The 72,089-nt window shown below is 38.3% G+C and overlaps 2 long non-coding RNA genes across 2 annotated transcripts; one reads left to right on the top strand and one right to left on the bottom strand.

Annotated features, from left to right (window-relative positions):
• The first annotated feature begins 29,289 nt into the window (after positions 1-29,289).
• LOC141626843 (uncharacterized) lies at positions 29,290-32,920 on the top strand. The gene is made up of 4 exons (XR_012536430.1): positions 29,290-29,642; positions 29,744-29,811; positions 30,063-30,520; positions 31,922-32,920. It is a non-coding gene; the product is annotated as an uncharacterized LOC141626843 (long non-coding RNA).
• A 20,436-nt stretch (positions 32,921-53,356) lies between these two features.
• Positions 53,357-61,799, bottom strand: LOC141626949 (uncharacterized). Its single transcript, XR_012536512.1, has 2 exons — positions 61,430-61,799; positions 53,357-53,713 (listed from the first exon to the last, which is right to left on the bottom strand). It is a non-coding gene; the product is annotated as an uncharacterized LOC141626949 (long non-coding RNA).
• Between the last annotated feature and the right edge of the window lie 10,290 nt (positions 61,800-72,089).

The raw sequence follows: 72,089 nt of genomic DNA, 5'->3' as shown, positions 1-72,089 counted from the left end.
TACTTAGATAAAATTATTGTTTACGAAACAATTGAAATTGAATGAACAAATTATTATAAATACAAGACGTTGTGATTTATAATTCAATAAACCATTTTGGTACAAGTAATTACGAATTACTAGTTGATTTTGTATATGACATATTTTTATTAGTATGTTGATTTTTAATGTGTTAAAAATACATAAATGTGAGCCATAAACATGTAACATGTAACATGTTACATGTGACATTGTGACAAAATTGACAAATTGACAAAGATAAAATGGAACCCATTTTATCTTATAAGTGCCAAAAATGGAGGGAGTATGAGGATTAATGTTGTGTTTTTATTTTAAATAGGAACATGATTATTAACCCTAAGGAGTAGCCTTGTGTCACGGTCCGCTACTTTTGCCGGACCGTGGCGCGCACCTTTGCCCGTCTCAAGGCAAGATGCAAGCGGCAAGGATCTTCGTACTAGTGAGGGATCTCCCACTAGCACGATACTCGGGTCTCGGGGTGTGAGTCGGGATCCTAGTGTCGATCCCACAAACACGGCTTGTTAGTAAAGTGAAGGCAAAGAGTCGTTCACAACAAAGCAACAACAAGCAATACGAAGGCACAAGGTAGGAAGTAGATTTTCATTCACTAGTACTCCCTAAAGAGGGAAATTTGATATTTACATCCTGGTAGCAGGAAACATTGATTTTACAAGTTTAGTTCAGAATAGCGATATACCTATTTATGGAAACCTATTCTAAAACTACTAAGAAAATACTTACTACAAATGTACAAGGGAAATGAAATTACATAAGCATAAATAAATCTAAGGGTTCAAGTGTGCGGATCGTCACACTCTCCCCCACCTAATCTGTTGCCGCCCTCGGCAACACAAAAAATCTTGAACGGTGCTTCAGTGAGACATCCTCGGTGAGCTCGACCGCCCAGCGGTGTTGGGGATTGGCTTGTACAACTCGGCTCGAATGTGCGCTTCGTCCCAAACAATGACTGGCCTCTTCGTCCCTTCAAGGATAGGCTGGAGTTCCTTGACATAGAAGTTGCCGAACATCATGTTCTCCAAGTCCACCACGTGCTCCCTGTCTCTCGGGAAAGTCCACTTTGCCGCTGCTTGGAAAGTCCTCTCTCGAGATTCCTTCAAGTATTGGCCCCAACGGACCTTCGTCTTGTCTCTCGTCACTTCAAAGACTCGCATTCAAGGGAATGTGAGATCTCCGGGACGCCGAATCGGCATTTCGGCGCGGCCCCCGATGGTACGAGGCCTTCTCTCTTGGGGTCGACCGACCCGCAAACTAGGACGTCGATTCGACACATCGACGCGGCCCCCTGATGGTACGAGGCCTTATCTCTTGGGTCGACCGACCCGCAAACCAGGACGTCGACTCGGACATCGACGCGGCCCCCGATGGTACGAGGCCTACTTCTTTGGGCATCTCGGCCCTCATTGTCTACTCCTCGGTGAGGAGGTAGACTCTTCTTTCGTCCCCCAGGCCACTTGGCATCGTAGTTAGCCTGGGTCTTGTTCGCCATCGGCTCCACCGAACCTTTAGGCATTCTCCAAGGTCGCATCCCTTGTTTCGGCGTCGGTATCACCCTCATAGCCGAAATTCGATGCTGCCCCTTGTCTTCATCGCTGTCTACCGTCTTCACTACGATGGACCCCATTAGTAGCATCGATCCGTCACTCGGTTTCAATACCACCAATGCTTTTCGAAAAAAGCGCATCCCGAGTACTAACTTGAAGTCATCCGTGAGAACGGTGGTGAAGTCGAGCTCCCCGCCCACTCACCCACTTGGACCGCGACCTTCTTAGCCACTCCTTGGACGCGTCTCATTTTCCCATTGACCGAAAGCAGCGGTGTTAGCATCCCGCAAAACTAGCCCCAACCGATCAGCTTCTTCTTTCGTAACAAAGTTGTGGGAGGCACCCGAGTCGATCAAAGCTCGTGCGTGCTTCCCATTCACCATCATGTCCACGTACATGAGCCCGTCGGATTTCTTGGCGGAGGAAGCTTCGTACTTCCCCATCGCGCTGATCCTTTGAAGTGAGCCCATCCGTGGTTGGTCTTCACCATCACTCGAGTCTTCGTTACACTCTTGGTGATAGTCGGCCAACGCCCCATCAAGACGTTCTTGAGCCCCTTTCGGCATCTTCTTGAACATGGCATTGAACTCCGCTTGGTTCGGACAATCGGCCATCTTGTGAGGACCCTTGCACACAAAACACGCGAACGGTCTCTTCGTTGTGGAAGCAGTAGAGTTTCCCCCCTTCAAAGACGAGCTTGAGGGCGAGTTTGTAGTGCTCGCCGATTGGGCTTGACTTCCTTGTGAGCGGAACCGACTGTTCCCAACTGAAATGGCGCTGTTTTGTGGCAATTGTCCATTATACCCACTTTGTGACGTACCAGCATTCCCCGTTGGTGCCACAACTCTTGGTGCCTCTCGCTCCCCGTGAAAGTCGAGCAGGCGCTCCGCAGCTGATATGGCCGAAGACAGAGTTTTGGGATTCTGCCTCATGACCTCCTGTTGTGCCCACCTCTTCAACCCATCAATGAATTCGAATGTCCGGTCCGTCTCGGACATTTCGGTAATCTCGAGCATGCACGCTGAGAATTCCCTCACATATTCCCGGATTGATTTGGTGTGCTTGATTTCCTTCAGCTTCTTCCGAGCAACAAACTCCGTGTTCTCGGGGTAGAAGTGATCCTTCAAGATCCTCTTGAAGTCGGCCCACGATGTCACCGTAATCGTGCCCGCATCGATTTCCTTGTATCTAGCCCTCCACCACATCTTGGCATCGTCGACTAGATACATGCTTGCCGTGACAACTTCCGCGTCTTCGTCGAGCCCACTTACTCGGAAGTATTGCTCCATATCGAAGATAAAGTTATCCACCGCTTTCGAATCCCTCGCCCCATCGTAGGCACGAGGTGGAGGGGCCTTCACCTTATGGCTCCCCACAGATTTCCCGTCATTGGCCACCGCTTTCACGAGCGTGGCGCAAGTGTTCTCTTACATCTCGACCTTTCGATGCAGATGATTGATCTCTTCCTCCCGATCGTCGGGGATCGCACTACTGATCGCTTGGATGCGGGTATCCATCCCGTCCACCTTCGTCTCAAGGTCACAAACCGTCTTTTGCAACTCCTCGAGGCTCGCGGCCATCCGCATAACGATGTCCTCGAGTTTGGGAAGCTTGACGTCGATTGTGTCCTCTAAGGCATCCACTCGGTCCTCGATTGTTTCGCCCATTTTCTCGATCTCGATAAACAAATGCGACTTGCAGACGCCCGTCCGAAGACCGGGCTCTGATACCAAATGTCACGGTCCGCTACTTTTGCCGGACCGTGGCGCGCACCTTTGCCCGTCTCAAGGCAAGATGCAAGCGGCAAGGATCTTCGTACTAGTGAGGGATCGCCCACTAGCACGATACTCGGGTCTCGGGGTGTGAGTCGGGATCCTAGTGTCGATCCCACAAACACGGCTTGTTAGTAAAGTGAAGGCAAAGAGTCGTTCACAACAAAGCAACAACAAGCAATACGAAGGCACAAGGTAGGAAGTAGATTTTCATTCACTAGTACTCCCTAAAGAGGGAAATTTGATATTTACATCATGGTAGCAGGAAACATTGATTTTACAAGTTTAGTTCAGAATAGCGATATACCTATTTATGGAAACCTATTCTAAAACTACTAAGAAAATACTTACTACAAATGTACAAGGGAAATGAAATTACATAAGCATAAATAAATCTAAGGGTTCAAGTGTGCGGATCGTCACACCTTGCATGCCTATCTTCTTGGGTAGAAAAACAAGCCCCATGCATAGGGCACTCTTCCCTCTCACCACCGGTTTTACCAGAAATTGTATTTAGATCGAGTTGTATCTTTATTTCAATTGTTTGCAAATCGAGTCGACGAGAATCGTCTGGGTTGTAATAGTTAGTCTCCCAACGACGAGAACCTAAGTCATGTTTGTGAATGCTTGTTAGTATAGTTCAATTCAACCTCACCTGCTAAATCACTTGGACAAAGTAGATTAGATGTATTAAACGATTAGAAACCAAGCTCACATTTTAGGATCAAAATGGTGTGTTGCATTCTCTTACAATGAATCGTAGTCTTGTCCAATTAGCCATCGTAGTCCTTAGTAGAGGCCGTTATTGCAACGGGCGGGGGTTGGGTCTTTTATTAACGAACTTCTCATCACGTACTTTCGACAACGAACTCAAATCTCATTTCTGATTCCCAAATTTCCTTAAATTTGGTGGCGACACCAAACGATTTTCAAACCCGTGGATATCCAAATCCCCACATCCACAAACCTTAACCCCTAGGATTACATCAGCTTCTCGTAACTCCTTCATCTCAAATTGTGATGACAAAAAATCTTTGGTTTTAATTATTACTTCCAAATTATTACCAAGTATTAACATGTCATCAACATAAAGGCATATAATTACACAATCAGATTCTATCACTTTTCCATAAACACATGAATCAGAATTGTTAATCATATAGACATTACTTAACAAAGTGTTGTTAAATTTCGCATACCACTGTTTAGGTGCTTGGTTTAGACCATATAGTGATTTGTTCATTTACACGATTTATTCTCTTGACCCTTAACCACAAAACCTTCAGGTTGCGACATATGAGAGCCACTACCTTGAAAACTATTTCGGCACAACCGTGGTGGCGATCGACAAGTGCCGATAGTCCCCAAGGATTTACACTACAGTGCTCGAACTTGCCCACTCAAGACGTGTGAGCTTTGGAACGATAGCAATACGATTACATTAACCCAAGAACATTATAGAGAGGAAGAGAGGAATAGATTGCATATTTGTGTGTTTCTGATTGAGCATCAGAGGTTCTATTTATAGGAAAATAAAGACGGTTAAAGGCGCCTGGTAGTGCTCCTAAAACAGAGTCAGTCAGTCGAGAAATGCGGAGCATGACTCTCAAATTTTAACAGCCATATTGACTAACATTTACACACATGCAAAACGAATCTGACAAAAAATAGTGGACCGGACCTGGCCCAAAACGATAGGCACAGCCCGCCGCAGGCGATTGCCAAATCCCAAATACCAAATTCCGAATCACGAATCCGGATCCGGGCTAGGACACGGGCACGGCGTGCGCGCGTGTGCGAGCTGAATTATGCACCTCGCAAGCCTCTACAAAAGACTCCCTTTATCCACTAGTGATATGGTAAGGAGTAGTTGGATATATAAACATCAAAAACCAAATAAATTCTACCAATGTGGGATAATTGGAAAAAGTGCACAAGGCATAAAAGAGCCCATATTTCCAACAATTGAGCTGTCATCGGATTGCTTCACCTCCTTTGATCGCCAAATATCTATTCATTTTGATACTCTGGGTTTGTTTTGTTTTGATGACGGAGGAATGTGAAGACCAACTTTAGTTGGGAAACTGACGAACTTGCCCTTTGCATTAACTCTTTTTGTGGGGTTAAAGTGAGGGGTGGTTTAGTCTTTTAAGTTTTTTTTATTTGAGTTGTATGAAAGCTCACTTTGTGAGCGGACGACTTTACACATAAATTATTAGGACGCAGCAAACAACAGGTAGTAGCTTAGGAAACACTCTCTTATTTCTCTTTTCAAGAATCATTTAGGCTTTAATTTAGTTAATTAATTTTGGTTCAAGTTTCCACCTTTTCTAATCCAACAATTAGATCACATCTAATTCAAGCATTTCCTTTGTTTTGGTATAATTTTCTCTTCCCTTTTTCATTAGTGTTACTATTTTCACTTTATTATTTAGGTTTATCTTAGTAATTAATTCATCTAAAGTTCTAATGTTTTGTGTTTAACTATGTTTATTTCATGTTTAATGTTAGTCGGTAACAAGTTTTATTGTATTTAAACCATAGTTGAGACCCTAATCGACAATAATCACCTTAATTAATGTGCTAATTGGTTGTTTGAAAGAATGCTAATTAATGATATGTTTCCATTTTCTTAGACCGAAACTTGACTACATGACACCCCCGCTACCCCTAACTTCCTTAATTTATCGTTTTATATCTATTCTAGTTATTAATTTCTCATTTCATTAACTTAGTCACTTTTAGACTATTTTCAACATTCAATCTTGTTTTCGACTAAACTAGAACTAAATCGAGACTTGTAGCCTAACCCCACCATCCTTGTGATCGACCTCGACTTACCCGACCATAATAGTTTGTTATCGAGTTATAAACTTGTTTGATAGGGTGTGACGACTTAACCCACCATCAAAATGGCGTTGTTGCAGAGGATGGTGCTTTGTTAGATATAAGTCTTTGTTGAGTTTTAGGATTAGTCGTTTTATTGCTTTTGAAAAAACATTGAAAACAACAAAAAAGATGGAAAATTCTAATTATGGTATGCATCCTTATTCTTATTGTTGTGAGTCATGTGGTAGATATGGACATGATTTTACTTGTTGCCCTTCTTATGCACCCCCTCCTCAATATAACATGTGTGATGTGCAATGTGAATCATGTGGAAATTTTGGACATACCTTTGATATGTGCTCCACACCCCAAATGAATATGCATAATGTATAATGTGGGTCATGTGGTGTCTTTGGTCATTCATTTGATGTGTGTCCATTTTATTTCCCCAAAACCTATGTGGATTCTTATATGTGTAATGAGAACAATAACATGCAAGTACTCTGCCAAACCCAAGAAACTCCTGATCTCTGCCTTATTCTTCGGTGTTTTCCACTTAGACACTGCCTCTATCTTTGTAGGATCCACAGCTACACCATCCTTGGAAATCACATGCCCCAGAAAGCCAACTTCCTCGAGCCATAACTCACACTTAGACAACTTTGCGTACAGCTGATTGTCACGCAAAGTCTGTAACACCAACCTTAAATGCTCCTCATACTCCTCCTTAGTCTTGGAATAGACTAAGATATCATCTATTAACACCACCACAAACCGATCCAAAACTGACTGAAGACCCGGTTCATCAAATCCATAAACACTGATGGTGTATTAGATAACCTAAACGGCATCACCACGTACTCATAGTGACCATACCTCGATGTAAAAACTTGCTTTGGTATGTCCTCATCCCGAATCCTCACCTGATGGTAACTGATCTCAAATCAATCTTGGAAAAGACTCCTGCCCCACTTAACTCGTCAAACAGATCATCTATCCTTGGCAAAGGATACTTGTTCTTCACTGTAACCCTGTTCAGCTCCCTGTAGTCGATGCACAACCTCAAACTCCCATCTTTCTTCTTCACAAACAGGACTGGTGCTCCCCACGATGATACACTAGGTCTAATGTATCCCTTATCAATCAAATCATCCAGCTGTTTCTTCAGCTCCTCCAACTCCTTAGGACTCATGCGGTACGGGGCCTTAGAGAATGGTCCCATCCCTGGTTTCAGCTCCACACTAAAATCTATATCCCTCTTTGGTGGCACACCTGGTATCTCCTCCGGAAAAACATCTGGAAACTCTCCCACCACTGGTATCTGATCAGCTGTCGAACTCACTTTACTATGGTCTCTCACATGGGATAGAATCAAAGGACACCCCTTCTCAGATAAGACTTCAGTGTCACCGCTGCAATCACTTTGACTTTGGGTTTGACAACAAACCCACGATAAGACACACTAACTCCCTTAGGACCTTTCAAAGAAACTCTCTTTTGGTGACAATCTATTCTAACCTTGTACTTACCTAGCCAATCCATACAAACTATCATCTCAAAACCATCCATAGGAAACTCTAACAAATCCACTGGAAGGTCAACTTGCCCAACTATCATAGATACATCCCTATACAACCTCCCACAAGACACACTGACTCACCTGCCGGTATAAAAAATTCATCTTTTACAGACTCAAACTATCTCAAACCCAAAAGATTAGCATGACTCTCCCCCGAATCAAACAAAACAAAGGTAAAAACACTATTAACAAGAAAGGTATTCGTGATCACGTGAGCATCATCCTCCGCAGCTTTCTTGTCCATCATGAATAACTTGCCAATGGTATTCTGTCCACCTCCTTGTACGGTACTAGCATAAATAGACGGCTTGGCAGCCGACCCCTGGTTTTTGTTAGCTGCCGGTTTCTGATAAGAGTTACCGTCATTGCGGTTAGATCCACCGTTTTTGTTACTCTGACCTCCTTGGTTGTTCCATGACCCAGCCTTCCTCTTTTCGGGACCCCTCTCCCTGTTGTCTTTGGCAATTTCGACCAATCTCTCAGCTCTCCCGGCTCGCTCATATACTTACTTAACATCTGTAAGGACCCCAACTGGTAGCTTCTCCATTATCTTGTAAGTCAAGCCCTTCTCAAACCTCAGTGCTAAGTTTTCCTGGTTCAACCCCATATCCTCTGCATACTTAGACTTCTCATTAAACTTATGATTAGTACTCAGCCGCCGTCATATCCGGAGTCATCTTGAAATCATCAAACTCCTCCCTCAGCTTACTACGAACATGCTCAAGCACAAACTCTCGGCGCATAGCTCTCTTAAACTCGCTCCACGGTATAGCTGACTTCCCCCTGCTTCAAATACAGATCTAGGACACTCTCCCTTACCTTATCCCACCACTCTCCCGCAGCATCTCTCAAGTAGAACGCGGCTTATTCCACTTTGAAGTCCTCGGGACAGTGAACCACATTCAAGATATTCTCCATCTCCTTATGCCAATTATCGAGCAAAATTGGCGCTCCGGTACCCATATATTCCTTTGGGTTGAAACGGGCTATAGTAGTGCTCATCTTAGCGAAATCTACCCCAGCCTCATTGTCCTTCCCAAACTTCTTTAAGGCCTCAGTAAGCGCCTCTTGATGCTCAAGCATCTTGGCAACTTCATCTACACTCATCAACTCAGCCCTAGCATATAAAGCGGATCTCTTTGGCGGCATCTTTGAACTATATAAGAAAAGAGGCAAACATAAACACACATCCCACGACTAAACACGTATATAACCTATGCAGACCACACTCGACCGGGCAACTCAACCCACTCGATCGAGTTGAGGTCACTCGATCGAGTTGCCCACTCACTCAATAGAGTACCTCAACTCCAGAACCTGACCAGAACGTATCACCTAACCCGCTCGATCGAGCCCCACACTTACTCGATTGAATAAGCCCCACTCGACGGAGTACCCAACAGGATAGAAAACTGTAGTATTACATAAAATGCCTACGTATCTCGAAAGAATCAAAGCCCACGTAGTTCTTCACACAATTACTTACCTTTATGGCGGATTGGTGGTGTTGGGCGGTGATCAATAATCTTCGTCGGTATTGTCGGGACTTTCGGGAAAGGAAGAACCATCGGTTGTCAATAATTCATCCGTATCACTATCCTCTTTGTCATCCTTTTCTCCTTGACATCTTTTTTCCGCTTGATCCCAATCTTTTTTGCACACACACATTTTGACGGTTTTTGGATCCAAGCTTGATCTTTTTTCATCTAGAACCCTTCTACTTGCACTAAAAGCACACTCGGACGCAATGGTAGAAGCGGGTATTACTAGTACATCCCTAGAAATTTTGGATAATACGGGAAATTGGCCCGAGTGATTTTTCCACCATGATAGAGTATCGGATTATGGCCCCCCACCGGATCGATGGTCAAAACTTAAATATTCGCTTATAGTATAAGAGGTGGAAGTTGTTCTAGAAGAGGAAGTAGATGAGTGTTTATTTTTAAAAATTTTGTTAGCAATTGGGTGATCAAAAATAGTGTTAATCGGCATTTTAGACTTCTTAGAACTAAGTTCACATACCCCCGCAAGTTCATTTTCATAAATGACATATAATTGATGCACAATTGTTAAAGCATAATCAACATCGACTTGGGTATCATATGTATATATATATATATATATATATATATATATATATATATATATATATATATATATATATATATATATATATATATATATATATATATATAAGAAGGATCAAGTGAGTCCACCTAAAATCCTTGAGTCCATAAGTCCTCTTTAGGACCCTTGAAGAGACGGGATGAAGGGCTGAGATTGAAGGAGAAAAGTGGGGGATTAAGGCTAAAATTAGTGATTAATGCTAATTTAAGACTCACTCTCTCTCTACCTCACTAATCAACCTAATTATAAATTAATTCACTATATATCAATTATTTTCACAACAACTTCTCTCTCATCTCACAAATTTCATTACTCCCATCTCTCTAAAAACTCAAATAACTCAAAATCCAAAAAAATAAAAAATCTCACCCAAATATTTTCAAAACCCAAATAATTCAAAATTCAATTATTTCCCCACCATTTCCCCTACTCGACCACCAGGGCCACCACTCAACCACCACAACACCACCAGCCACACCCCACGTCTTCTCTAACACCACCGTCAACAAGAATCACCACCATACCCCCAGCCCCGCCGCCACACCCACCACCAACAACAACAAAAAATACCGCAGCCCCCCACTCCACGACAACCACCACCATCTGTAGGTTAATATCCGTATACTACCCTTCGAATTAAGGATTATAACGCAAAATTACATGTGAATATGGTCATAAAACGATAAACATAAAGAAACGACAAAGATTGTAGGAATAACCTTCGGTCCTAGTGCAATAAGGCAATGAGAGATTAAAGCAAATCTCCTCCTAAACGATGCACCCAAGAAGTCCGAGTAATGCCCTTGTGCTAGAGAACAATCCCCTAATTGACTTGCAATATCGAGGGGATTAGTTTTGGTGAATTTGTGTTGGATGAGAGATCCGGAATTTAGGAGGCACAATTCCCAAAAACCCTAATTATTTTTCAAGAATGAATTAGGTTTTTAGTGAAAGGAGAAAGCTCTCCTTATGGTCTCACCAATTCGGCCAAACCGTGGAGAGGGAGCCCATATGGGCTTTTCATTTTCTCTTCACTTAAATTCGTGGTCCGGTCCATAATTCGCTAAGTGTATATGACGCGGTTTCATTATAAACTGTTATCGGTTATCGGAAATTAAGGCATCAACTAATAACACGGGTCAGTTGAATTCTTAATGCATGTCCGACAAAAAACGATGTATTGTATAATTATATTCAATACACATTTTATTTAAATATAAAACGCTTATATTTAAATTTACGAATTCTTGGTTAATCCGCATTAGCCCATGATATTTAATCCGTATTAAATATTATATCTCAACATCACATTTAACTAATTATTAGTCAAATAATCCAGACTAACTGGTTAGTCAAATTTGGCATCTACATGACTGTATTTTCATACCGTCACATCACTCAAGACGTATCCTATAGGTGTGACTTTTAGGGACCAATTGATCACCGCCATCGTATGACAATAACGTCAAACTTATCTAGCAAGCCAATCGTTATTGATAAACGTGGATCAACTGATTATGATACAAAGTATACCCTTTGACCCTTTTAGAGGTTTATAAGTCCTTGCACTCAATCGTTAAGGACACTAACCCCAACAAGCTCCCACTTGTCCGTACAAGTGTATGTGCAATGACGTTATCCGCACTAATTGGAGGACACAGGCTCCAACAAACTCCCACTTGTCCGAACAAGTGTATGTGCGATAACCGATTCTCATATTCATTTAAAATTTCTCCCACTCAATGTAAAACAATTTGCAGATCCGGATCCGCAAAGGTCGTATTTTACAATCGATCCGTATCTAGAGTGGTTTCCCGAGGCTAGAGAGTAACTTAAGCGATAAAACGAATCAGTATCCGAGCATGGCCATGCATTTCGATTCTGACTCCTCGAGTGGCCCCGAGAAATATCGAGTACGATAAAGGTGAATATTTCCTTCAACTCGACTCCTTCCGATCTAAGCACGGCATGAAATGACCCAGAAAAAATCTACTTGGCCCCCTATTACGGATGACCGTGAGAAAGAAACCAAAGTCACCCAAAAAATCGCCTTAGTCTCAAGAGACAGTCGATAGTTAAAGAATCGACTCTTAGGATCACCATGGAAGTCCTATCCACGACCGGGCAACGAATGTTATAAAACATTTAGGACTCCACGTCGATGTCACAATTGTGTCCTACGAAATATCCGTATAAATCGCCTCGTGATTGGTCATCAACTTGTTGACTTATGGCTAGTTGAACCCACCATCAACCAACGTCACAAAATAATTGCCGAGTTATCAGCTCATGTGGGCAATCAAGGACTAAAAGAATATAATGTTTTTGCAGTTCACTTTGTGGTGTTCAAAATTTGTCGTACAAATCCACATGAAAAACAAAATATATATATATTATCAAAACGATGAGGTCGTATAGAGTACAAAAGCGAATGAATCTAATCCATAAAAGAGTACTACAACTTAGGAACACGTTTAATTCCCATGGAATTAACGTGCCCTTCATGCTTATCTTGTCGTAATGCTTTAGTGAGAGGATCTGCTATGTTGTCATCTGTAGCAATCTTTTCTATCACTCTTTGTCTTTTGCTCCACGTAATCCGGATTAGATGAGCTTTCCGTTGTACATGTCTAGACTTGTTGCTAGACTTTGGCTCCTTAGCTTGGAAGATGGCACCACTATTGTCGCAATAGATGGTGATCGGGTCATTCGAACTAGGCACTACGGATAGCCCATGTAAGAATTGACGCATCCATATCGCTTCCTTTGTAGCTTCAGACGCGGCATAGTACTCGGACTCGGTCGTAGAATCTCTGTAACATGTGATTTGTTTCGAACTCTTCCGGTGATCATAGCGCCATTAAGAGTAAAAACGAATCAGGCATCGAGATTTCGAGTCATCACGATCCGTTTGGAAGCTAGCATCTGCGAATCGGTTGCGCATAGCTTTTGTTCGCCTCCATAAGTCAATGCCCAATCTTTAGTCCTCCGTAGGTACTTAAGAATGTTCTTGACAGCCAACCAATGTGATTCACCTGGATCTTTGTTGGAATCGACTTGTCATACTCAATGCATATGCCACGTCGGGACGTGTGCATATCATGGCATACATGATAGATCCTATTGCCGAAGCATAAGGTATCCGTGACATGCGCTCTTTCTCTTCCGGTGTCTCGGTGCACGAGACTTGCTCAAATGCACCCCTGGAGACATAGGAAGGAACCCCTTCTTGGAGTTAGTCATCTTTGAATCTCTCTAGGACTTTGTCTATGTAAGACTCCGATCGAGAGATAGCATCCGTCGTGATCTATCTCGATAGATACGGATGCCTAGAATTCTTTGTGCCTCTCCCGGATCTTTCATCTGGAAATGGTTTTTCAACCATACTTTCACCGAAGTTAAGAGAGGTATGTCATTCCCAATCGGGAGTATGTCGTCAACATACAATATTAGGAAGACAATCTTGCTCCCACTCGACTTGATATATAAACATGGTTCCTCGACTGATCGAGTGAATCCATTTTCTTTTATCACTTGGTCGAAGCGATGATTCCAACTCCTTGATGCTTGCTTAAGTCCATAAATGGAACGCTTAAGCTTGCACACTTTCTTAGGATGTGCGGGATCGATAAAACCTTCGGGTTGTACCATGTACAACTCTTCCTCCAAAAAGCCGTTTAAGAAGGCGGTTTTAACGTCCATTTGCCAAATTTCATAGTCATGAAAAGCGGCTATCGCTAAGATAATCCGGATGGAACGCAACATGACTACGGGTGCAAAAATCTCATCGTAGTGCAAACCTGGCACTTGGGTGAAACCTTTGGCAACTAGTCGTGCTTTGTAGATATCTTGTTGACCTTCCACAGAATGCTTTATCTTGTAAAGCCATTTGCATTGAAGGGGACGAACCTTAGCAGGTAAGTCAACAAGATCCCATACGTTGTTCTCATACATAGAGTCCATCTCGGATTTCATGGCCTCAAGCCATAGTTTCGAGTCGAATCGGTCACGGCACCTTTATAGGTTGCGGGTTCACTACTCGTAAGGAGTAGAACGTCATCTATGTCATGTTCCTCGACCATACCAATGTATCTGTCCGGAGGAATAGAGACTCTTCCCGACCTCCTAGGTTCCTCGGGAATGTTAACGCGTAGGGATTGAAGGAATAGGTTCCTCCAATAGTTGCTCGGTATTTGGTTTTGGAATCTCCGACAGGTCGAAGGTTCTATCACTCTTTGCATTCTCGAGAAATTCCTTCTCTAAGAATGTCGCACTAGCCGCAACAAAAACACGTTGTTCGGTTGGCGAATAGAAGTAATGACCACGTGATCCTTTAGGATAACCTATAAAGTATGTCTTGACCGATCGCGGGCCGAGCTTATCTTCAGGTCTCCACTTGACATAAGCCTCGCAGCCCCAAACCCGTATAAAGGACAAGTTAGGGACCGTTCCCTTCCATAGTTCATATGGAGTCTTGTCAACAGCTTTAGACGGACTTCGGTTAAGTATTAGAGCGGCTGACAATAGAGCATAACCCCATAATGAATCAGGTAAAACCGTGTGACTCATCATGGATCGAACCATATCAAGTAGTGTTCGATTTCTCCGTTCGGACACACCATTCAATTGAGGTGTTCGGTGGAGTTAAGCGTAGGGCAATCCCACAGTCCTTTAGGTGTTGATCAAACTCGTGAGAAAGATACTCGCCACCACGATCCGAACGCAGTGTTTTTATCTTTCTACCCAATAGGTTCTGTACCCTATTCTGGTATTCCTTGAATTTCTCAAAGGATTCACTTTTGTGCTTCATTAAGTAGACATAGCCATATCTACTCAAATCGTCCGTGAAAGTGATGAAATACCTATAGCCTTCTCGTGCGGTGATTGACATAGGACCACATACATCCGTGTGTATGAGTCCTAATAGGTCAGCAGCGCGCATTCCAACACCTTTGAAGGAAATACGAGTCATCTTGCCGATGAGACATGATTCACACGTGCCAAATGATTGAAAATCAAAGGCCGAGATAGCTCCATGTTTGATGAGTACGTTTTACGCGTTTCTCATTGATGTGTCCCATACGGCGGTGCCATAGATACGTTTGATCTTTGTCACCAACCTTTAACTTTTTATTCATTACGTGTAATATTTCCGTGGTGCGATCTAAAACATAAATTCCGTTCATAGAGACTCGCCTTGCCAGTAAATCATATCGTGTAATGAGAAAATGCAAGCATTGTTTTCTATTACAAATGAAAAACCAAGTTTATCAAGCTTGAACCGAAATAATGTTTTTGGAAAGACTAGGAACATAATAGCAGTCATATAAAGACAACTCAAATCCGCTTGGAAGCTGGATCACATATGTCCCCTTGGAGATGGCAGCTACTCTTGCTCCATTCCCAACACGCAGGTCCACCTCACCCTTTACGAGGGGTTCGATGTTTCGGAGCCCCTGCACATGATTACACAGATGAGAACCACAACCAGTATCAAGTACCCAAGTTCCGTAACTTGCGTGGTTAATCTCAATCATATGAATAAAAGTAGAAGAGAGAGAAGACATACCAACAGGTTTAACACGACCTGCCTTTAAGTCCTCATGATAAACAGGACATGTGCGTCTCCAATGCCCAGTCTTGTGGCAATGATGGCATTCCATGTTTTCACTCTTGCTCTTTGTCGTGCCTGATGAGTTGCTCGACTCACCAGGCCCACTCTTACCGAACCCGACTTCTTGAACTTCGCCTTGCCTCTTGTTAGGTTTGGTTTTAGGAGCTTTGCCCTTACCTCTCCCTTTGTTTGACACAACGAGAACATCCTGTTTCGAGCTCCCACTGAACTTCATGTCCTTCTCGGTGCATACGAGGAGGGAGTGCAATTCATGGGGAGTTTTCTTCAAATCATTCATATAGTAATTCGCTCTGAATTGCGAATAACCATCGTGGAGTGAGTGAAGAATACGGTCGATAACAATATTCTCGCTGATGTTACAGTTAAAGGTCTCCAGTTTCTCGACATTCTCAATCATGCTGAGAATGTGTGGGCTAACCGGTTGGCCCTTCTGGAGTCTCGCATCAAAGAAGCGAGTGGTATGCTCATAGGTCACGATTCTCGGTGCTTTCGAGAATTCCTTAGTGAGCGTGGTGAAAATCTTGTTTGCACCATGGGCTATGAAGCGTTTCTGCAAATTGGATTCCATTGCAAAAATGAGTACGTTTTTAATCGCACCGCTTCCATACGAAATCATTAAACTTGGTGATTTCACTCGGCCAGCCGTGGGACTGGGTTTGCCGGGAGTGGCTCTAATAGATATTTGAGCTTCCGTCGCCAGCGGCAAAGGCATTCCGTAATGCCGCCTCCCGGTCCGCGAAGTTGGATCCATCATTCTTGATCGAGTAGACCGATTCATCCGATTCATGAAGATCCGAAGCCGGACTCACGGTCAATGTGGCACTTGGCATTGGGTTATCACTTGAACCACCATTAGTTGTTTAGCAAAAGTATAAAAACGTGATCTACACTTTGAAAAAGAAAGAAAAACAAAACGAAATAAGCAACTCATCGAGGTGATTTAAGTCTATTTTAAAATTCATTTTAAACATGTAGACTCTCCCACTTGCATAATTGATCTCCCTCAAGAATGATACAAGTGATCCCAAGACTCAATTTCTGTAAACTGATAAGCCAACTGTTTAGCTAATTCTTCCGGAAGAACTCTTGGTCGATAGATTTCCGTAAATCCTATCTATAGTCCACCATAGTCACAGGATCGTACGAGTGACCATAGTGTTGAGATAAAATAAGTCAATCGGTTCCAATTTACCCAACGTAGAAGGGGTCATAGTATGCCTACCGACGAAGAAGGAGTCCTTGAGTTTGACCCATAAAGACCGTTCTCAATTTTGGTTTATACGAGGAAGATCCCATCAACTTAATTATAATTCATTTTAAGTGAACGAAAAACTAGCGTCTGCGTGAATGAATCAATTTAGGTGATGGCTTAGCATGATCGTGTGACATACGAATGTCAATGAAAACTAACTCGTGACCTCTATATGTGTCAGTTTTCATGCAATAATTAGGTGGTTTGGTTTTAGGCGGAATATGATGCAAGCTATCGTTACAATAAAATAAATAAATTGAATGCGATACGTAAATAAAATTCCTAGTGTGGCCTATCCTAGTAAAAAGAACAATATACAACTTTGGAATCCACCGTTGGACCCGAAAAGCTTGTCTTGGTGTTCCATCTTGATCCATGTAGCGGGAGTGAGCATCCGGTCTCCATCTTTAGTCTTCTCAAGAATTACAATTTAAAATTTACAAATATAAACCTATTTACATTCTAAATAAAAACTGTAATTAAAAGAAATAAAATGGAGATACGAGATCTCAAAATACAACCAAGACCGTGTTCCATCATTACGGTAACACGTTCTACTAAGGCCACACTAAGTTACAACTGTTTGCAAAATAATTAAATACGTAATTAAAAGGCATTCAAAACATTCAAAATATAAAAGAACGATAAATAAAATGCATCAACTAAAATAAATTAATTCGTGACATAATTCCGTAATTATGTTAAATTTATCCAAACCACCAAAGATAATTAAAATTATGTGACAAAACCGCTTCATCAACTTAATTTTAATTCGATATAATCCGTTACAATAAATCATGTTAGTGTAACTTTATTTTTCGTGGGTGAACCGTTTCACTAATCAAGCGAGAGCATAAAAACGTTTTATGCATTAAAAGGCCGAAAAAAAAAAACAGAAAAATTTTTTCTTCATGATCGTTCACGTGAACGATACCAGGGGCCAAAAAAATTTTTTTTATAAAAAGCAGAAATGCCGAGAGGGTCTTTTAGCCAAAAAAGAAAATTTTACACGGCTAAAACGTGATCAAACAAGTGATCAAACAACAAAACGATTTGTAAAACCTCAATTGCAATTTATTTTAATCCGGATCAAAACAAAAGTACAATTGACATGTTCTTCACATCTTGTTGTAATTATCGATTAAAACAACAATTCGCTAAGAACAACACAAAACAAGAGATCGAACGATCTAACAAAAGTGTGTGGCACGCAAAACAATGCAAAAACAAGAAAAACAGGCCGTGAAACATGTAAAGGCCACACGGTTTTCATGATTTTTCGAGACAAAAAAATTGTGCCACACGAAATTTTATGCAATCATTTTAACCGATCTTTAACATATAGCGATGAATATCGATTACAAAGCAATATGCAAAGATCAAAAAACGAAAACAATGCGAAAACTTCAACCAAAACCGTGTACATGGACACGGTTCCCCAAAAAAAACGCAGCAAAGTAAAAATGCCGAGACAAAAAAAATCAGCCGAGCCATTTTTTTTACCAAAATTCATCGATTTCAAAATCGTTTAATGAAAAACACATATAAAAATTTGCGTGGCCTCGCTCTGATACCACTTGTAGGTTAATATCCGTATACTACCCTTCGAATTAAGGATTATAACGCAAAATTACATGTGAATATGGTCATAAAACGATAAACATAAAGAAACGACAAAGATTGTAGGAATAACCTTCGGTCCTAGTGCAATAAGGCAATGAGAGATTAAAGCAAATCTCCTCCTAAACGATGCACCCAAGAAGTCCGAGTAATGCCCTTGTGCTAGAGAACAATCCCCTAATTGACTTGCAATATCGAGGGGATTAGTTTTGGTGAATTTGTGTTGGATGAGAGATCCGGAATTTAGGAGGCACAATTCCCAAAAACCCTAATTATTTTTCAAGAATGAATTAGGTTTTTAGTGAAAGGAGAAAGCTCTCCTTATGGTCTCACCAATTCGGCCAAACCGTGGAGAGGGAGCCCATATGGGCTTTTCATTTTCTCTTCACTTAAATTCGTGGTCCGGTCCATAATTCGCTAAGTGTATATGACGCGGTTTCATTATAAACTGTTATCGGTTATCGGAAATTAAGGCATCAACTAATAACACGGGTCAGTTGAATTCTTAATGCATGTCCGACAAAACAGTATTGTATAATTATATTCAATACACATTTTATTTAAATATAAAACGCTTATATTTAAATTTACGAATTAACTGGTTAATCCGCATTAGCCCATGATATTTAATCCGTATTAAATATTATATCTCAACATCACATTTAACTAATTATTAGTCAAATAATCCAGACTAACTGGTTAGTCAAATTTGGCATCTACATGACTGTATTTTCATACCGTCACATCACTCAAGACGTATCCTATAGGTGTGACTTTTAGGGACCAGTTGATCACCGCCATCAGTATGACAATAACGTCAAACTTATCTAGCAAGCCAATCGTTATTGATAAACGTGGATCAACTGATTATGATACAAAGTATACCCTTTGACCCTTTTAGAGGTTTATAAGTCCTTGCACTAACTGTTAAGGACACTAACCCCAACACCATCACTATCACCAACAACCCACAGCCCCGCCACCACCACGCGCACCAAAAAACACCCCACCAAAACCGCCACCAACAACACCCCACGACAACGACCACTGCCTCACATCACCCCCACGACTGCCGCCACCAACAACACCCACCCAAAACTCCCACAACCGCCACTTCCTCCTTTCTTCTTTTAGATCTAACCACCATTACCAACGACAACCACCACAAACACCCACCACCACTCCCTCTCGTCCATCCCGGCCTCCACCGACCTCCACTATATCCCTCCCCTTCTTATATTTCCATATCTGAACCACACTCCCTCCAACCTCCAACAATCCCACCATCGACAACCAACAACAAGAACACCAACCCGCCGTCACAATCAACCAACCAAAAAAACGAGAGGAAGAGAGAATGGCGACGGGCTGTTGGTGTTGGCGAAGGTGGTTTGGAGGATAGTAGTTGTGGTGGTGGTGTGTTGGGTGGAGGAGGTCGTGTTTTAGATCGTGTTTTGTTTTTTTTTTCTTCTGTTTTGTTTTTTTTTAATGTGTTGGGTGGAGGAGGCATGTGATGTGGTTTGTTTTATATTTTTTGTAATTTTTTTTTTCAATTAGGTGATTATGGTTCTTATTGTTGTTGTGTTAAATTTTTTATTTTATATTTAGATATTTTTTCTTTTCCTTACACATTCCAACCACTACAACCTTTCACTTTTTTTAGAAAATTAACAAAAAAAGGCAGATCTACAATATTTTAACAAAAAAAGTCAGATCTACAATTTAAAACATAGATCTACGGGAAAAAAAAAGTAAAACACTTGTATTTTCTCACATTTACACTCGTATTTCCTTAAATTCACACTTGTATTTCCTAACAATTACACTCGTATTTCTTTACATTTACACTCTTATGAAGTGTAATAAATTGTTGATCTTATTCGTAGATCTAATAAATATATAGTAGATTTTTGAAAAAAAAAATCGTATTAACATGATTTTTATTCTTAGATCTACTAAATATATTAATTTTACTCATATTTTTTTACATTTACAATCGTATTTTGTTACATTTACACTCATATTTATTTACATTTACACTTATATTTCTTTACATTTACACTCATATTTTTTACATTTACACTCATATTTCCTTACATTTACACTTGTATATCTGTACATTTACACTCCTTAAAATTATATAGATTTGCACTAACATTTACACTGGTTTTTCAGATTTACACTCATATTTTTTAACATTTACACTCATATTTCTTTACATTTACACTCATAAATCTTAACATTTACACTTGTATTTGTGTACATTTACACTCATATTTCTTAACATTTACACTCTTATTTATTTACATTTACACTCGTATATCTGAACATTTACACTCGTTAAATTTATATATATTTGGACTCATATTTTCGTGGATATGAGTTGGTGGTGGAGGACGGCGTTGGTGGTGTTTGTTGAGAGTCGGACTAAAGTTATAATCGTAAAAGGACCAAAGTTACACTTATAAAGGACCAAAGTCACACTCAAAGGACCAAATTTACACTCTTAAACCTTCAAATTTACACTTAAAATACTACATTTACACTCGGAAAACATCACATTTACACTTGTAAAATGTTAAAATTATATAAATTCAAAATTTCCGTCACAAAAAATCAAATTTACACACTTAAAATACTACATTTACACTCGGAAAACATCACATTTACACTTGTAATATGTTAAAATTATATAAATTCAAAATTTCCGTCACAAAAAAACAAATTTACACTTTTAAAATGTTACATTTACACTCGTAAAACATCACATTTACACTTGTAAAATGTTAAAATTATATAAATTCAAAATTTCCGTCACAAAAAATCAAATTTACACTCTTAAAATGTTACATTTACACTCGTAAAACATCACATTTATACTTGTAAAATGTTAAAATTATATAAATTCAAAATTTCCGTCACAAAAAATCAAATTTACACTCTTAAAATGTTACATTTACACTCGTAAAACATCACATTTACACTTATAAAAGGTTAAAATTATATAAATTCAAAATTTCCGTCACAAAAAATCAAATTTACACTCTTAAAATGTTACATTTACACTCGTAAAACATCACATTTACACTTGTAAAACTCATACAACATTACATTTACACTTCTGAAATCTTAAACTCAAAACTGATTAATTAGGGGCTAGAGAGAGAAAGAAAAATTAATTAATGTATAGAAATTTGATTAGTGGTAATTTTTTTTGGTAATTTTCAATCTCAACCACCCATCTCAATCCAACCAACCACATTTTTTTCCTTTTCTTTTTAATAGCCCTTACTCAAATTCATCTCAACCATCCATTGAGTCCATCCAATGGCCCTTAGAGGGACTTATGAACTCAATGACACATGTTGGACTCATTAGAACTCTCTCTCTCTCTCTCTCTCTCTCTCTCTCTCTCTCTCTCTCTATATATATATATATATATATATATAGAGAGAGAGAGAGAGTAAAGTTCAAATAAGTCCCTTACATCTATTGAGTCCCTAAGTCTTCATATGGGCATTTGAATGAAGGGAATCAATGGGTGAGATTAGATCTCAATGAAGGGCTAGAAATCAAGCTCCCTTAATTACCTCCTCAACTCAATTAAGTTTCTCACTAATCACTCTTTCCTTCATTATCACACTCCTCCTCTCCCTCTCTAATTCTCACTTTCACATTCTCTCATTTCCCTCTCATCAAACAAATAAAACCAAAACAAAATCCCAGGAAAAAAAACCAATCAAACAAAAAAAAACCCAAAAAAATCTCAGAAAAAGAAAAACCCAAACCACCACCTACCCTCACCACGCTCACACTCACGACCACCCACCACACCACGCTCACACCCACGACCACCCACCACACCACGCCCCAGATCTGACCCCCACCACCACCCGACCTCCCACATACACACCTCCTATCGTCCTCCATCCTCCACCACGCGCCACGACCTCACTACCACCAACCACTCACGGCCTCACCTCCACCACCGCACCACAGCGACTGCAACGGCCACCACAGCGACTTCCCTTCTCTTTTTTCTAGACTAGATCTGCCAACATATTTTTTTGGTTTTTTTTTGTTTGTTTTGTTTTATAATTCGTTTTTTTCTTTTTTTGGCTGTGACTTTGAGTTTTGTTTCGTTTTTTTTTTTCGGTTTTTATATTATTTTAGATTTAGTATTGTTGATTTTTATTTTGGTTTTTTTATTATTTTAATGTTGTGGCTGTTATATTATATTTTAGATCCCAATTATTTTGTTTCTTGGTTATTATATTAAAGTCCCAGTTTTTTGGTTTTTTTTGTTTGTTTTGTTTATAATTCATTTTTTTCTTTTTTTTTTGGCTGTGACTTTGAGTTTTGTCTTGTTTCGTTTTTTTTGGTCGGTTTTTTTATTATTTTAGATTTAGTATTGTTGATTTTTATTTTGCTTTTTTTATTATTTTAATATTGTGGGTGTTATATTATATTTTAGATCCCATTTATTTTGTTTCTTGGTGATTGTTGGTTGTTGGAGGAGGATGGTGAGGATGTTGGTTTTTTTCTATTTTTAGATTTGTTATTTAAAATCTCGTCTTATTATTATATTGTCTTGTTTTATATTTTACAAATATCGCCTTGTTAATATCCGTTAAAATTTCATTTTTTTTGTTAAAATTTCACTTTTTTTTGTTAAAATTACACATTCTTTTTGTTAAAATTACACTTTTTTCTGTTAAAATTACAATTTTTTCTGTTAAAATTACACTTTTTTTTTTGTTAAAATTACAGTTTTTTCTGTTAAAATTACACTTTTTTCTGTTAAAATACAGTTTTTTCTGTTAAAATTATACTTGTTTTGTTAAAATTACACTTCTTCTGTTAAAATTACACTCTTTTTTTGTTAAAATTACACTTTCTTCTATTAAAATTACACTTTTTTTGGTTAAAATTACACTTTTTTCTATTAAAATTACATTTTTTTCTGTTAAAGTTACACTTATCTCTATTAAGTTTATCCTCTCAATTACTAAAGTTACACTCTTTGCCTAAAGTTAGACAGGCTAATTTAAACAATTTGGACAAATTAATTTGGACAATTTGGACTAACTAATTTGGACTATTTGGATAATTTGGACTAATTAATGGAGTTATTTACGACTAAATTTGAACTAAAAATACACTATTTACGACTAAATTTGGACTAAAAATATAATTTTGGACTGAAAATACACTATTTACGAATAAATTTGAACTAATATAACACTATTTACGACTAAATCAAGAGTAAAAATACACAATTCATTTATTTTGAGTCGTTGAGATTTTGCAATTTCAATCATTGTCCATTAAAGTGTAACTTTAGTACATTGATAGTATATATTTTTATCGTTTTATGAGTGTAATTTTAATGCATAAAAGTGTAATTTTAGTCCAAAAAAAAGTGTAATTTTAATCCACAAATGTGTAACTTTAATCCACAAATGTATAACTTTAGTCTACAAAAGAGTAATTTTAGTCCATGGAAGTGTAATTTTAGTCCATAAAAGTATAATTTTAATCCAAATTGTATAACTATAGTCCAAATTTGTGTATCTTTAGTCCAAATTGTGTAAATTACAAATAACTCCATTAGCTAGTCCAAATTGTGTAATTTTAGTTCAAATTTGTGTAACTTCAGTCCAAATTGGTCTAACTTTAGTCCAAAAGCGTAACTTTAGTCATTGAGGGGTAACCATAATAAAGATAAGTGTAACTTTAATAATAGAGATAAATGTAACTTTAATGAAAACAAGTGTAATTTTAAAGGAAAAAAGAGTTATTTTAAAGGAAAAAAGTGTAATTTAAAACGGAAAAAAAGTAGTATTTTAACGGAAAAAAGTGTAATTTTAACGGAAAAAGTGTAATTTTAACAGGAAAAAAACTGTGATTTTAACCGAAAAAAGTGTAATTTTAACGAAAAAATGTGTAATTTTAACGGTAAAAAGTGATATCAACAAGAAAAAAAGTAAAAAATAAGATTTAAAAAATCAAATCTAAAAAATGGTAAAACAAATCAAAGATCTAGTGAAAAAAAAGTAAAAAATGAGATTTCATAATTAATAGATTTAGTACTAAAATCAAACTATAATTTGTAAGAATGCCAATAACCGGGAAAAAAAAGGACCAAAACATCAAAATTGAAAAAAAAAACGGAAATGGAAAAAAAAAACGGGTCAATGAAAATTGATCTATTTTAGTAGATCTAAGATTAAAATAAAAAAAACTCACAAATTTGAAACAATATTATATAGCAAGACGATATATGAGAAAAAAAAAAGCAACAAAAAAATAAAAACAACACCCAAGCATCAAGTTAAAAAGAAAAAAAAATGATGTCGTGGCGGCGGCGGTGGTGGTGGCGGGGTTGGCGATTGTGGTGGTGTCCGGTGGGTGGTGGTAGGTGGATGGTGAATGAGGTGAATGATTAGTAATGAGAACTAATGGAGTTAATGAGAAAATTAGAGGAAGAGAGCAAAATTAGAAGATTAACCATCTTTTTTGTGTTTCATCCTAACCCTTCATTTTCAAGATCCAAAAGGCTCACAATAAAACATATGGACTCACATGTAAGAGGAGGACTTACATGATCCTAATACTATATATATATATATATATATATATATATATATAGAGATTGAATCATGTGAGGCACCCTTCTTAGGGTGAGGTATTTGACACCTTCTAAACCATTGGATTAAACAACTACAAGTGCCTCAGATGTTGACACGTGTCCCTTTATATAACCCAACAAACTGTTGATTTCCCCTTATTCATTTACTCGATCGCGTTTACTCCGTTCAATTTCCCTCTCTTGATTGATTTCCGCCGCCATTTCTCACCGAGCTTAGTCCACCATGACCACTTTGAGCTTTTCGATCTCCATTATCATCCGAAAGTTAGGTAATTTCGATCCACTAATGTTCAGATGTAAGCATTCTTTGTCCGGCGTTGTATTTTCTTACACTTGTCTAATGCGATCATGATGCGATCATGATTACGTATTAGATTGATATTAGGTATTTTATGGGAGATATCAATAATGATAAATTGGATCATAGGACAGGCGGATACATTGAACCTCTTATATTTGATGCAGTGGTATGCCCGAATGTAAACTTGGCCTGAATGATAGACTTCTTTTGGAGGCTCAAGGTCAAACGACGAGAGGCAAGGCCATTGATATGGAGGATATCAAATTTCATCAGTATGTCTCATTGTTTCATTTGATAATGGTTTGCTGATTTTTCCGGAATCGTGTCATTGAAGATGCTCATAAAACAAATTTGACATATTAGTCATACTGACCTTTTCGATCTGCTTTTTTCGATGTTATAAGTTATAACAGTTGAATCTTCCCTTCAGGTGCGTGCGTTTGGTCCGTTTTGAGAATGACAGGACAATATCTTTTATTCCTCCAGATGGGTCTTTTGATTTGATGACATACGGACTTACATCTCGGTTTCACTTCTTACCTTTATGCACCCGACTTCCGAGTTTTGTCATGTTGCAAGATGTTTTCATTCCATGAAAGTATTGATTTATTAGATCTATGTTCTGTTTGCACATCAGGTGAAACCACTTATTTGGGTCGAAGCTCAAGTCGAAAGGTATTCAAGAAGTCGAGTCGAGATAATGATCAAGGCAAGGAGCCGATTTAAGGAAAGAAGGTCTTGCATACGGGAGAAATTGATTTTAGAATACTCGATTGTTATTTATTTACCGATTACCACGACGAGTTTCTTATGAATTATAGAGTTTACGAATTAGTGTTTGTGTACAAGAAAAACCTTATTAATGCATTATGTGCATGCATTTGTCACGACTATGCCACCAATGTCGAGATCGATTTGCTGTCCCACCTTTGATGCTACTAATCCTAAGATCCGAACCGATGGGGTGCAACTTATACTCCCGAGAATGATTCAATTCTATGGAAAATCAAATCTTTCCCGGGGAATAAGGTATGTGTTTTGGACTCTTGTTGTTGTGTAAGTTCGACCCCGTTACACGATCATAGAAGGGAACATTCGAGGAACTGGATTATGTCCTAAATTCACAAAATAAAGACCGGTTTCATAAAGTTAGGTCTTAGATTCACAAAATCAAGTCCAACATTCACAAGATTAGCCCCAAGTCACAAAATCAAGTCCAAGATTCACGGTATTATGTCCGGGGTTCACAAATTTAGGTCCAGGATTCACAAGATTAGCTCCAAGATTCACAATATTAGCTCCAAGATTCACAAAATAAGGTTCAAACATAAACCTAATTTTGTGAAACCTCGACTTGATTTTGTGAAGCTTGGAGTATATTATGTGAACCCTAAACCACAGTTCCCCTTATTTAATCTTTGTTATGTACTCGTATATCTTAAAGGCTATTAGCTCAAATGGGAGAGCAATGTGCAAATCTTGCACAAAGGTATGAGTTCGAATCTCATATAGCCTAGTTAATTTAAGAATTTAGTGTATTAAACTTAAATACAATAACATTGAGGATGAGTTAACCAAATCCGTACTTAGATGTGCAAAATTGAGGATGAGTAGAAGAAGCTCAAACTTAGATGCGCACATACGGCGTGCATAAGCCAAAACGTCGTCAGAGCCACTAAAGGAGCAAAGGATTACAATTTTGAGTCCTTTGTAAAGTCAATGTTAGAAATTATCTAAATTGGGTGCAATTGGACATGATGAGAAAATGCCAAAACCCAAAAGTCCACTAGAGAAATACCAATTAGGCTTTGAAGTAACTTGATGTGATCAATAACCAACATGGGAATCGAACCCACACCTTGTGCATTGCACAACGCTCTGCCATTTGAGCTAATTGGTTTTAAAATAATTAAATCATTCCACTAGTTTTCATCATGTGAGTTGTTCCCTTATCTCTACTCCCCCTGCCATTAGAGGAACGACTGAATAAATTGATTCTCGAGGTGTGCTCTAGTCCTTAACACTTATGATGACCAAGTTTCACAAGACAAGCTCTAAGATTCACTAAACAAGGTCTGGGATTCACAAAACAAAGTCTGAGATTCACCTAATAAAGAAAAGAGCAAAATAGGTTATTTTAACCACTTATGATGATCAAGTTTCACAAAACAAGCCTTAAGATTCACTGAATAAGGTATGAGATTCACAAAATAAGGTCTGAGATTCACCAAATAAGGAAAAGAGCAAAAAACGTGATTTTAACCACTTATGATGACCAAGTTTCACAAAATAAGCTCTAAGATTCACTGAACAAGGTCTGAGATTCACAAAACAAAGTCTGAGATTCACCTAATAAAGAAAAGAGCAAAATAGGTTATTTTAACCACTTATGATGATCAAGTTTCACAAAATAAGCCTTAAGATTCACTTAATAAGGTATGAGATTCACAAAATAAGGTATGGGATTCACCAAATAAGGAAAAGAGCAAAAAACGTGATTTTAACCACTTATGATGACCAAGTTTCACAAAACAACCTCTAAGATTCACTGAACAAGGTCTGAGATTCACAAAACAAAGTCTGAGATTCACCTAATAAAGAAAAGAGCAAAATAGGTGATTTTAACCACTTATGTTGATCAAGTTTCACAAAACAAGCCTTAAGATTCACTGAATAAGGTATGAGATTCACAAAATAAGAACTGAGATTCACAAAATAAGGCAAAGAACAAAATAAACAAAAAGAACTACGCCAACCAAGAACAACTCCCTTGTATTGAACTTCATGATTGGGATAAAACCCAATGACATAAATGTGTTTTGAAATCGAGTAAGAAGCTTAAATCCTCGATGTACTTGATAGTTGATACTTATATCTCATCAAATTAGCAAACAAAAACAAGCTACCCAGACAAGCTTAACACTAAAATCTTCTCATTAACATATCCACAACTGCTAAATGATCCTCAGTAATCATCACAGTCCATCTTAAATAGCAACAAAATGATTCTCAAAAATTCAATTATTCACAAAAGAAGCTCTGTGATTCACAAAATAGACTTGAGATTCAAACATCAAAACAAAGACACAAGTTCGATTATCATCAAAATTTCACAAATTAAAATGAAATAGAAAACAATAATTAGAGCTTCAATAAAAGAAAATACTTGTTTCACAAACACTATTATCATCAACCATTGTTTTATCTACAATCTCCATGGCAATTTGATTTTGCAAAAATCGTCAAAAATTATGTAATAAGTAGTACAAAATCGCTAGGTAAAGGAAATCGCATAATCTGCATCAATTTGAACATTATATTTACAAAATTGCTCAATTTTGATGAAATTGAACAAATCTTAAATTATCGCACAATATCATCATAAGCGCAATTGTCGATCAATTTGCTCAAATACCATTTCCTTGTTGTAGCTTGTTGATCAAAACACGATATTGTTGTATTTGTGTTGATCGGCAAATCGTTGCAATTGGAATTTCTGAACAATGTTGCTATTGATTAGGTTATGGGGAGATTTGGGAAAGATGGCTGCAAGTATAAGAAGAAGCGTAGCTTGATGATGAAGAAACTTTGAGTACCGTGTTTTTTAATATTTGGGATATAATAAAATCAGTGGGCTAAATTTTGAGCCCAAATTTGAAGCGCGCAACATTCACGGTCCCAACATGAATGAATTTGATGAGGCCAGTAGCGCCATAGTAATGAGTCTTTAGGATCCGGATATATATATATATATATATATATATATATATATATATATATATATATATATATATATATATATAGGGGCGGGTTCGAAGTCTGAGCGGTTACGGTGCGAACCATACGAACTCACTTAAAAACACCTGAATCGCACAAAACCAAACTCAAGCCTTGACTTCCTTCTTTCTCATTCTTATACGCGACTTCCCTCTCCCTCTCCCTCTCCCTCATCCAGTACCCCCCCCCCACCACCACCACCACCACCACGTCGGAGGTGGTGTTATCCGCCGCCGACGACTGGTAGATCCTTCATCAGCACTACAAGCGTATTACGCAAGTTCTCTCAACTTTTTTCCCCAATTCCCCCAAACCCTAATTTGCTAATTTTTTCCCCAATTGCTGATATGCTTATGTTATTTTCACTTGATAAGTCCATTATGCTAATCATAAATACATGGATGAATACTACCGGATACATGGATGAATACTACCAGATACACATATCGATGTGTGTATCTAGAGTATTAATTTGTGAATCTGGGACAGTAATATGTGTATCTGCTCCTATATAGGTAATTTCTCTTTTATAGTGAATCTGTCAAGTATCTGCAACTTTTATTTTGTGAAGTAAAGTAGACCAATAAAATTTGCATTATGGCTCATTGAAAAACAGGCTATCAAGCTCCTTACCATGCCTTAGAGGGAACTTTGAGACACTAAGATAATGTTAGCATTGTTGCTGTAAGTTCAGTTTGATTTTGTTTGTTACAATTCATTTCGTTCAGTTAGGAACTTCAATTTGATTCTGTTTTGTTCTAATTCATTTTGTTCATGCAATTTGAGTTTGATTTGATTCAATTTTGCATAGATTCAATTTATTCGATCTGATTCGATTCGTGTCAGTTCAGTTTTTCGATTAAATAAGAAAATTTGAATATTCTTCTCCATGTGTTGTAACGGATTTTTTTGTATTTGTATATATCTGTCTATAGGGAAAGACGGGTCAAATATATAATTCCATTACCGTACAAGATCTCTCAACACTATACATTTAAGGAAAACCTTTCATTATTTGCCACAAGTTGCCATGTCTGTGGCCTGGCTGGAGGTGATTTATTTGCTATTTCTCCTTCATTGGATCTACAGGGTGTCATATGATCTAGATAAGTATTTATGGGAGAAAGAATTTACACTTGTTGGCAAAGCGTATAAAAGAGAGGACTTGGAGGCAAGTATGGACATCAACACTTACCCTTTTACTTATTCTTTCTTATCTATGGCAGAAACATTTGTCAAGTTCCCAGCTTGGTGCCTTTACTTCTAGCTTTGTGATTGTAAATTTGCAGCTTAGAAATAGAAGAGGTCAGACCTTGAGGTGCAGTCACTATGTGCCATCTATATACCCAACAGATTCCACCTTTCCATGCGTTATATACTGTCATGGCAACAGGTCAGTAAAGCAACTTGTTATTTGCATTCCATGGTTCAAAAATTACATGATCTGGGAGTGATACTATTTCCTGCTGCAATCAGTATCTTGTGTATAATATGTGTCTACCTGTAAAGCTTGTTTTGCTATGCCATTTATACAATAGCCAATATTCACCAATTTGTTCATAAATGGAAAATGTGTAGTCATATTTTTAACTCGACGATTACTAGGCCAAGAGCTTCAAAGTTCAGGCCACCACATCAACATCTATATTTGTGTATGCGACTCATTTTGTTTAGGAACTATGTATTATTGGTAAGAGTTCAGGTATAGCATCATGTTTATAGACTCTTTCATGCTGTCTGTTTGGTCTTTTAGCTATGACCATCATGTTTTCAAACATTTAAATTGCTGCGACTATAGTACCGTGTTTATGAACCTATTTCTCGTTTGGATTGGTCATGAATCCTGTATTCCTTTTGATTTATTTATTTGTTACTTTTGGTTTATTGTATAAATGGGGTCAGATCAAATATCCAATAATAAAATAAAAAGTTTAATAATTTAATTGGTATTTACAACATTACTTAACTGTCATTTTGCTGCTTTTGCTTTTACTTTATAAATGTGGGTCATATCCTTCATTTCTCTTTAGATAAGCCTCTCTTGTTCTTGTTTTTTTGGTATGAACTAGATCTTTCTGCTTCATAAATGATTATTTTGGTAGTAAAGGGAGTATTAAGAAAAGGAGTGTATCTAGCTTGTTAGATATGTGTATCTAGCAAGCTAAAAGAGTGTATCTAGCATGTCATAGATGTGTATCTAACAATAAAAAGGAGTGTATCTAGCGTGCCAGATATGTGTATCTAGTAAGGTAAAGGAGTGTATCTAGGATACGATGGATGTGTATCTAGCTTACCATAGATGTGTATCTGCCAAGGTAAAAAAGTGTATCTACGTTGCTAGAGATGTGTATCTAGAAAGGTAGAGGAGTATATCTAGCTTTCAAGGTAAAGGTCGGACATTACCTTTAGATAGACATATTACTACCCTCGGATACGTTACCTTTAGATGTCTATATTACTACACTCGGACACACATTGTATTACTACCAAGATATACTCAATTACTCATCACTCATGTAACATACATAATGGGACACTCTTGTCGCAAACTAGGAGATTTTATGTTTGTTCATCCAAATAAATCCCAGTACAATGCAGTCAGTTTATGTGGAGTAGTTCATTATTGTTTAAAAGCTTGAAATTTTCATGTCGTCTGCCACTAGTTTTGCTTTTATTTCAGTTAAATGATATCATGTTGTAAATATGTTTCCTCCATTCTTAATCTAGTGAGTGTATATGCATACTATACATACACATGTAGTTGTATACATCGTAACTCACAAGTGCTTTATAGGTGATCAAATAAATCGAGGAGATTTCAGAGATGGGAGGCTGTATTTATCCACATTAAGACACCTGGAGGACTCGACTGACAAGGAGAGGATAGAAGGATATGAACAAGGCTCGTAATACCGCCGCTTCGCTCAATATTCTTTGAATGAGCATGTGACGCTAGCTGGTGTATTCTTTTGCTGGTATAGCGTGGAAACAATGCAACACTTGCTTATAACGCTGCTTGTAATGTTTTAACGCATAAAGAGTTGGCGTAGCGTCTTCCCTTATTCTTCATGTCATATGTTGTTAAGGAAGAGATTTGGGAAGGCAGACTGCTATGCACCGCTTAGGCTCCAAGTACTTCTTGACTGAGCGAGCGAAAGGATGTAGCGAGTGGGATGTTGCATAACTCCTTGACTGAGCACGTGGAATGATTAGGCTCAGGCGTATTCCTTTGATGACATACGCGTGTGGTACGCTTACTGGATTTAGCCGATTACTGAAGCTTGCCCTTGACTTGCCTTACTGAAGTTTGTTTCGCACAAGATTCAGCTACAGTGACGTTTGATCGGAGATACTCCCAAAAACTTTATGGGGACGAGTCTCTATACAGTCATATTGCCGCTCTTGCCTTGCGAGAATGATAGATTGAGAAGTTATTTACTCGACATATGTTTCCTCAGTGAACATACAAGCATGTTTTGTGAGCATATGAAGGCGAGGTTTGTGTGTAACAACTTAAACGCATGTATTTAGCTAGATAAAAGTATGTATCTAGTAACTTAAATGAGTGTATCTAGCAAGCTATAAGTATGTATCTAACAACTTGTATCTAGCAAGATAAGTATATGTATCTAGCAACTTCAGGAAATGTATTTAGCTAACTAAAGATATGTATCTAGTAACTTAAGAAGTGTATCTAGGTAGCTAAAGGTTTGTTTAGCTCATTTAATTAAAGTTGTCTACACACTTAGTTAATTAAAATTTATAAAACATACATTTTAAAGTTTTAATTCCTTTGCCAAACTATTCTTCTTCTTAATTTATTCAAAAGCCGGTTGATTTTTATGATTGAAGAGAAACACAAATTCTCCCACATTGCAATGTAAGACAATTGGACCACTCAATCTCACATTGTCCTCCAAGATCGTTTGCATAATAGATGCTATGATAAGATATTTACACATAATCTAAACTCCTAGTTATCCTAAATATCCTTGCTTAGCTTCTTAGGATATTTAGGAGTGTTGCCGCACTTATTAGTTTCAAATGACGATTCTTGTTAACAACCCCAAATCACTTGATTCAATCCGAGATAGATCGAACATCAAAATTAGAAAGAGATGTCGAAAATACGGCACCTAATTAAGCTGTCATCCCTCATCTTAGATGGATTATGTATTTCTTAAGGCCAACACCATCAATGCCACACCTCGACCACCTATAAATTACCCAGATACACAATATAATACTGGCAGATACACATATTAATATTGCCGGATGCGCATAATATACATGTATCTAGTATTATTCATACATGTATCCGGTGACAGTACTACATGTATCCACCCATAAACTATGAACCACCACCACTAACATCAACCACCCCACCACTGCCCACCACTCTACCACCATAGCCACCACTAGCCAACCCATGAACTACCACTCATCACAACTACCACGAATACCACCACCACATCAACGTCCTCCCTAAGCCCATCACTTTTCCCACCTCCAATTATCATCACCATTCTCTGCTCCGATGACGACGAATTTGAGGAGAGAAAAATGGCGACTACGTGAATGAAGAAAGGTTAGAAGAATTGAGTTTTAAATCGTAGATCTGGAAAATGAAGAAGAATTTCAAAAGGAATAACCGCATTAACGACATTCTTGGATAGAGCATGGTGGTTGAAGAGTCAAGTAGGAGGGAGAACGTCGGTGGCAGCCAGAGAGACGTGCGAACGAGGGTGAGTGTTTGCCGGCATAAGGGCTGGCCGACAAAGGTGTTCTGACGTTATCAGTGGACAAGAGGTAAAGAAAGGTTGTCGGCGACAGAGTTGCGTCGGATAAGTCGTCGTCGGAGTTGTGTCAGGGTGGTCGGCGTCGGAAGGTGGTATTTGGGGGAGGTGGAGGGAAGTTATATGGTGGGTGGTATGAAAGAGAATAGGTGTCGGGGATTTTGTGTTACTGTTAGCTTGTGAGGTAATGAGTGTTTAATATTGGTCGTTGATTACTTTGATCCAATGGTCTATTTTTAGTTCGTACGGTTCGCACCGTAATTTAGTTCGCACAGGATCCGATATATATATATATATATATATATATATATATATATATATATATATATATATATATATATATATATATATATATATATATATATATATATATATATATATATATATAGGCAAGATCCGATGAGTCCACCTATATTTTTGAGTCCCATGAGTCCACCTATATTTTTGAGTCCCATGAGTCCACTTATGTATGACACGTTCTACACAAGAATAGCACTTGTCAATTTTTGAACCAAACAATAACAAGGATTACAAATTTTGCCAAATTTTCTCGTAATCAAAGTGCTCTCTTGGTGCAACTTTGTTTGAGCATGTATGTCTTTGATCGAAAAGAGGTTATGATCTTGACCAGGAAGAATGGCGGCTCTCGCCCGTTTTATCTCTCGGTCGGCCGACAAGAGCACCCCATTCTTCAAAGTGTTGAAGGGGAATAAAGACTTTAGCTGGGGGGAGGAGGAGCGAGCACGGCTGCAAGCGGTTGAAAGCTCATCTTCGAGACTCTCCCAACTCGTCCGGGGCCGATCTTTGGGGAGACGCTATACCTATACATAGCGATTACCTCGGCCACGGTCGGTGCGGTGATCATCGAGGAAGAAGACAAACAAAGCAACACCCAATCTACTTTGTCGCCCATATTCTTTGTTGCCGCCGAGAGAAATTACCCGCTAATCGAAAAAGCGGCCTTCGCATTGTCGTCGTTGCCACGAGGAAGTTAAAACCCTACTTCGACGCGCACCCTGTGACGGTCCTAACCGATCAGCCGTTAGAGAAAGCTTTGGAAAAATTCGAGCAATCCGGCAGGCTCATCAAGTGGGCGGTGGAACTCTACGGCTTCGGCATTCGACAAACCAAGACCTTCGATAAAGGGGCAAGCACTTGCGATTTCTGGCCGAATGCACGTATCAAGAAGAGCCAAACCCGGGCGTATGGGAGGTCTACACCGACGGCTCCTCCACGACGAACAGCTCGGGAGCCGGCATCCTCATCATCAGCCCAAACGGGGACGAGTTCGAGTACGCCCTGAAATTCACCTTCTCGGCCTCGAACAACGAATCCGAATACGAGGCGGTGATAACCAGGGGTCGAGCTAGCTAGCTAGGCGTGGGCAGAGCACATTGTGTTGAAGACGGACTCACTTTGTTGGTTACTAACCAAATCGAGAGGGGAGTTTGAGGCTCGGGACGACGGAATGGTAAGGTACCTAGAAAGGGTAAAGGCCGACATAGCGAAATTGAAGTCTTCCAATCAATGCGTTCCCGGATCCGAGAACAACCGGGCCGACGCTCTCTCCAAACTTGCCAACTCAACCATCAAGAACGTCCCACCGAACCGTCTTTGGTAGATATCCGAATGCGAAAAGCATCACCGAGACCGACGGCATGGTGGGCAACGTAGAGGCCGAGACAACATGGATGACTCCGATAATGAAATACAAACTTACAGGTGAATTACCGGAGGGTCGCAATCCCTCGGCCAAAATGAAACGAATCGCCGCCAGGTACTTAGTGTTCGAAGGAGAAGCGTACGGAAGGTCCGTAATAAGACCACTTTTGAAGTGTGTCGGTCCAGCCGACGCAGAGCTAATCTTGTGAGAGATTCACGAAGGCATCTGTGGACACCACATGGGGGCAAGAACGCTAGCCCACAAAGCTCTACGAGCCGGCTACTTCTGGCCCACCATGCTTCAAGATTCCAGAACAAAGACCAAGAAGTGCACGAATCGTCGGATGCATGCCCCGTGTACACGCTCCCTCCGGGGACCGCAACCGGTGCTCAGCCCTCTTCCCTTCGCACAGTGGGGGATGGACATGCTAGGACCATTCCCAACAGCCTCCGGAGGAAGGAAGTTCTTGATCGTCGCTGTTGATTACTTCACCAAATGGGTTGAAGCTGTAGCAGTACCGGCGAAGACCACAGCGGCCGTCAGAAAGGTAATCTGGGAAAATGTTATAACTCGTTTCGGATTACCCCAAGTTATAGTATTTGACCACGGCGAGAGTTAGGTGACACGATAATGAATTGGTTAGAAGAGCTTGGTATCAAGTTTGCATACTCCTCCGTCTGCCACCACGGAGCAACGGACGGCGGAGGCGGCCAACAAAACGATCCTCACGGTTTGAAGAAGACAGTCGAAGACCTTAAGGGAAGATGGGCGATGAACTACCGGCGTCCTATGGTCCCTTCGAACCACGGAGAAAGAAGCAACGGGGTACACCCCTTTCCACCTAGTCTACGTTTCCGAAGCAGTCCTACCGATTGAAGCAACGGTGCCAACATTGAACGGCTACCTTGACCCGATTGAAAACGAGGATGGCCTGAAAGCTTCCTTAGACCTGGTCGAAGAAAGCCGAGATACAGCACGCCTCAACTTGGCAGTATATCAAAGCCGGATGAAAAGAGCCTACAACAGAAGAGTCCACAAGAGGGATTTAAAAGTGGGAGACCTAGTCCTAAGGAAGTCGGCTGCCACCAACAAAGGAAATATTCATGGTAAACTGACGGCCAACTGGGAGGGTCCCTACAAGGTGATTGAAGAGATGAGACCGGGCACATCCGGGGTGACGGACATGGGAGGTGTGCCTTTGATGAGCCATTGGAACACCGACAACTTGAGGAAATACTTTGTGTAGCGGCGGAGGTGTCCAAACCCATTGTGGACACCCCAACGCATGATCATAGCAAACGAATGAATCACCCAACTTTTCCGTCGAAGTGTTTGTCACTCGAAGAGAAGAATCGCTACCGAGCCATTTACCCCGATTACCTCGGCCTCAGCCGAGAGCGACGGGGACACAATGACCGGTACACTAGAAGAATCGCTATCGAGCCATAACCCCGATTACCTCGGCCCTAGCCGAGAGCGACGGGGACACAATGGCCGATAAGCGCTATCGAGCCGTAACCCCGATTACCTCGGCCAAAGCCGAGAGCGACGGGGACACAACGACCGATATGCTAGAAGAAACGTATACTCAGTGCAGTTGAGACGCAAGTCTGGCGGTCAATATGCCTACAGTTACGAATGCTATCGAGCCATTAACCCCGATTACCTCGGCCTCAGCCGAGAGCGACGGGACACAATGACCGGTACACTAGAAGAATCGCTATCGAGCCATAACCCCGATTACCTCGGCCCTAGCCGAGAGCGACGGGGACACAATGACCGATAAGCGCTATCGAGCCGTAACCCCGATTACCTCGGCCAAAGCCGAGAGCGACGGGGACACAACGACCGATATGCTAGAAGAAACGTATACTCAGTGCAGTTGAGACGCAAGTCTGGCGGTCAATATGCCTACAGTTACGAATGCTATCGAGCCATTAACCCCGATTACCTCGGCCCTAGCCGAGAGCGACGGGGACACAATGACCGATAAGCGCTATCGAGCCGTAACCCGATTACCTCGCCAAAGCCGAGAGCGACGGGACACAACGACCGATATGCTAGAAGAAACGTATACTCAGTGCGGTTGAGACGCGAGTCTGGCGGTCAATATGCCTACGATTCGAATGCTATCGAGCCATAACCCCGATTACCTCGGCCCTAGCCGAGAGCGACGGGACACAATGACCGTACGCTAGAGTAAATACTAAAGACGTTAACACGGTTGTGATGCGCGTACTAAGCGCCTCGGCCATGCCGACGGTAAAAACAAAGGCACTCAATTAAAAAACGCAAAGAGACAAATGAAGGATGATGATCAAGGTCCCGGCCAAAGCCAAGGACCAAAAGATAAAATTGTTAAAAATGATTGCAAGGAGAGAGTACGGACGACGGCCGTCCCCATGAGGATAGCCTAAACTCTACCTACCAAAGCTTTACAAAAAGCAAGGAAACAAAGGAAAACAAAAGGTTACAGACTTAGGATTTGAAGCGCCAAAAGATGGCAGGGAGAGAAGGCTCAATAGTTGGCCCCCGAACAGCTAAAGCTATCCGAGACGCCGGGTGAGTCTGGTGACGACCGCCCGTCTCCCTATGCCTGCTTCTTTGTCCTCCATCGCAGCAGCAGCCTTCTCCGGTGGGCCGGCTCGGAAGAGGGCTCTACATTTTCAAGTACTTTCTCAGCCTCCGTCTTCCCCGCCGCCGCTTCGTCGCGACCTCGGCCATCTCGTCCAAAAGCTTCTCAAATTCATCCCACGGAAAGAGCCCTCGGGGACAAGCTTCCTTATTACCTCCCTGGTCGCCTCCTCGGCCTGGTCCCGGAATTGGGCGCACATTTTTGGGAGAAGTTCATCTTGGAGCATGGCAATGTCCTTCTCCTTTTGAGCAATGACGACTGCGCGTCCCTAAGCGCCTCCGCCCGGTCGTGGAACCGATTCTTCCACTTTTCCCCCTCGGCAACCGCAGCTTTATGAGCGTCCTTGTACCTATCCCGCTCCTCCATCATCTTGGCGATAGCGCCATCGCTTCCTCAACTTTGGCCCTCTCGGCCCCGGCGAGCTTCTCAACCTCCTCCGCGCGCTTCTTGGCGAGAAAAGAAATCAGTTTAAACTTCGCGGCCTCCCCTTTGCGGCGAGAGAGGTCAAGTCTAAGCTTCGCCATCGGCGGCGCAGCTTGGCCCATGGTTTTCTCCTGCTCCGCGATATAGGAGCCGGCTTGTTGGGTCCACTTCGTGACCTCTTATACATTTTCGGACCCTCCGCCACAAGCTCGGAGGCGAGAGATGTTACGAGCGGAGGAGTCAACAATGACGTTTCCGTCACCCGCCGTCTCGATAGCCCTCTCAGGCTGCTTCCCAGATTGCCGTTCAATAAGAACGGCGGCCGCCGAGGAAGGATCTGCAAAAAATTTGCACAAAGCATCCATGTCACCGTGCATTGACACATCAGAAAGCCGGTCGTGCGGGATGTCCAACGAACCGACTAAATCCGAACCACAAGTTAGATCCGTACCAGTTTGGGCCCTTTTTGTTCGAGGGCCGGATGGATCGGTTTTCTCCCCAGCAACAACGGAAGAAGACGGTGGCTCTTTCCTCTTCTCCCCAACAACGGTAGAAGCAAGCGGCGGCTCCTTAGCAATGGTCACCGACCCCCCGGTAATATCAACGACCTCCACAGGTTCCCTCTGAACCACTGGGGTCGAAGAGGGAGCGGGCACAGACGCCGCCGTCGCCCGGACGCACTGACCCTCTTCGTTCTCTTTGGCACGCCTCGAGAACCCTTGCCTGGGCCGCCACCGGATCCACCCCTTTTAACTGCTTATCCATGAGCTCGTTGGGAGACGGTCTGCGATCGCGCAATTCAGCCGTAGGATGCCGCACAACTACCTTCCCGTCCTTATCAAGGCCTAACCGCTTCAAGGTACTCTCGGACAGATCCTGGCCAAACCGGTCTGCAAAAAGAAAACCAAACAAGAATTACACGACGGGGAATAGAACATAGCTCTAAAAAACAGGAGCATAACGAGGCAAAAATAGGCCTCACACCGACCCCACTCACCCTGGGCCGAGGGCGGTATGAGGCCGACGTGACCGAGCGAGCTCATCTTGAAGAATAATCGAGTCGGGGCAGCCATCCTTCTCAAAGATCGACAGCATTTGCATCGCCCGCTCCTCATCCTCAGTAAGAGGAACCTTCGAAGCGTCCATTTTCACCTTACCCCGGGAGGTACACTCCTCATACTCTTCCCGGTTCTCACACCGCAAGTAAACGGGGCTCGGAAAGACCGGGGCAATGGGTAATCCTCAAGCACTTGGACATAAACCCACCGCCGTTGCGGTCTTTGCGGGAAGTAAGCTTGTTCACGGAGGCATAGCCTGGCTCCGTCAGTCTGTTGTACCACCCCACCTTACAAAGCAATTGACGGTCGAAGGCTGTGAAGTCGGCGGAATAAGTTGGTGTCGGGATCTCCCCTAAAGAGACAAAGCCACACAAAGCCAACTATCGTCCTCATGGCGGCGGATGTAGTTGGGCCACCGCGACATTCATAGCTACGATAATGGCAACGACGTATCTATTCGAGGAAACCGCAGCCCATACTCCGGATGCCACGATGTACACGCCGGTGTGACCCGGTGGAGGGCAACAGACCGCCTGACCCTCTTTAGGAATAACGATCTTATACCCCTCACCGAACGAGAAATGGCCTCCGAAAAATGTCTCGCCGGAACAACTGCCGAACTTATGGAACCAACCATGTTCAAGACCGTCGTACAGGGCTCGCCATGATCCGGGACAGACAGCCTCCCACCATCGGAAGGGGTCCCCTCATCCTCATCAGCATCCTCACCCTCGTCCTCCCGTCCCTCCAAAATTGGTGGATCGACTACGGGAGAAGGAGACCTAGGGCCCCCAAACCTTATCGGAATGGCGTCTAGTATCTCCTCCCCATCAAGACGCAACGGGGAATCCTCCGGCGCTGAAGTACTAGTCCGGCGCCGATGCTTGGACATAATAGCAACAATTATTTAACAAAATAAAAAGAAGAAGTTTGTTTGTTTACCTTGAAGAAAAACACTCGCCGGAATAACAACTCTGAATGTTAGAAGACAGAAGCCCTTGAAAGTTTAGAGAAGAAAAATTTTGGAGAATGAAATTGGTGACCAATTTCACGGAGCAACTGCCCTATTTATAGGGAAAAGCCCATGAAGCAAGACCAATCAGAGAATGCCCATGAAGCGTCAACCAATCAGCATGCGAGACACGTGTCGGACATGCAACCACGGATGTCAATCGTTGCAACGATTGTGTCAATCAATGCAACAGTGACCAAACGTCTTCAACACGCCTATTCAAATCTCTCCGCCTATTCCCCTTCCTCAACAAATTCCCATGCACCTTTTCTCCGCCGGCCACATGATCAACCAAGCTAGACACCGCCGGCCGGGGCAATCATAAATAAGCAGTCTCAAACCGGTCTCGGCCGGCGTCCCTTTCTTTTCCACATCGGATGCCCAATACACATCCATGTGGAGGGGGGATGTGGTACGGCCTAAGAAAGACTAGGCAGAAGCGAGAAGAAGCCGCCGCGGAAGAAGCCGTGCGGGAAATTTTTCACAAATCACTTGCGCAGAATATACGCTCAGACGTACATCGAAGCCCATACCACGGCATAGACTACGCTGGGGGCAAATTGATGGGGCATATTCTGCACCGCTGACCAAGTCAACACATTAGACAAGGTCAAAGATATCCACAAAGAAGTCAACGACTTAGACAACCTAGCCGATGCAGCCCATCGTCCTGTCACTGGGTCCGGCATGTCAACCGCCGGCCGGGACACATACCCGCGTACTCATATCCAGGACCCCTCGGCGGCGGGTCATCAGAGTCCGCCGGCCAGCCATAGGTCCCTCGGCCGAGGGGTAGATCAGTCTTTCCACCTGCTAGCCACTTGGCCACTTGGCCACTACGTGACAAAAGGTGAAGTCTATAAATACTCCTCAACCCTCATTGAGGAAAGATCATCCAATCCAGAAATATACAACTTGACCTAAATACACTATTCATCTGGTATAATCTTCCTTATCTCTCTACAACATATTCCTAGCCAATTAGCATACAACTTATACATCTAAGTTTACTGACTTGGGCGTCGGAGTGGGTACGCTTGGCTCATCTGCCAAGCCCTCAGTTCGTTCATTGTTGCAGGAGAGGCCGAGAGGAACGATTAAGGCCAAGGGAGAATTCAACTCAAGACATCATTCAACAAGCCACGGGTGGTAACTATACTTGCTCTGGAATTACACCCGGAACACTATCTAAATTAGAGTGTGGAACTTTTAGTTAAGAATGAATCTCTGTGTCACAACGATGATTTAGAGAATGGATAAAATTTACCCTCCAATCCATTGTATGCTAGACATTTGCTTTTGGCAGAGACGTAAGAAAAACCGAAAATGTAGGGTCTTGAGTGCAAAGTGTGGCCCTCAAGTTAGGTGGGGTAAAATAAAATGGAATTGTGTATACTTCGTCATTTGTCGCTTGTCAGTCCTACAACTCTTATATTCTTACTTTTAGCTGTGAATTTTATTTTTCTAGTCTGCACTGGCTTATTACAGCCAAAATAGAAATCGCTGACAGTGAAAATGTAGTCGACCACAGGAGTACATTGCTATTAAAAGTGTTAGGAACGTTGCTTAGCTGTTATTGTATGACGAATGAAGATGGTGAAAGGCAGAGTTAGGTTCAATGGTGTGATATTGTATAGTATAACCCGTGATATTGTTTAGTACAACCAGTGGTATTGTTTATTGTAAGGTGTGATATTGTTTTATATAACTTGTGATACTCTTTTACGGGACTCAAGACTCACATACAATATCACAGGTTATACTAAACAATATCACAATTTAGACTTAAAAAAAAATATATTTTTTTTTTCATAAAAAAAAATCGTGATATTTTTGTATAGAGCGTGTGATACATAAGTGGACTCACGGGACTCAAAAAGATAGGGTGGACTCATGTGATCCTAATTCTATATATATATATATATATATATAGGGTCGGGATCCGGTGAGAACCACTAGTATGATGAGAACCATGAGAACCTCTAAAACATATAAGGACCACTGGATCAGATAAAATTCGAATGATTTAGATTTGTCTGCAACATACAAAACTTAGGACGCTCTCCATCATTACAAACCACACACCTCTCTCTCTTCTCCCTCTCTTACTCCTTATTCGATCACCACATTTCTCCAGCTTATCCGTCGCCGACCACCGTGTTTCTCCTTCTTAATTGTCATCAACCACTGTCATACTCCTCCTTCACCACCATTGACAAAGGTAAGTTTTATGTTTAAATTTATTCAATTTTGTAATTAGAACATATTATTTCCGTGTTATAACAATAGCACAATGATTTTGAGTAAAATTTCTGTGATTGATTCGATTTTAACCTAATAGATGCATCGTTGAATGAATTTGACTAGAATAGCAATTAATTAGGGTTCATAAACTGTACAATCTAGAATTACTTTGACTGAAATATATATCAGTAAGTTAGTTTGATTGGAATAACAATATATTAGGCTTTTTTGTTTCATTGTTTGTAATTATTTGTCCTCTTTTTATCATAATTTTGGCCGCTTGAGATTAATGGTTCAGTTGTGTTCATATGCTTTCTCTTGGGAAATATTTTTTTGCTTTCGTCATTCTTTTTTTTCAATTGATAGTTTATTTAAGCCAAGGACCAACACCAATAACAATTTGGAATCATGCTTTATTTTGATGCAAAAACGTTATTCATCATGCATAGATATACTGGGTTTGTTTCGTGTTGCTGGATGAAAAAGCGATGCGCATTGAGAGGCGTTTGTTTGCAAAAGGAATCTAGTAGTATTAGACTTCCAGTAAGAGGCTATGTAAATTATTGTCTCTTTGTTTTCTTGCTGAACTGTTGGTATGTTTGGAATTTATGTGCACTTGATGTTGTTATATCAGTTACTAAGAATGGTAAGCATTATGTTAAGTAGTTAATAACTTAATACACATATTACTCCTGCTTTATTATTACTGGTATTTACTCAAACTCAAATATTGGACTACTCCTATTATTAGCTCATTTACCCAACATAGTTAATAGCTCAATTCATTCTCAGAGAAAATCAACGACACTCTAATAAGTAAATCCATGAAGTATTGTGTGCAGATCACATATTCCAAATTATAGCCAATTGTATTGACTATACCCCCTGGCGGAGTCAAGAGGCTACCAGGTATGATCGCTTCATGGCAAATGAAATGTATAAACGTTATAGTAAGTTTGTTTAATTTTTCATAAATATGTAGCACACCTGACTTTAAGGAATGCACAACCTTAAATTTCCTTTGTTAATGTTATTAATGCTAATTTTTTTGTGTATGTATCGGTTATATTCGTGTATCTACTGAATATTTATATGCACCTAGGTTTATTTCTACGTGCATAATACTCGCTTAGTGTGAAGAGAATAGATCATATAAGTCGAATACCTAAGTATATTTCTACGTGCATAAGGCTATGGCTATATAAAATTTAGAAACTTAAGTGACCTACTAGCTTGCAAAGTGTGAAACTGTGGACATATCGTACATGTCAAGCCGAGTTTTATCCGTAATTATGTCCAAGTATATATAGAAAGGTTCATGTCACACAGTGGCGTATTTGTGATTGAAAGTGGTTGAATTGTTATCATTTTTTTCAGGGGTATATGAGGCCTATTCTATTTAGTAACTTTTGTTATTGTGAATTGTGCATCATTAGGAATTCACTCAAGTGTTGCACTCTGTTGCTTGAAGGCATAGAAAAGGGAATTACATTCGATATTGTCGTCCTTAGAAGAGGAGAGATCACAATACCATGAATTTGTAGACTAGAAAAGGAAGGAAATGAAGCCACTACAAGATGCTTTGGATGACATGCTTGGCTCAGGGCAGGAGAAAGGAGTTGTCATATGAATTGTGAGCTATATTCAAATATTTTTGAAATGGTATGTGCATTAATATATTTTGGAGGTGTTGAGTAAGGTTGGATGTACTCTAATGCAGATACGAAGTTTGGAGTATCATATACAACATGAAAGTGTGCATTTGAATGAGAAGAAATAAATCTTAAGAGAAATAAAAGAATATGAAGCAACAAGGCCTTTAGTGATAGCTAATCTTTGCTATAAGAGCAAAGTTTCGGAGTCGATGGGAAAAGGAAACCATTCGGGATCGGGTTAAGGTATATGACGTGATCAACTATACTGTTGTACAATTTTTAGCGTAAAGATAAGCAAAGTGCACAAAATATCTGTTTTAATCGTCCTGAAACTTGATATGCTACAACATATACCTTGAAAGCGCATCATTAAGGTTGCGTACAGGTTGGTCATTTCGATTTCAGTCGAGTGATTTTGGGTTCTTGTATGTTTCGAGTGAATTATTATTGGGTAATTTCGAGGTGTGTGATTTGTAAGGAAGGAAAAGTCTGGGTTGAGTTGTCACAATTTAGGTTCATATCATATATGGGTTAATCGGTTCGAGTCATTTTGCCAGTCTACTAGATCATGCATCCACAATAACTAATTATAGTGCAATATTTGCTTCCAGCTACCATTTACATTATTTTTTTTTGCTGCATCTTTTTAGGTAGTAAAATTGAAGAGCATCCAGAGGCTCATATGGCGGATTTATCAGTTTATATTATCTTTGATCTACTCATTACCGTTTCTAAATTAAGAATACTTACATTTTACTTATTTCGAAAGCCAATTAGCTCAAATGGTAGAGCATTGTGCAATGCACAAGATGTGGGTTCAATTCTCACATTGGCTATTTGGCTAGGAAATACCAGTGTTTTTGTGTTTATTTTACGTTGAGATCGCTAAAGACCAGAATGTATGGTCATAATTTATATGCATAAGCTAGTCTTTAAATTTCTGATCACTACAAAGCTACTACATTTCCTCCTTGACGTTCTTACTGTACATGCAAGTCTATATGGCTTGTTTAGTCTTAGCTGTATTGGATCACTTGCATCTCGACAAGTTGCAATCAAGAGATTTGTTATTAGTAGGCTATATGGGATTCGAACCCATATCTTTATGCAAAATTTGCACTTTGCTCTACCATTGAGCTAATAGCCTTTAAAATACACACTAAACAAAGATGAAATGAAGGGGTATACAAAACAAAATTGCTCCATAGAGATAGATCAGAACATATTAAAGAATTTAAAGGAGTCAAACACCAACACCCGATATATATATCCAAAACACAAATCTCAACATTAAACACCTAAAATTGATAGAGATATCAATTAAAAGCCATAAGTTAACAACAATTGTCTCATATTTTAGGAAGGTCTTGAAACAAATAGCACAACAATCATGGTTTATTTTTAGAGAAAAAGTACACAAATTATCAGCCCTCAAAGAAGAACAATAATATGCAACGAACCAATCAATCAACAACAAAATGGAGTATAAAACCAAAGTAGAGAAATAATATTCAACAAATAATGGTAAATCTGGTAAATATAACAACAAACTAATCGATGCAACTGGAGAACTTTTTCATGCACATACATGGTCTAATCATGCACATAAAAATAATAAGTATACACATGCAAACAAAGTTTAAGAAAAATACTTTTAAGAGGATAGTCTTCGACACATACTTACGTACCAAACTTTCATGCACCTACAACACCATTATATGTTAGACTTATTGGAACTAAACGTCCTCCAAAAAAAAAGACAGCCTAAAGAGGACAAACTAAAATTAGAAATAACCGATGTAACCAAAGACCTTTTTAATGCACATACAACTTCTTATCATGCACGTATAGACAAAAAAAACAGAAAGACAAAACTAAACTAAAACTAGAAAGAGGAAGGGGAATACGTTATAACGGGGGGGAGAGTATCCTAAATTTAGGACGGGAAAGCATTTAGGGTTGGATTAGATGGCACCGCCCCCTTTCCCTTATTATCGAAACAGGTTTAAATTAAAACTCGGGGAAATAGTGTCCTTAAGTAGGACCATTTTCTTTTTCCCTATTAGGAAAAGTCATTCAAACGACCTCAAGACCAAAAGACACGAGTGGGGGCGAGTGAACCCTTTCGAGGGGAATGAGATCAAACATGGGGGACGGTATCCTAAAATTTAGAACGGGAAAGGGTTTTACATATTTCATGCATGTACAAGGTTGTTTAATGCACATATATTGCGTTTTCATGCATCCACAAGGTTACCTCATGCCTTGATAAGGTATTCCACCGGACCTCTTGCCATTCTTTGAGAACGGGAAAGGGTTTAAATTTGGGGAAATAGTATGTCCATAAGTAGGTCGAAAAAGAATTTAGGGTAGGATTAGCCAACCCCATATTACCCTAAACTATTTTTCGGAAAAGTCATTCAAACGGCCTTAAGATCAAAAGACACCCTAGAGGGGCAGAGTGAACCTTTTCCGAGGGGAATGAGATCAAACAAGGGGGATGGGTATCCTACAATTTAGGATAGGAAAGGGTTTAGTGTTGAATTAGGCGGCTCTGTGACCGCCTAATCAAACCTTAAACCCTTTCCTTATGATTGGGAACAGGTTTAAATTAGGGTGAATATTGTCCCTACGTAAGTTTGGCCAGAAAAGGGTTTAGGGTAGGTTTAGCTAACCTAATGACCTACCATAAACTCTTTTCTCGGGAAGTTATTTGAAAGACGATTGGACAAAATGACACCCTTAACCTTCCGAGGGGTTGGGTGAAATTAGAATTAACTGATGTACCTAAAGAGCTTTTTAATGCACATACAACTTCTTATCATGCACCTAAAGACAGAAAGACTCCATAATGAGGGCAAAGTGTACCCTTTTTAGGAGATGGGTTTAAAGTAAGGGAATGGTATCCTTAAGTAAACTTTTTCCCCTATGATGCTACTAGGCCTACAATCTCAACATATGTAGTGTCGAGTACTCGACAAGTTAATTTTATATCAAGATATTCTAAATAAAGCAACTAAACCTACAATTGTATAAAACTAATAAAAGGCTAGAATGATATGAAAGATATGATAAGACTATAATGTCATATTGTTTTTTGTAAAAAAAAATTAAATAGGGGAAAGGATAGCACAAAGAGGTACACGCAATTTACCGCATATATTACCATTTTTTATTTAGTCCATTTTATATCACATTACGAACATTTCGCAAGGCCATCAATTAGAAAACCTATCAAATTTTCCAACTTGGTGTTGATGTACTTTCTAGATCATCAGAACAATAAGGCCAAGTACTACTTTGACAAATTACCAACAAACATTACTGTTGAAAGAGAGATTTTCTACTTGTTAAGTGCTAGCTTTGACAGCTACTTATAGTTTTCGGAACCGTCATATACTAGTAGCATTTCACAGACAAAATAAATCAAGTTTGAATAGCAAACAACATTTTTCTACAGTGAGAATACAGCTGGATATTTTCCTCGCTAAAGTTAACAACTTGTGACATGAATCAGTTGGCAAAAACCATTCTTCTAAACATCCAACAATCAAGCAACACACATTTCAATTTCAACGATACTTTAGTAACTGAGACACAGTCAATGACATTCAACATATTCCAATAACAACATCTATTAAACAATCAATCAATCTAAATTTGAAAATATAAAGAATAATATCTGCAAAAGGCAATAATACCTTCTAACAACAATACAACCAAGAAACTTATAATCATTCATCTATCATTATAATCTTGGTAATCATTCATCTTCGTTGTCGCAAATACATTAACATTATATATCATCACCACAGAACATGAGATTATAATGATAGATAAATTATTAACAAATTAAATTGAATAGATTAATAAGGAACTAAACGAAAAAAATAGAAGAAATCAGGAACACAACTCTAATCAACTAAGTCGAATCATAAAAAATTATTAAGATTGAAGAACAAGAAAAAAAAAGGTTAAATTGAGAAATTACCTAAATTTTTAGGGAAAACAAGAGAAATAGGATAAAATCAAAGCAAGCAAAAGAAGGAAACAAGATTGGATTCGATCAATCGTTGTAGATGAATGCTGAGGTCAAGGAGAAACACGATGGCGATTAAGATAGAAGAGAGAGAAAGAAATAGGAGTGAGAAAAGAGATTGGGAGTATGGTTTAATTTGGACAATTTTCTAATTGTTTAGTGACTTAATTTCAGCCTTTTATTTTCTAAAGATCTAAGGGTTGTAAGTGGTTCTCACAGTTCTCATTATCTTAGTGGTTCTCACAGGATCCCAAATCTATATATATATATATATATAGTTAGGTTTTTGTGAGTTTTGTTTCTTATGGTGAGTTGTGAGTTTGTGCTTGGAAATCTCAGCCACTAGATTATATTAGAGATAAATGGCCAAGATCTAATCTTACCTGTCATATAAAATCATTGTTATTTACTTATATTCTCTTTTTTCTAGTGCTACTCTTTTTTTTTTACTTTCATTTTTTTTCTCCTTTTTTTACCTCGTGTTATTATGCTTTTTTTTACAACTTTGATTTTTTTTTTCTCTTATGTTTTTCTCTAATTTTCTCATTATGTTACCTTTTTTTTCTTTTTCTTTTTGTACCAGATTTTTTTTTTACTTGAATTTTTTTTACTCTTATTTTTTTTTAAATCGTGTTATTATGCAGTTATTGTGCTTTTTTTTTACTTTGATTTTTTTTCTTTTGTTTTTTTTTTTTTACCACATGTTATTGTGCTGTTATTGTGCCGTTATTGTTATTTCACTGTTATTGTGATGTTATTCTGCTGTCACTTTGATTTTTTTTTACGACTTTGATTTTTTTTTACCACATGTTACTGTGATGTTATTCTACTGTTATTCTGCGGTTATTGTGATGTTATTCCGGTGTCACTTTGATTTGTTTTACTACTTTGATTTTTTTTTACTACTTTGATTTTTTTACTCTTTTTTTACCGCCTGTTATTGTGCTGTTATTCTGGTGTTATTGTGATGTTATTCCGGTGTTACTTTGATTTTTTTTACAACTTTTATTTTTTTTTTCTTTTTTTTACCACGTGTTATTGTGCTGTTATTCTACTGTTATTCTGGTGTTATTGTGATGTTATTCCGGTGTCACTTAGATTTTTTTTTACTACTTTTAATTTTTTTACTCTTTTTTTACCATATGTTATTGTGTTGTTATTCTAGTATTATTGTTATTCTAGTGTTATTGTCATGTTATTCCGGTGTCACTTTGATTTTTTTTATTACTTTGTTTTTCTTTACTCTTTTTTTCCCCTTGTTATTAACTTATTATGCTGTTATTCTACTGTTATTATTATTCCGGTGTTATTGTGATGTTATACCGGTGTCACTTTAATTTTTTTACTACTTTGATTTTTTTACTCTTATTCTAGTGGGTATTGTTATTCTGGTGTTATTGTGATGTTATTCCGGTGTCACTTTGATTTTTTTATTACTTTGTTTTTCTTTACTCTTTTTTTCCCCGTGTTATTATGTTGTTATTGTAATGTTATTTCTGTGTTATTGTGGTGTAATCCATCTCTTGTATTTATTATCCAATTTATTACTATTAAGTCATTTTCCCTTAGAGCATCTCCAATGGACAGCTACAATACATTGTAGCCTGATTTGCCAAGTCGGTTTTTTAAGCTGTTTTGCTTTTCAGCTACACATCGCTCCAATGGAAAGCTACAACATTTTGTAGCTTATATGGGTCCCACTTTATTAATTTCATCCAATAAAAAAATTTACCTTTTCTTTTTTTCATGTCAAGCATGTAGCTTGACAAAGCTACAATGCTTTCAAGCTACATTTGTTCATTCCCTCTCCAATGGTAAACTACTTGCTTGAAATTTTACAAAAATTGCAAGCAAGTCCCTAAAAGCAACCATTGGAGTTGCTCTTATATGCTTAAATCATTGTACAACATGTGACTTTGGGTGATAAAATCTATGATAAATCTTCTCCATTCTCCAACTTTTTTGCAACTACCAACACAAAACCAGACCACATACCACCATAAACTCCATCCTTCAGACCACACATCACCATAAACTCCATCCTTCGTCAATTCGAACAACCTATTCGCAACACCTAGCCTGCACTCCAACACCACCCCAGCAGTCTTACCTCAACTCGACATCGACACCGGTGGAAGCCACCATCACGAGAGGCAACATGATGAGGAATATATGAGCGAGTTCCGGACTAAGACTGCCAACAACGAAGATTTTATGGAAGATTTTGCCTTTTGTTTACACACTGCTGTCTCTTGAGTGTTGATTGTGTATTCACAATGTGTTTGCATCCCCTTGATTTTTTTTCCGAACATTTCTTTCCATTTATGGCTAACCGTTGGAGCGCCTTGGAACAAAATGAGTAATATTAAACTATTACTCCTTCATTTTGAGACAATCTTGATAGTGTATTTCTATAATTAAGTTGCAAAAAATTTCGACATTTTGTCCATTGTACAATGCATTTCTTGTACCCTATGCCTCTCCTTCAACTACTACATATATACTGCCATTAGTTTCATACCAACATTATTATAAACATTTGACATATAAAAAGGTAAATGTTATCATGGTTTTCTATATTAGCTTCAATCTTGATCTCAAATATAGTCTTTAACATGTTTCCGGTTCCACAAATACGATCAAGACTGTCTCAAAATGAGGCTGCTAAACTTCAAGACTGTCTCAAAACCTTGATTATAGAAATACACTATCAACAACGAAAATGAGTAATATTAAACTATTACTCCTCAACTGCTGCAGATGGAGAGGATCACAATTTTGTCACAATGTATGCTGCAGATCTGATTTATGGCTACTGATGCATCATAGTTTGATATTTTAATGTTCTTATTTAGTGGGAACATTTTCTTTGTTTCTCGGTGTTTACTTGAATGACTATAGCTTATGCAAAACAAAGTTTCTACCAACGAACTTGATAACAAATTCTTGAACAAGGCTAAAAATAACCATCACAACTTTGAGCAAGCCAAAAGTGGAGGGTACAGTTGTTCGAAAAAGTTCTAAACTGCTACTACTAACTATTACGCCTTACCAATCTACATAAAAATGATTCTAGGACCTGGAATAGTTTCCATGCCAGTCAAAATGGCCCCAAGAATGTACCCCAAGAATGGTGGCTACGTCTCAATCAAGATTAATCACCGACAACATCCAGCAAAGGGTCAGAATATATTTTAAAACCACAGTTTTCACACAACCTAGAAATACCACCTGTTGCCCCGTCTTTATTCAAGCATCACCAGCAGCGTTCCGACTTCAAAATATCTACGCCTTGGTTACCACTCGACAATCATACCATCACGCATCACCAATTAGTCACCGCGTGCTGCTTACCTTGTTCACCGCCGCGCTGCAAACAATCTACACCATAAGCATCTCGCACCAATGTACCCAAAAAAAAAAATCAAGCAACGCAATAAGTTGCTTTAGGGATGAGACAGATGTCGATAAGCCCAATGAATTTCAGTCATCCACTATAGAACCAAGTCCGGCTGAAGAAGACGCAAGGAAATTTGATGAAGTTCCACCCTTGAAAAAGCCAGTATCCGAAGAAAAGCAGACTAAATCAAGCAAGTCTATGACCCTTGTTGCAAAAACTGACACTATTGAAAAGTCCAAAGCTTCTTTAGGACGAGATTTTAGTCCGAATGAATATCAATCACTCGCTATAGAGCGAAGTCTTGTTAAAGAAGACGCAAGGAAATCTGATAAAGTCCCACCTTTGACAAGAAAGCATGACCTTTTCACGAAGGATTCATTTTGGAGTGCTCTTCTTATGGCAAAATCATTGAATCAATGGAATTAATTTATATCACTAGCTGAATTAGTGATTGTATGAGAAATTGATTTGGGGATTTTGAGTTTTCTAGGGTTCGCGATTTTAGGGGAGATATAGGAATTAAGAGGGATTTTAGGGGATAGTGGATGAACGTTTGATCTGAACGTTTGTTCTCAGCTGTTGGTTTCTTCTAATTCAATGGTTTAGATTTTCCAAACTCACAACTCACCGTAAGAACCAAACTCACGAGATCCCGCCTCTCTATATATATATAACTGGATTGAAGCGCTGTGAATGCGCCACGTGTCAACCCAGCATTAAATACAAATATTTATTACAGCTGAACATTAAATATAAACATAATAAATGCTAGATAAATCTTAGCAAAGTATTAATTAGAGTTTAATAAATTTATAAAATTACATACTCCGTATAACAATTACGGTGATTTGATTTTAAATTTATATAAAAAAAATTTTAATAAAAATTCTAAAATGTAAATAATTACGTTCATTTCGAAAAATACTTTCATATGAGTATAATTTTAATTATATTTATTGAAATATTTTGATTTGTAGAGATGATTAAAGTGAGTTTCTCACAATGTTTTACATTTATGAAAAAAAAACATTTTGGGAAAGTTATAAAACTTCGATCATTAAATCAATTAAAAAAAATATTTGGAAGAGTCATTGTATTTATTAAAAACAGAACTTAAAGGAAACTACTAAGAGATATGCTTTTATAGTGTGGGAATGAAAAAAATTATATTGCGAGAAATTGAATACATATGATCGAGATTTTGATAGGTTTAAATAGTGTGATAACGAATACGTGTACGAATATGTACACAGTGATCGCGATAGCATTTGAATAATCAAAACACCGTAACATTTGCACAACACTATAACGCAATTACGCTGCGTAACACAACTACATATTCACAGTAACACAGGTACACCATGGACGACACCATGAAAGTAACGCATAAATATTCATCGAAGTAACTTGATTACAACATTAAAAGTAACATAACACTACAATTAGAGTAAAACAGCTAAACCATTACGATAATAAGGTAATCTCAGCCATATGAAACCTTTCCATTGACATACATAATAAATAATAATATCACTTAATATAAACAATTCATAAGTGTTGCAAAGGAAATCACATTGAAGGATTATCTCATTCATAGCGACTGAGCACACATTCTTACCCGCATCATACTCATATTGTTTCCAAGATGTCTGAACTCCACCCTGCACATGATTCCAAAGTAAAGGTACCAAAGACTAAGCTTCAAAGGTAGTATGAAACTAGTTTTAGGCTATAAAGAGTAAAAAAAAAAAAATAAACAAGAAAATAAAAATGACCTCATTATACATGTCAAACTATTAGGTAAATTATTTAGGGACAATATTGGGGGTTTACAACTTTTCCTTACTAAACTTAGAAAGGGGACAATAATTGTGGGATAAATTTTTGGAGATAGGGGGCAATAAAAAATAGGATGGAGGGAGTAACTATATATAACAAAAAATCACAAATGAAACTCTTTTTGTCAAACCCCTTGTCCCTTTGAAAACACTAAACATTTCACATTTATGCACAAAAACTACCGGGGTTAAGAATGCTTTGAATATCGACCTTGAGTAAGCGGTTATAAAGACGAACTTGAGCCTCTTTTTTAGAAGCTTTCTAGTGAGTTCAGGCCATAAATATGACAGAAGTAACTCTAAGGGTATGTTTGGATTGACTGATTTGGAGGGAAAAGAAAGGGAGGGAGAGTAAGGGATTTAAAATCTCTTATTTGGATAGCAAATAAGGGTGGAGAGAAATGGAGGGGCAGAGATTTGGAGGGATCCAATTTTCCCTCTCCAAGGCTAATCAAAATCTCTCCACAATGGGCAAGATTTTGAGGAAAATTGTATCCAAACAACCACACTTCATTCCCCCTCCCCTTCCCTTCTCTCCCTTTCCCTTCCCTCCTTCTCCCTCCCCTTCCTTTCCCTCCACATTTACTATCCAAACACAGGAGAAGTGTGAAGTAACATTGTCATTACTTATACAATTAAAAGTAACACTACTATACAATTATTGTAACATAGTTATACCAATAAAGTAACACAATTATACTAATAGAGAAAATGGAAAACAATATATGAAGTTATGTTCTAAGCTAGTAGGTTGTGTATACTCACATCAGGACCACAGAATGCATAAGCAACTAAGTCAAACAAAAATTACGAATACTAAACAACCGTATGTTTAACATATGTAGTATCATAACCAACTCCCAAATATAATAAAAGCATTATCCCTATTAATAGCATGCCCAATATGATGCACTTATTCACTTTATCGGCAAAAAATAAATTTTTTTTTTTTTTTGGTGGAAATGTAAGTCATATTATAACCACATCCTACAACGGGATAATCACCAATTACAACCGATTCTGTTACGCTCCTTTTATCAATAGGAGCCAAATCCCAACACATTCAGCTAGCTATTACATCAGACCACGTTGTCTACACCAGCATACATCAGACTCAGACTGAGACATCAAGCTATATTTGTATTTAATTAACGCTAATCTACCATCCTCTTGTACCATTCTAAGAATGACTTTAGGGTGCAGTACCCTACCTTCCACACGACACAAATTTCTTGCATTCCAAATGTGGTATTGTAAAGCAACCATCAGTGAACTTAGCAGCTTCCTCCTAAACGCGAGATATCCTCCTGTTTCTCATCATATCCCGAGCATTACCATTGCCAGCGACCTGGATTTGCGGCCAATTGAGTCCTATCATGACATTGTTGCGTAAATATGCATTGTTGAAAAATATGATCATGGTCTTCAGGATGAATTCCACACAGATAACACGTTTTACGATCGTAATGCCCATCCCGCACAATCTATCCGAGTGAGAAGTCTTCCTTCTTTGAATTAGCCAAGCATTAAAGCAATGCTTAGGCGTGTTCAATCTGCTCCAAACTATGTTATGCCATTGTACTTTAGGCCAATTCTCCTGATGAAGCCAATCATAACGGAAGAGATAGTATACTCCATTCATTGCTACCCAACCATTTACTGCGGTATACCCAACTTTGAGTTTTTCCTTGTGACAAAGACATATCTGTCTCCACGCCCATGAGCTGCTTAAACTAGGTTGATATGTGTACCAATCCCTTCCTTTCAGATAAACTTGATCAACCCATTTAATCCATAAGATATCCTTTTTAGACGCAAGCCACCATACCAATTTTCCAATTGCAGCAATATTCCACAGCCTACTGTCAATGATGCCCAGTCCACCATTCACCACAGGCCTGCAAACAATTTTCCAAGAAACCAGGGGAGATTTAGAGTAACAATCAGTCCCTTCCCAAAGGAAGTTCCTACATAAGGCTTTAATCCTATCCATGACCCCAGCTGGAATAAAAAAATCTGAGACCAATAGTGATGCAAAGTCTCCAACACTGATCTAACCAAAATCAGTCTACCAGTGTAAGAAATGCGTTTTATTCCACCCATTGATTCTTTGCACCATTTTTTCCACTAAAACTGCACAATCCACCTTTGAAAGTTTTTTGTGAGAGATATTTACCTCTAAATACTTGAAAGGTAAGCTTCCCTTCTTGAAGCCAGTCTTCCTCAGGATAACATGCTCCACATCAGTCTGAACTCCATTGAAAATGATATCAGTTTTATCATTGTTGATGTTGAGCCCACTTGCTTTAGAGAAAAAATCAAATGTTGTTACAATGGTAAAAATAGAAGCCACATTCCCTTTACAAAATAGAAGCAGGTCATCCGCGAACATCAAGTGAGTCATTTTGATCCTTTTGCATAATGGATGATATCTAAAAATAGGGCCCCTGCACACTGTATCCAAAAGGCGACTCAAGTATTCCATGCATAGAGTAAATAGTAAAGGAGATAGAGGGTCTCCTTGACGTAAACCCCTTTTACCCTTGAAGAATCCATGAGTATGACCATTGAGAGAGATGGTGAATGTAGTGGTTGTAACACATTGCATAACCAAGGTAATGAAGTTCTTGGGGAAATTAAGAGCATACATCATTTGTTCCACAAATTTCCACTCTATGGAATCATAAGCTTTCCTCAAGTCAACCTTTAACATACACCTAGGAGAAACACTTGCTCTGGTATACAAGCGTACTAAATCCTGGCTAATCAGAATATTACCCATGATACCGCATCCTTTAACAAAAGCTGCTTGAGCTGGGTTAATCAGTTTAGGTAAACAAACAGCCATCCTTGCACAGAGAACTTTAGAAATGAGCTTATAAATGGTATTGCAACACGCCAGTGGTCTGAATTCCTTCACACTAGTAGGGTTTTTGACCTAGGAATCAACACCAAAGTGGTACTATTCATCTGTTTCAGGAGTTGACCTCCTTTGAAGAAATCAGTGATGGCCCCACAAATGTCATCCCCCATAATGTCCCACCCTGCTTTAAAGAAACAACTCGAATACCCATCAGGCCCAGGGCTCTTTCCATCAGGTATATCAAAGAGAGTCTTCTTAATCTCTTCCTTAGTAGGTGTTTGGTTTAAAGCATTTCAGTCCTCATTATCCAAGGTAACACCTCCGGCCACTATGTTAGTATTCACATCCTCAGAAACTCCTTGAGAGTCAAGCAGTTCCTGGTAGTAATCCACAAACGCCTGCATAATAGTCTCAGGAGTGTTACACAGGTTGTCATTCATATCCTGAATTTGCAAGACCTTGTTACTCATTTGCCTTTGCTTAATTGCCCTATGAAAGAGTGAAGTGTTAGCATCCCCTTCCCTAGCCCAATCACATTTTGCCTTCTGTTTCAGGAAGTCCAGTTTGGCTTTATGCATCATCTGATAACTAGCACGAAGGTTATGTTCATTATCCATGAGCTACCTGTTTTGAGGATCCATCTGTAATTCCTTTTGAGCATTCATCATCAAATCGTATGCAATGTCAGAGTTCTTTTCTATATCAGAAAAGAGATCTTTGTTCAACTTCTTCAATTGAAACTTCAGTAATTTCAACCTTCGACCACGATACATCTTTGTGCCACGAACATGACACCTCCAACCTTCCTCAACAACAACCTTGAATTCAGGAAGCTCAGTCCACATATTGAAAAATTTAAAAGGTCGAATTTTCTTTACATTCATATCCTTGCATTGAATGAAACAAGGACTGTGATCATAATCTCCTTCAGGTGCATAGTAAGCAAAATAGTCAGGCCACTTATTGATCCATTCATCATTAACAAGAGTTTCATTCAATCCTACTAAACACCCTTGTTGCACTAGGTTGCTTGTTATTCCAAGTGAAGAAAGACCAGTGGACTTGGACTTCATATCCTGAAGCCCACAATTATCGATAGTGTTGGGCGGAATAGTTTCACACTCTCTAAGGAAGTCCAATCTTCTCATCCATATACAAGACATTATTAAAATCCCCAAGAACAATCCAAGGTTCCATAACTGCCACCCTCATAAGATCATTCCACAGAGGTACCCTCTCTTCAATTTTATTGAATCCATAAACAAACGTAGCATAAAAGTGGTAATTATTAATAATATCTCTAACTTTGGCATGAATAAACTGAGCACTCATCTCTACCACATCTATATCATATTTCTCCTTCTTCCATATCATCCAGATCCTACCTCCATCATGATACTGATGATTAGTCACAACAGACCACCCATTGCAAAAACTATCAAGTACCTTGTTTAGAGATCCAGGTCTAACCCTGGTCTCTAGGAGCCCAAATAGGTCTACATTAGCACTATGTAAACACCAAGTAATATCCTTCTGTTTGGTCAAACTATTCAGGCCCCTTATATTCCACACTCCAAGACTACCCATGAGAGGCAGAAGCCTCCCCTCCTCCTCCTTTGTCAACCATTTGTGTTGTACTAGCCATTTCTTTATTGTAATTCACAACAAAGGCACTTTCCTTTACTCCTTGTAATCTTGATTCATGCCTGATAATCCGTGTCAGGATCCTTGCAGGGGTGAGGATAGTACTAGTATCAGCTATGCCCGGAGTATTGGTAGGAGTTATCATAACCTCCTTCCCAGCATTTTGTACTTGACTACTCTCCCCAATTTGAGGACCAGCGCACACCGAGCACACCCGAGGTAATTTAGGGAACCCTGCTAAATCAGTAGTTGTGTCCACTGGTTCTCTTCTTCTCTAAACCTGCTTATTAGGACCCTGTGTTATTGGTTGGGTAGGTCTCTTTACCCAACCAGTGCCCCTCCTGCATTGTCTCTTTGTGTGTCCTATTCCTTTGCATTTGGTACAAGTGACTGGAAGCCAATCATACTCAACCAACACCGTGACAATCTGTCCCATCTCATCCTTAAACATGATTTTCTCACGAAAATGTTGATCAATGCCCACCTCTACCATTACACGAGCAAACCCCAGCAAAGATTTATCCAAGGTAAGATCATCAACCCTAACAAATTTCCCTATTATGGATGCCAATTTCTCCAAACATTTTGTTCCCCAAAACTTCAAATCCAAACCCATCAGTTTCACCCAAATAGGTACAGTTTTCACTGAGACTTTGGTAATCTTAGTATTTGGTTCCCAAGGTCTAATAATCACAGGCTTCCCATCAAATAGAAACATTCCTTTTTCCAGCACAAGTTTCCTATGTTCCATAGTAACAAACCTCACCACAAATAATCCATTTGGTAAGAATGCTATTTTAGAAATCTCATAATCCTTCCACTCTCTCCTAAGGTAACCTTCCATAGCTCTCCATGGAGGATTTGCCCCCATGACATATCCAAAAATCGCAAAAGACCAGTACTCAATTTCCTCTTTAACATCATCTAGTGTAAGGTTAACCATCATACCTTCCTCTTCATTAGTTGGCGTGGGTTGTTGCACTTGTTCTGTTCGCACCTCCTTACGAACGTTTGATTCCTCCACGGGTACTTAGGAGCAGTCTCATTTCTTTGGTATGGTTATCCCTGCCCTATGCAACATCGCAATCACCTCCGCCCTTATTTTCGCTACTTCCGCATCTCGATCGATTGAAGAATTTCCAATATTACTATTAATATTTGGCGTATTAGTATCATTATTTTTGTTTTTATCTGTATTAATTGATTGTATATTATTATTATTTGTAGTTTGTTTAGATTGTTGAGCGGTAGATGAATTAGGTTTGGTTGTTTTGTTCTTCGCCATTGCTGAAGAGCTTTCTCACGTACTTTCTCTCTCTAACTCATAACCGCTTTTCATATCAAGTTTTTATTAATAGTAAACTTAATCTTAAAAAAAAAAAAAAAAAAAAAAAAAAAATTATATGTTAAAACATAGTACAAAAAGCTACTCCCTCCGTCCCGGTCATCTGTTATCCTTTGGTTTTGACACAAAGACCAAGGAAAGAGGAAATGGTCAATTACTAAATGACATGTGGATGAAATTGAGTGTGAATGACCAAATTGTTCATCAAATGCAATCCTAAAATAGAAAGGACAACAATTAAATGAAACACCCAAAATGAAAAAGAACAACAAATAACCGGGATAGAGGTATGACATAAATAATCAAACTATATGAGATCAGTAAATCACAAGGAACAACGAAAACAGAATCCAGTGCCTCACAATTTGAAGCTTTATCGTTTTCCCATCTTGCTCAATTGTGCGAATTTTATGTAGAAAATATAATCATTTCCGTTTTAAGTTTAACTATCTCGAAACTCCACATCAGTGGGTCCGCAGACAAGGGTGGTAACCACGCCAACAAATGTTCTACTTCCTCCATTCAACTCCACTCTACCATCTTTCCTTTTTCATCCATTCAACTCCACTCTACCTATTTCCTAAAAAGGAATGCCAAATGACCATTTTGTCCTCATACCCCATTACTTATTTACAATATTTGCCACTCATATCCCACTACTTCTACATCAAACTCACCCTTTTCCACTCATACCCCACTTAATTATATTATACCCCATTATTTATTTACAATATTTTCCACCCAACCCCACCCTTCTTAATATTTGTGCAAAATACAAATAGGTAGAGTGGAGTTGAATGGAGGAAGTAAATGATAACAATACTTTGTAAATGTTGTAAAACAAGTACACAACCAGGCCAAACTATTGCAAATATAATACCAATGTTATAAGCACACACAAAAAGTGTATTAACATTCTCACAATGGTGTTACAACAAGGTTACACCATTATCATACGATTTGTAACATGATAAAATCTTTATTGTAACACGGCTAAACCGTCGTGGAAATATATAAACAAGCAAAAATCAAAATTAAAATAATACACTAGGAAAAAACTTCTTACTTCATCGTCGAAATCAAGCTATCTCAACAAATATTACTTCGTACAATAAATATTGTTACATTTCCGTAAAAAAAAAAAAAAATAGTGTTACGATAAAGAATAACTAGTATTACTTCTTATTCCAAGTGATGTTACTCTAAAAATTCTTATGTTACTCTAAAATAATAGAACATACAAATATCTCACTTAATAGAAGTATAAACGCATATTGTCTCCTGATTCTGCAATGATATTAACAGTAGAAATCAGAGTAAAAAATTATTTACATTTTTCAGAAGTAAACCCAATCCCTAATATAGAACAATTACTCTTACGGAATAGAATATAGCAATTTGAATTTCAATACCTAAATTTGAGTCAATATGTATGAAATTTGCAATTAAAACTTGATGAACACTAGATCTGAAACAAAATTAGGTTCAAACATTAAAATATGAACTAGATTTAAGATTCGCTAAAGCAAATAATTAAATTGCGCTACAGTAATTACAAGAAACGATAGAGCATTTACCTAGTTTTGGATCTTGAACAAATTGAACTAAAAACAACACAAAATCAAGCAAGTTGAACTATTTTTTGCAAGATCAAATGATAAATTTCAATAGAATAACAATAAATTACCTGATTCAATTGAAGTCGGACAACCATTAATAGTTCGTTTTCTCCAATTTCGCACACAAATTGGAAACGATTGAATCATGCGAATGTTGTTATAATGAAAAGAAATACAATAGAGATGTATTAGATTGAATGCAGTAAAGTATATCATCTAAAGAGGGGTGAGATTTGCATAGATGTTGAAATCATCGACCGAATTGTTCGATTGTTTTCATTTGAGAGATGCAGTAGAGAGAATAAGCAGAAGGGAGACAGTTGAAATAATGTAAGGGAGTGTTTGGTTCACCCAATATAGGTATGAGGTATGGGTTTGGAATGAACCAAACCCATATCATGTGTTTGTTTGAGGAAATGAAGGTTTCATACCCATACCTCAAACCCATGAGGTATGGGTTTCTCATACCCATGGAGGGGGTGAGTATGAGACTGATACCTATGGTATCAAATTAGATATATTAAAAAGTGAAAAAAAATTATAAAAAAAATATTTTTATATTTTTATTTGATTAAATTTTATCTACATGATTTAATAGTATAAAAATTATTATTAAAAAAAATAATATTTTAAAGATTTTTTTTAGCTTTGATTGATTTCTAACCCCATACCCCAAAATTGAACCAAACACAAGGTATGAGGTATCAAGTTCCAACCCGATACCACCCAGGTATGATTCCCGATTCCAAACCCATACCCACGCGTGAACCAAACACTCCCAAATGGGAATGAAGACGACTGAAAGTAGAAAGAAAAAAAAGAGCTTTTATTTTCTATTAGAAAATTACAAATCTGCCCTTAATGACGCGCATCAAATCTCAGCCATCAATAGATTCAGATCTGACGGCCTAGAATTAGGAACACATGAGTCCACCCTATATTTTTGAGTCCGTGAGTCCATGATACAATATCACACGTTATATTAAACAATATCACAGCTTATTCTATAAAAAAAAATTCGTGATATTTTTTGTAATACAATATCACATGTTATGCTAAACAATATCACACGTTATACTAAACAATATCACAGCTTAAACTAAAAAAAAAATTCGTAATATTGTTTTATAATACAATATCACACGGTATACCAAACAATATCACAGCTTAAAATATCACACGTTACACTAAACAATATCATAACTTACACTAAAAAAAAGTTTTCGAAAAAAAAAAAATTCCAAAAAATAAAAATTCCAAAAAAAATAAAAATTCGTGATATTGTTTTGTATAGTGCGTGATATTGTTTTATGGATTCATGGACTCAAATATTTAGGTGGACTCACCGGATCCCACCTATATATATATATATATATATATATATATATATATATATATATATATATATATATATATATATATATATATATATATATATTTAGGATCCGGTGAGAACGAATACTCGGTGAGAATGGTGAGAACGCATATCTACCCTTGGATTAGACTAATACGAAAGGTTGGTATTAAATTAAAACAATCCCTACATAAAGGCAGAACTTCACTCATCATTCAATAATTTACCGCCTGCCACATTCCACCTAGAGCACCAGTCGCCGGAGCTCGATTAGACCGTGGAGAATCTCGCCATCCCCTGCCATATGATCGCGGACTCGATCAATCCCATCGCCATAGTCCCTCCTTGTATTTCTGAGCCGATTGCTGAGATTTCTTATGATTTTTAAGCCGCAAAGGTAATTCCTTTTCTGATTTCTATCAAGTTATGTTAGTTTTGTTTGATTTTCTTTTAAGGGTTTATGTTTAGCGCATTGTTGTTTATAGACTAATCTTTGATGTTAGGTTCCTTGAAATGTTTTGTATTTGTGGTGTATTGGAATTTTTGGCTTATCGGTGGCATTTTGCCCGTAGTTCCATATTTGCCAGATATCACAATCTACCCGTACGTGCTCGATACCGTCTTTGTCTTGTATACCAGGTAGGCTTTTTCTCTTTTTTATCATTGCAATTCCTCTTTTTCCCTTTATTTATTCTGATTTATCATTGAATTCAGTTTTTTAATTCAACTTTGTTTAATCATGTTAGGGATTAGGGTTATGCTTTTCAATTAAGCAGCTTAGTCGATTAAAATCGAACATTAGAGTGCATTTTTATTGTAGGGATTAGCTAGGGTTAAGCTATCTTAGATTGTCGATTTAAATTGTTTGGTCTATTTCACTCTTCTCCGCTTCTTGTTGATTTTGATGATGAATAGGTAAGCAAATACTAGTACCTATTACGGCGTCGCTTTTTGTTCCTGCTATTCGTGATGATTGCTTGTAATGTCCTTATTGATGTTGGTACTTGGTTACTTCATTGAGGTATGCTGTTTGAATTCGGTGTTTTATTCGAGTTTTAATTGATTTTCTTGTTTTTGTTTGATTTGATAAAGATTAGGAAGTGTTGAAATTGTGAAGGAAATCGCTTATGTTTGTGTTTAGTTTCAACTACGGTTGCAAATCGCTGGTTTATTCAAGGTTTTAGGTGATTGTTGTTTGTTGTTTTGTTTGATTAGGTGAAGATGTGAAGTTTGACAGTACTCATGTTTTTGGCGCATTTCGTGGGCGACATTCATCAGGTGTGCTGCTATTTTTTCTAAATACAACGGTTTGCACGTTAGGCATTCATATAGGTTAAATTAATGATATCTTGCAGAAATTTGGTATATGAAGTAAGGAAAAACTAATGTCATCAGGAAAGGCTAAGGGAAGCCGAATCTGACAAACATTATTGCGTCCATTATGTGCTACTTTACGGCATAAGGAGACACATACCTCAGTAAATTCCAATTCCCAAAGCTGCTAACACAGACTACCATCTCTCGGCCCAGACCAACACCCACAACAAAATCTAGCCTGTGAACCCTATATCAATCGAGCATCCTAGAGGCCGGAGCTTCACAATTGAAGGGCACATGGTTAAATGGGCAAACTGGGAGTTTCACCTCAAACCTGACCCAAGAGCAGGGGTGATCATATCACGCGCCATGGTCCGAGACCCGGATAGTGGGGAGTTAAGGAGTGTTATGTATAAAGGGATGAGCTCTGAGTTATTTGTTCCGTACATGGATCCTACTGAATACTGATGCATGGTATTTCAAGATATATATGGATGCGGGTGAATACGGGTTTGGGTTACAAGCTATGCCTCTTGTACCTCTTAATGATTGCCCGAGGAATGCATATTACATGGATGGTGTGTTTGCAGCTGGTGATGGAACGCCGTATGTGAGGTCCAATATGGTTTGTGTATTTGAGAGTTAGGTGCCTATGCGGGTGATATTGGGTGGCGGCACTCTGAGAGTCCAATTACAGGATTGGAGGTATGAAAATGAAAATAGTCCACCAGGTTAGAAGGTACAGTACGTCAAGTTATTTGCATCTTGGATTTTGTAGCTAATAATGGATTTGTAGTTAGTAATTTGGGTCTGTCTTTTTGTATTTGAGCCCTATTAAATATGTGTAACTAGATAACATTTTTGTGTATCTAGAATAATATTCTGTGTATCTAGCTAATTCGTATTTTTTTATTCATACCTCTAAAATTGTACCTAGTATAGAAAAAAATGTATCTGCATTATAATAAAATGTATCTAGAATACATGTAAATAATGTATCTATGATAGTATAAAATAAAATGTATTTGAAATTGGGTATAAAAAATGTCGAATATAAAAAAAAGTGTATCTACACAGCTTAAATATGTATCTAGAACAACGTAAAAAAATGTATCTATGATAGGTTTAAGTGTATCCAAGGTTTAGTAAAAGAAAAGTGTATCTAACATATATTAGAATAAATTGTGGGTATCAAAGTGTATATGACATTTTGTTAACAAAAAGTAGTACTATTAAAAAAGTGTATCTACATTCTTAAAATGCGTATATAAAATTTTGGTAAAAAGTGTACTTACTTTAGTTAAAAGTGTATATGAGATTTTGCAAAAAAAAAAAATGTATCTACATTCTTAAAATGCGTATATAGAATTTTGGTAAAAAAGTGTACCTACTTTAGTTAAAAGTGTATATGAGATTTGGTAAAAAAAAAAAAAAAAGTGTATCTACATTCTTAAAATGCGTATATAGAATTTTGGTAAAAAGTGTACCTACTTAAAAGTGTATATAGGATTTGGTAAAAAAAAAAACAAAAAAAAGTGCACCTTTTATATATATTCTAATGTATCTAGTGCGTTCTCACCGTTCTCACCGAATGGTTGTTCTCACCGGATCCCACCTCTATATATATATATATATATATATATATATATATATATATATATATATATATATATATATATATATATAGTCCATTAGTCCTATTATGGGCCTATTATGGGCCTTTGGATGAAAGAGATGGAGAGAAGAGATTAGATCTCAATGGATGGCCACAAATTAATCTCATCTAATTACCTCCCTTAATCATTCAACCTTCCTTAAACACTCACCTCTCCTAATATATTCCTCTCATTATCCACCTCCAAATTTCTCTCTACACCACATACTCCCAAAAATTCCCAAGAAAATAAAAACCAAAAAAAAAACCCAACTCAAAAAAAAAAAAACTCAACTCTCATCCTCACCAACCCAACCACCGTCTTCCCAACCGGACCACCAGCCCAACCTCCTCCTCTGTTATTTCTCCCTCGCGCCTCCACCCCACGGCCTCCACCCACACCCCACGACCGCACAGCCACGACCACCACTTTCTCCCTCGCGCCTCCACACCTCTGCACGCCGCACAACCCCAACCCACACCGCCACTTTCTCCCTCGCGCCACCACACCGACGACCTCCACCCACACCACCACTTTCTTCCTTCGACTGCCACAGACCCCGCAACCCCACCACCACCCAACAAATGCCGTCGTTGCCCTTCCCTACCACCCACAACCGTTCTTTTCCCCTTCTTCAAATCTAAATTTCTCGTTTTTTTGAGTTTCGTTTTTTTTTTTAAAAAAAAAAAAACAGATCTACTTTTGAAGGTTTTTATTTATTTCAGATTCGTTTTTGTTATTTATTTCGGTTTCATTTTTTTTTTGTACATTTTTGAATTTTGTTATATTGTCTTGTGAATTTTTTGTGCATTTTTGAATTTTTTTATATTGTCTTGTTAATACCCTAAAATATCGATTATACTATATTTAGATTTGGTATTTAAAATCTAGTTTTATTATTATTTTGTCTTGTTTTATATTTTACAAATATCGCCTTGTTAATATCCGTCTTGTTATATATATTTTTCAATTTTCGTATTTAAAATTTCGTCTTGGTATTGTGTGATTTAGGATCTATTAAAATTACACTTTTTCCTATTAAAATTACACTTTTTTATGTTAAAATTACACTTTTTTCTGTTAAAATTACGATTTTTTTGTTAAAATTACACTTTTTTCTGTTAAAATTACACTTTTTTTCGTTAAAATTACACTAAAGTTACATTTTTTTCTGTTAAAATTACACTTTTTTTCTGTTAAAATTACACTTTTTTCTGTTAAAATTAAATTTTTTTCTGTTAAAATTACACTTTTTTCCGTTAAAGTTACACTTTTTTCTGTTAAAGTTACACTTTTTTCTGTTAAACTTACACTTATCTTCATTAAAGTTACATTTATCTCTATTATTAAAGTTACACTTGTCTCTACTAAGGTTACTCTCTCAATGACTAAAGTTACACTCTTGGACTAAAGTTAGACAAATTTGGACTAAAGTTACACAAATTTGGACAATTTGGACTAAGTAATGGAGTTATTTGTAATTTAACACAATTTGGACTAAAGGTACACAAATTTGGACAAAAGTTATACAATTTGGACTAAAATTACACAATTTTGGACTGAAAATACATAATTTGGACTAAAAATACACTATTTACGACTAAATTTGGACTAAAATTACATAATTTTGGACAGAAATTACAAAATTACACAATTTGGACTAAAAAATATAAAATTTGGACTAAAAATACACTATTTACGACTAAATTTGGACCGAAACTACACTATATACGACTAAATTTGGACTAAAAAACACTATTTATGACTAATTTTGGAGTAAAAATACACAATTTTGGACTAAAATTACACAATTCATTTATTTGAGTCATTGATATTGTGCAATTTCAATCATTGTCCACTAAAGTGTAACTTTAGTACATTGATAGTGTGTATCTTTTAACATTTTATGAGTGTAATTTTAGTCCACAAAAATGTATTTTTAGTCCACAAATGTGTAATTTTAGTCCACAGAAGTGTAATTTTAGTCCATAAAAGTGTAGTTTTAGTCCATAAAAGTGTAATTTTAGTCCACAAAAGTGTAATTTTACTCCACAAATGTGTAACTTTAATTCACAAATGTGTAACTTTAGTCTACAAAAGTATAATTTTAGTCCACAAAAGTGTAATTTTAGTCCATAAAAGTGTAACTTTAGTTCATTGAGGTTGTAATTTTAGTCCATGACGATGTAACTATAATTATTTTAAGTTATTTTTATATGAAAATTTGAAAAATAACAAATATCAAAAACAGACCAAAACATCAAAATTGAAAAGAAAAAAAAAAGAAGAAAGAAGCAAATGAACAAAAAAACGGGTTAATGAAAATAATATTTGATCTATTTTAGTAGATCTAAGATCAAAATCAAATAAACTCACAAATTTGAAACAAGATTGTATAGCAAGACGATATTTGGGGGAAAAAAACAACAAAAAAAAAATTAAAAAAACACCCAAACATGAAATTAAAAAAAAAACGGGTTATTGAAAATAATATTTGATCTATTTTAGTACATCTAAAATCAAAATAAAATAAACTCACAAATTTGAAACAAGATTGTATATCAAGACGATATTTGAGAAAAAAAAAGCAACAAAAAAATAAAAAAAAAACCCCAAACATCAATTTTTTTTTAAAAAAAAAAACGAAAATGAAAAAAAAGGACGTCGTGGTGGTGGGATTTGACGGCGGTGGTGGTGTCAGGTAGGTGGTGGTAGGTGGGTGGTGAATGAAGAATAGATGAGTAAATGATTTATTTGGATTTTTTATTTGTTTTGTTTTTTTGGTTTTTTTTTCTTGGTTTTTTTTAGAGAATAGGGAGAAGTGAGATATAGAGAGAGAAGGAGGAGATGTGATAATGAGATAATGAATGATTAGTGAGGAGGATTGAAGTAGTTAATGAGCAAATTAGAAGGAGAATGTTAAATTAGAGATTTAACCCTCCATTTCCAAGATCCAAAGGCTCATAATAGAACTTATGGACACAAAGGTTGGAGGTGGACTCATTTGATCTTAATACTATATATATATATATATATATATATATATATTTAGTATCCGGTGAGAGCAAATTAACAAGTCAATTATTAACAAGCGACACTATCACCCAATTTATTAACACCACGACATATCAACCCCATTCTAAACAACACACTGCCAAAACAAAAATCTCATTCATCCCCATCTAACTCCACCACCAGAATCCAACGAACACCGACATTGCCGACCCCGATTTTCGGCACAGACCGCCGTTGTCAAGAAGCTGGCAGAAAGACCACCATCGTCATCGTCCATATCCCGCATCTCACCTCTCCTCCTTTATTATGCATCGTCCCAAATCGTCGACGGTGACTTATCGGGAATGATAGAGTTACCTGTCTTGATCCGTTTGCCGTCGGCATAAGCAGATGAATATTGGGTGTGTGATAAGTTCTAGTTTGAAGTGTTATCGAGAACGCGTGCTTATCCCAGATTTGTCAGGTCGGAGATGCACGATGGTATTTAAACAAGAGTTAGTGTATCTGATTACTATCTTAATAATGTATGTCAATTCAATTTTAATCTACCTAATAACTAAATTCTTTGCTTTTTCCATCACCATCATCAGATTCATCACCTCTGGAGCTAAATGAAATTAGTGTTTCTGGTTGATTTATCAATGTATCTCAGATCAATTTTGTTGTACCTACTAACTAATTTTGTGTATTTATGTCAAGATACAACAAAATAGTGGTTAGATACATCAAAACTTAATGTGGACACGTTGAATAGATGAGAACAAACGAAAGGTAGGGATCCGCCGGAGTTGTGATTTGTCGATGTTATGGAGTTTATTGTAGACGGCGACAACAGACGATAATTGGTTAGGTTTGGGTTTGATAGGTAATAGAGAAATGGACACACGGGTCTGGTGATGCGCTGACGAAAGGTTGACGAGGACGATGGTGTCGCCAGAGTTGCGCCGACGTCGGGGGGTGCTCGCCTGTGGTTTGACATTTCTGGTGATTGCCGACGATGACGATAACGGGCGGCGGGTAGTAGTCAATGGAGATGACAGATAGGTGTGTTTGTGTTGAATGGAAATGAGAAGAGAGAGACTATGGGTTGGGCTTTTCTATTTAAATTTGGTGGGTAGCTTGTGTGTTATTAGTTTGATGGGTATTTGGGTAGTGTGTTCTCACCGAATGATCGTTCTCACCGCATCTTGACTATATATATATGGTGAGTTTGGTTCTTATGGTGAGTTTGTACTTGGAAATCTCAGCCATTAGATTAAAGGTAATAGATGGCTGAAATTAAACTAAAAACAACATACAAAGGCCAACATTAAAACACGAGTTCGTCGTGAACAAAAACCACGCCACAAAGGACCTGACATCCTCTCTCTCTCTCTCTCTCTCTCTCTCTCTCTCTCTCTCTCGTGGGGTTGTTTTTCACCTTTTTTTTTTCAATTTGATTTCATCATTCCTCCTCATTAATGGCGATGTTCAAATTAAAGCCTCTAGATTGTACCGCATTAAGTTACTATTATCTTTACCTATAATGTATGGATTAATGGCGTAACCGGTTTTTTCTTTCGTACAGTGAAATGCAAACGACGTCGTTGCATGTACAGTCAATTTCGACGATTTTCTGCCGAAGGAGGTAGTTCAGAGGGTGATTAAGCTCAGATTAATGGTGATTAAAGTTAAGGGGAGATATTTGTGGGACTTGATGATTATTTGGGGGAATTATCGGAAATAGGGATTCTTGATTGATGAATTTGGGGGAATTGATCCACTATTTTGCGACGCGACGGTACTCGACTATTTTTAGTGGCGGTTTTAAGTGACAGTGGTGAAGTTTTCCTCTTTAATGATAGTATGTTAAAATATCCTCATACTTATTTTATGAAGAAAGTAAGCCATTATAATGGATCTGTGCTGAGACTTGCAAGAGTTGCAACAAAGCACTATTATCTAAGGTAAGCAGATATTTGTCCTCCTGCCTTATTTATTGAGCAGCGGGTTTTGGGTTTCGGGTTAGTGATGAATGGAGCGGTGGGTTTCGGGTTCAATTGCAGGTGACGGTTGCAACTCCGGCTCCATACTCGAGTCACCCTTACTCGAATTAATCATGGGGGCAGCTTGGTGGCTCGACTGAAAAAGCGCGGAGCAGCAGGTACACGAGATGGCGACGGTTCGATACGGGCTGCTTGTTGAGTTTTGTTGATGACGATGCTCAGTTATGGTGTCGCATCGGATGGTGATTGATCGATCGGGGGAACTCAAATGGTATGATCATCAAGATAGCAGCACAACTGTACCCTTCACTCTAAAGCTGCCATCATCAAGGTATAGCTTAGTCATGCTTTATATTGCAAGCCTCGTTACGATTCCAGGGTGCTCCGTGCAAAAGTGGCCTGAAATCAAGGAAAAATGACCGATACGCCGTCTTTTATATTGTATAGGCTTATCTTAGAATACTCCATAAAATTTTAGTACGTAGTCTAATTCTTGATTTGTTCAGATTCTTTCATTTTGTAGACAAAATGATTATAGCATAAACTACAGTTAGCGAAATTCGACAGGGACTGAAACAGAGTTTATGCTTCGAATATATAAAATCTTCAGTTGTAGCGTTAAATTTGAGTCTGAGACTTAGCTTTGATCTCAGAATAAGCTCTCGTGGTTTGATCGAAGATGTTTTTGTTATAAATGCAGCCACACTGTGTCCGATTTTTTTTTTTTGATATTCTATATGATCAGAAGATTACTTGATACGCCTTACTTGTTGAAAATGCAGTGTAGTCATGTAACAGTGAGGTCGAGAAGAGCTGATGAGTGGCAAAGGAGGTTGAGTCAAAATTGTATCTAACTATAGATGTCTACTCTCTCTAGTGTCAAAATTGTCTGAGGATTTTATTATATATATACACTTACCATTTAGTTTTATCGAATTGTAAACATTTGACAATAGAGTAATTCCACAATAACACTGCATTAATAATAGAATAATACCACAATAACACTACAATAACAGTAGAGTAACACCACAATAACACCAGAGTAACAGCACAATAACATGTGGTAAAAAAAAGCGTAAAAAAATCAAAGTAGTAAAAAAATCAAAGTGACACTGGAATAACATCACAATAACACCAGAATAACAATACCACCAGAATAACAGCACAATAACACGTGGTAAAAAAAAGAATAAAAAATTAAAGTAGTAAAACAAATCAAAGTGACACCGGATTAACATCACAATAACACCAGAATAACAGCACAATAACATGTGGTAAAAGAAAGGGTAAAAAAATCAAAGTAGTAAAAAAATCAAAGTGACATCGGAATAACATCACAATAACACCCGAATAACAATAACACCAGAATAACAGCACAATAACATGTGGTAGAAAAAAT

Source organism: Silene latifolia, chromosome Y, assembly GCF_048544455.1.
Source record: "Silene latifolia isolate original U9 population chromosome Y, ASM4854445v1, whole genome shotgun sequence".
Taxonomy (NCBI): domain Eukaryota; kingdom Viridiplantae; phylum Streptophyta; class Magnoliopsida; order Caryophyllales; family Caryophyllaceae; genus Silene; species Silene latifolia.
Note: the sequence above shows the minus strand (reverse complement) of the source record. Positions and strands in the feature narration are given on the sequence as shown.